The sequence below is a fragment of the Magallana gigas genome, chromosome 9, assembly GCF_963853765.1.
Source record: "Magallana gigas chromosome 9, xbMagGiga1.1, whole genome shotgun sequence".
In the NCBI taxonomy this organism is placed as follows: Eukaryota; Metazoa; Mollusca; class Bivalvia; order Ostreida; family Ostreidae; genus Magallana; species Magallana gigas.
Window position 1 is genome coordinate 48534710 of NC_088861.1, and position 72089 is coordinate 48606798.

General features: G+C 34.7%; 6 protein-coding genes and 1 long non-coding RNA gene across 9 annotated transcripts in view; 2 read left to right on the top strand and 5 right to left on the bottom strand.

The window, feature by feature from the left end:
- Positions 1–249: 249 nt before the first annotated feature.
- Positions 250–2220, bottom strand: LOC136271266 (uncharacterized). The gene is made up of 2 exons (XR_010709181.1): positions 1466–2220; positions 250–916 (listed from the first exon to the last, which is right to left on the bottom strand). It is a non-coding gene; the product is annotated as an uncharacterized lncRNA (long non-coding RNA).
- A 97-nt stretch (positions 2221–2317) lies between these two features.
- On the bottom strand, positions 2318–29162 carry LOC105335299 (baculoviral IAP repeat-containing protein 7-B). Its single transcript, XM_066070918.1, has 8 exons — positions 29035–29162; positions 12408–12564; positions 10620–10853; positions 9527–9610; positions 9231–9282; positions 6910–6969; positions 6189–6239; positions 2318–5608 (listed from the first exon to the last, which is right to left on the bottom strand). The coding sequence occupies exons 1-8, from the start codon at positions 29145–29147 to the stop codon at positions 5412–5414; spliced, it is 948 nt and encodes a 315-aa protein (XP_065926990.1). The 5' UTR covers positions 29148–29162; the 3' UTR covers positions 2318–5411.
- LOC136271402 (uncharacterized) lies at positions 12996–17936 on the bottom strand. The gene is made up of 4 exons (XM_066071376.1): positions 17376–17936; positions 17123–17252; positions 14820–17080; positions 12996–14438 (listed from the first exon to the last, which is right to left on the bottom strand). Exons 1-4 carry the CDS (start codon positions 17934–17936, stop codon positions 14388–14390), a joined length of 3003 nt encoding a protein of 1000 aa, XP_065927448.1. The 3' UTR covers positions 12996–14387.
- On the top strand, positions 22867–25175 carry LOC105320264 (putative nuclease HARBI1). The gene is made up of 6 exons (XM_066072142.1): positions 22867–23278; positions 23797–23909; positions 24094–24205; positions 24304–24486; positions 24608–24823; positions 25045–25175. Exons 1-5 carry the CDS (start codon positions 22867–22869, stop codon positions 24814–24816), a joined length of 1029 nt encoding a protein of 342 aa, XP_065928214.1. The 3' UTR covers positions 24817–24823; positions 25045–25175.
- On the bottom strand, positions 24860–27561 carry LOC117691580 (myb/SANT-like DNA-binding domain-containing protein 4). The gene is made up of 4 exons (XM_066072143.1): positions 27263–27561; positions 26634–26698; positions 26382–26528; positions 24860–25161 (listed from the first exon to the last, which is right to left on the bottom strand). Exons 1-4 carry the CDS (start codon positions 27523–27525, stop codon positions 24875–24877), a joined length of 762 nt encoding a protein of 253 aa, XP_065928215.1. The 5' UTR covers positions 27526–27561; the 3' UTR covers positions 24860–24874.
- A 7001-nt stretch (positions 29163–36163) lies between the features above and the next one.
- LOC136271936 (uncharacterized) lies at positions 36164–39730 on the bottom strand. The gene is made up of 5 exons (XM_066072531.1): positions 39726–39730; positions 39258–39328; positions 38480–38894; positions 37419–37497; positions 36164–36808 (listed from the first exon to the last, which is right to left on the bottom strand). Exons 1-5 carry the CDS (start codon positions 39728–39730, stop codon positions 36164–36166), a joined length of 1215 nt encoding a protein of 404 aa, XP_065928603.1.
- A 17152-nt stretch (positions 39731–56882) lies between these two features.
- Positions 56883–72089, top strand: part of LOC105335294 (uncharacterized) — a 17198-nt gene continuing 1991 nt past the window's right edge. The window contains exons 1-19 of one of the 3 annotated variants that reach the window (XM_066070858.1): positions 56883–56950; positions 61208–61311; positions 61908–61971; positions 62081–62285; positions 62415–62497; positions 62611–63253; positions 63440–63459; positions 63873–63931; positions 64072–64471; positions 64559–64625; positions 64881–66374; positions 66552–66651; positions 66930–67382; positions 67999–68094; positions 68412–68436; positions 68768–68896; positions 69707–69835; positions 70294–70347; positions 70708–72089. The exon at positions 70708–72089 is cut by the window's right edge and continues 1991 nt beyond it. In XM_066070858.1, coding sequence (XP_065926930.1) covers positions 61264–61311; positions 61908–61971; positions 62081–62285; positions 62415–62497; positions 62611–63253; positions 63440–63459; positions 63873–63931; positions 64072–64471; positions 64559–64625; positions 64881–66374; positions 66552–66651; positions 66930–67382; positions 67999–68094; positions 68412–68436; positions 68768–68896; positions 69707–69835; positions 70294–70347; positions 70708–70904 — 4266 coding nt within the window. In that variant the 5' untranslated portion in view covers positions 56883–56950; positions 61208–61263 and the 3' untranslated portion in view covers positions 70905–72089. Of the gene's footprint in view, positions 56951–61207; positions 61312–61907; positions 61972–62080; positions 62286–62414; positions 62498–62610; positions 63254–63439; positions 63460–63872; positions 63932–64071; positions 64472–64558; positions 64626–64880; positions 66375–66551; positions 66652–66929; positions 67383–67998; positions 68095–68411; positions 68437–68767; positions 68897–69706; positions 69836–70293; positions 70348–70707 lie in introns of those variants that run through there. The other 2 variants (XM_066070859.1, XM_066070860.1) reach the window with 2 other exon arrangements.

The window sequence follows — 72089 nt, forward strand, 5'->3', positions numbered from 1 at the left end:
AATAAGAAAGGAGACAGAGACTCACCCTGCATCAAACCCTCGAGACAATCAAAAAACTCGGATATATGATTTTGATATTTTACACATGACTTTATGTTACTATACATAGACTTTATAATGTTTAACATACGACAATCAACACCACTTCTTGCTAATTTAAAAAACATTAGATTTCTATCAATTTTGTCAAAAGCCTTTTGATAATCTACAAAACAGCAAAATAATTTTTTCCTCTTTGCAATACTTCGACTAATCAACCAATGTAAAATAAAAATTGCATCTGTTGTACTATGTCCAGCTCTAAAGCCAAATTGAGCATCAGTGATTACATTATATGCCTTGGACCAATTACATAATCTGTCGTTCAATAGAGATGTAAATATTTTAGATAAACAGCTTACAAGTGTGATACCTCTGTAGTTATTACAGTCCACAGAGTCTCCTTTTTTATAAATAGGAGTTATAATACCTTCCGACCATATTTGGGGAAAGATACCGGAAGAAAAAACAATATTAAATAAGTCAACTAAGTATGTAGTAAGATAGTCACCAAACGCAATAAAATATTCATTCAAAATATTGTCCATTCCTGGAGACTTGTCCTTTTTCAAACGTTTTATGACGCGAGTTACCTCCTCTGTTGTTATTGGACCGTTAAGTTCGGGGTACGAAGAAATGTCCGTTTCAGCGAATGTTTCCTGATCGGAGTAGGTGTTGTTATCCGAGGAGGACAGCTCTTTAAAATGATCATGAAAATTTATAATAGTTGGTCCTTGTATAGGATTCTTCTTATGTTGACGAAAGAAATGGTAAAATTGTTTGGGGTTCTTCTTTTTTAAATATGCCATATGATCTCCTTGGTATCGGAGGTAAACACGCTTAAGTTTTCCTTCGTATTTTTTATAAGTTCTTTTTGCTGAAACCAGAAGAGTTCTATTGTAATGAGTTTTTGCACTATTGAACAGTTTCAAATTCCGTAAATAGATTCTCCGAAGGTTTACACATTTTTCGTCAAACCAAGGTTTGTTGTCTAAGGTTTTATAACTTTTACAATGAGTATAATTGCTAGTTTTATTTACAACAAACTCTTTGCTACAATGCGGTAAAAATACATTATTAAGTACTTGCGTAAATGATTCTATACAATTATTCACACCGTTTTTTGTTAGTTCTACATTAAATAAAACTTCATCCAATTGCGGTAAATGATCATACAATTGAATTCTTATATCATCATACAACGATTCATCCCACCGTGTTCTAATAAAATGCGTATTCGCATTACTTATCTCAACATTAGGTATAACATGTCTATTAACACATATATGAAAATATAAAGGAGCATGGTCAGACCATTCATTAAAATCGTCGACCTGGAGATAATCAATAATATGAAAGTAATTCTCTGTAACTAACGCAAAATCATTTACGCTTGCGCCAATATGATTAAAAAATGTATATCTACCTTCTTTGTCGCCAACTGTACGACCATTACATACTCTTGTACAAGTTGAACGGCAAAGCTGTAAAAGCTTTCTTCCAAAACTATTTACAACTTTATCATGTGACTTTCTAACATACATGGGATCATCACATTTATAATCTTTAACGGGAGATAAAAAAGTACTCATCTCTGTGCCCATGACATCATGTTCTATATAATCTGGCAAAGTGCCTATTCGTGAGTTGAAGTCACCACTTACAATAGCACAACCTTTTTCTTTGTACATTGATATATCTTCGCTAAGTATACTAAATAGATCAATTTCATTTTTCTTGTAAAAAACATTGTTTTCATGTGGTATATACACAAATCCGATATACAGGTCAGTATTGTCATCATTAATACCGTTTTTTAGCTTGATCCACAAAATAGATTCATGTACAATATTTTCTACACACAAAAAGTCGTGCAGCTCTTTTCTGTATATAAGTATAAAACCTCCACCTTTACATGACGTTCTAGGAAAACACTTATATAAGTATTTGTCTTTAATAAGACTATCATCAATATCAATATGTACATCGAGCCAACACTCCGACAAAAAAATGATATCATACGAGTCAATAATTGATATAAATGCTGGGTCTTTAATTTTATGGTATATCTGACGGTTTATATTCCAGGAGCATACTTTAATAGTGTTTAACGAGACAGACCCGGGGTTTGATATTTTTTCACGAGCGGAAAATTCACTATCCTGACGAGATCCCTATGCAGAGGAGGTTGTAAAAGATGTGTTCGAACTGACTGCATTTATGCGAATCCCGCTTACCCCCCCCCCCCAATTATATGTAATATGCATCATTGATGAAATGTCTTATACGTTGCAAATTTTATTTGTAGTGTTATCAAAGAAAGACTCTTGAAAATAAAAAAAATAAAAAAAATGTTCATTGTTACTGTCATGCCAATAAAATTACATATCTATCATAAAAATTATTCCTCATGTCAGAAATAGGCAGGTAAAATCTTTTTTAAACAGTTTAAGTACTAGTCTATGCGATCGCATCTCATTTTTATTTAGACATAGCAATCTTTGCACAAAGATAACTATGTAAACAAAATTAACTATGGCACAAGCTTTCTTTTGACAACAAAGAATTTCGATTTCTTAAAGTTGCTTTTAATAGTTTGACAACTTATATTCAAAATTTGTTTGGTCATAGGAAATACCTTGATAGAGTACTGTAAAAATTATATATTAAAATATTTAAAATTATAAAACTACAAAATTTAAAAAAAACGCTCAAACCATAATTAAAGGATATTTCTGAAATATATAATATTCATAAAACTGTATATCTATTACAGAATGAAAAATCAACTCATGGTGTTTCCAACAATATAAAAATTTATAAAGTCAGGTAAAGGTATTGCAGTAAATAGGCAGATATCAGAAATAAATAACTATGCAAACTGACCAAACAAATTTGACAATTAACCATAGCTAAATATAACAACATCGACTAATATCAGAAATAAATAACAATACAAATTGACCAAACAGGTTTGACAATTTACCATAGCTAAATATAACAACACCAGCTGATATCAGAAATAAATAACAATACAAATTGGCTAAACAGGTTTGACAATTATCCATGGCTAAATATAACTACACCAGCTGATATCAGAAATAAATAACAATACAATTTGACGAAACAAGTTTGACAATTATCCACAGCTACAATATAACAACACACATAACAACATAGCAATGTTAATGTTCTCTCAATAATAACCACAGTTTGTAATGCGGTAGCTTTTCTACAAAACTCCAATTTTGTTAATGCATTGCTAGGACCATTTTGCATCAAAATGAATTGATTGCATAGTCAATCGCTGATACGTATAATAATTCTTACAAAAAACATTTTTCATTAATCTGATAAGAAATATAATACATTAATTGGATAATGGAATTATGATATAACAAACATAACAGTTTGATTGTGACACCAGGAATGCTAAATATACGAAAATGTCTGCTTTTTACAAAATTAACAGCATTTTTTATTTTTCATTTTATCTAGAAAGGCTCTAACAGGGTGTCTTTTCCAACTAGAACTTTCCTAATGGGACAAATACCCCAGCAAGGCTAACTTTAAATGGGACAAACATGAATTTAATTTCAGTTACTTAAATATATAATTGAATCAGAAGGGTTTGTGACTTATAAATAAAAAAAAATTCTAAAATTATAACAATTTTTTAAATTAAAAAAAAAGAAAATTCAAAAATGTATAAACTTCATTGTAAATACATATACAATTCATTTACAAATTTCTGCATGATACCAAGGTTGTCTCCGAGACCCGGGGGCCGGAAGTCCCCCGCCTTTAATGCCTTAACTACCCAGATATAACTACATTTTAAACACAGTGTAACTATAAGCAAGACCCCCAGACCCCCCTTCTACTTTTTTATTTCTTCCTTCTACTTCAATTTTTAGAGACAACCCAGGATACTGTATCTAATTTTGTTTTTTTCATCTGTTAAATTGAAAAAAAAACAGCGACAATAACCCCTCCCATTGCAATTAATGGAAATAGCCATACAAAATTCTATGGATAAATTCTTGAACATGTTTCTTATGCGAGTCTTGACAGATACACTTAGTTTTCCTCACTTTCTTTTTATGGTACTATGTTACTCCATATCTCAGAAAATTGATCCCACAGGACTATGATTTTCTTTAATAACTTGCATTTTGTATCATGGATAAACCTCGAAAAACATTCATCATAATTTGCAAACTTTCATTATATAAATATAAAAAGTAGAATTTAATATAACAATTTCAAAATTGCCAAAACACTATGTCTACAGTCATGACAATAAATGTGAATTTTATTTGTAATACTATAATGCCCTATAAGGTCACTTTATCAATTTATTTTACTACTTAATTTAAACAGCTTCTAAATATTATTAAGGAAAAAATTTCAGTTCTTTAAGAATAATGATATAATTTATTTCCTTATAATGATCATGATGATAGAAAATTTAGGTTTATAAATTACTGCCCAATTTACAGATTACCGGTATGAGTTTTCTTAAACACATGCTTCATCTAAACCATGGCTCATATAATGGCCCCTTGGGACAAATAAAATCACCCACACTTGTCTTTGATGTTCACATTAGCTCCAAAGAATTTATCTTGAAAACTGTAGGAGGAGTTATCCGTACAATGAGGGTATCCTATATGCAATATTTTGTCAAAAAATGACTAAGTTCAATAGATGGTATTTTTTCATAAATTATCGGAAATCAAAATCTTAGCAATATGCACACCTCTGATATATGTACAATTAATCTGTAAAAGAACAACTTCCTATCTCAAAGACTGTAGGAGGAGTTATCCGTACAAAGAGGGTACCGTTTTGGCAGCCGCCGCCCACCCACCCGCCCGCCATTTTCACCATTTTAATAACCAGAATTTTTCCATCGGAAAACCCGGTTAAAAACTGTCATAAAATCATTAAATCTTGTTTGATCTTAATAAAAATTGCCGGTGCACATCTTCAGATAGTTTAACAAGTGTGCAAATTTTCAGACTATTCTATGCAATAGTAAAATATTCTATAGGGGGACAAATTGCATGTACAGACAGACGAACAGACAGACAGACGGACAAATGGACAGACAGACAAAGTGATTCCAATATACCCCCCTAAACTTTGTTTGCAGAGGTATAATAACCTGACATTTTACTTGAGGAGGGTTTTGACAGTGCCCCTGACAAGCTTTCTACAGAATGATATGACATTTTCACACTGCTAAGTATGTTCAAATCTCCAAAATTATGATTTATAAATGTACTGCTTAACAATTTTTAATAAAAATAACGATATGTTATGATTCTCAATTTTTTTTAAAAATTGTTCCCAAAAAGGCTGCCATTTTAAACAAGGAAGGTTTTGACAGTGCCCCTGACAAACTCCCTACAGATCGGACATTTCCTCATGGCGGGGGCGCAGTCCTCACAGCAGGCGAGATGTCCACACGGTAGGAATGCGATGGACACGTTCTTCTCCATGCAGATCTTACACAGAATCTGATCCTTCAGACTCGTGTTCTCTTGTTTCAGTGAAGACAGTTCTGTCCAAAAATAAAGATGCATTTTGATAATGCATATTTATATGAACTTTATGTCACAATCAAGAACTCTTCCACTTTTTAAAAAATTCAGAAAAATACAGATAAAAGGAACAATAATACAGCCTGTTTTTCTTATATTTACCATCTCATAACTTCATCGATATATGAAAAACATTGTGAAATTTTCAAACATACTTCAAATATTTGTATAAATATAGAATTTATTTATTGCTTTTATTGCTGTCTTATTTGCTATGCCATGAGAAGATACATGTACAAGTGTGCATAAGTATTGAGGAGTTACCCCTCTTGATATTTCAAACCACATCAGAACATTACTGTGGAATCATTTAATTCGTTGGGGGCCAATTTTCATAGATAGTTGGTTTTTTACTTATTCATGGGAATTTAATTTCGTGGGTGCATCAGTTTTCACTTTTAGTAAAAAAGAATATTACTCGTTCTTAATGTTTTTTGTTGAGGATGTAAACTCGTGGGGAAGGGCTACCCACGAATACCACAAAATTTGAGCAACCATGAATTCTAATGATTCCACAGTATATGCCTCGTTTACACTTACCGTCGGAAATATGATTTGAGTTGTTTTCAAGCTCATCAAGTGATGTTTGATCTACAAAAAATAGCTTTATTTAATGCTACAGCTATAAGATTTTTGTAAATATCTTTTTACCCTTGTATCTGTTCATTTTCTCATACTACCAATCAGATGAAAACTAACACCAAAGCAGACCCCCAACTAAAAAATGTTGGGGTTTACTTTCGGGGTTTACTTGTGGCTTATTCTGGGTCTCATTTTTGAAAATTTGCGTCCATTCGGGGTTTTCTTTGGGTCCACTCGCTGTTTACTTTAGGTTTACTCAAGTTTCCTTTTGGGTCCAGTTAATGCACTGAAGCGTGAAAATGTCCCATCTTTTATTTTTATTACACTGTCAAGCATTCCAAAAACACAGGTGGCATCTTCTTTCAGGGGTATACTTCTAATCGGGGTTTACTATCTGTGTTTACTTTAGGTTTACTCTGGGCCTACTCTAATAAACCCAGAGTAAACTCTGAGAGTAAACCCATGCAGGATTTAGTTGGAAATTACTTTTTGTTAGGTTGGGTCTAATTGGTACATATTGAAAGGACTGAATTTGTAAAACATTCACTGTCTTGATAAATAAAAAGACTTTTCCACCTTTCATTGAGATTTTACCTTTCATACACATTTAATATATCAAAGGTATCTATGGTTTTGGTTTGTCTCATATTTTCCCTTTCATTTTTCCTTTCACACTTACCATCAACATTTGAATTTAGGTGAGAGTCTGTATTAGAGTGATTTTCAAGTGATGTTAAGTCTGCAAATATAGAAAAAAAATTCATTCAATATCATAGTCGGCAATACAGGAGTAGAAATCTCTAAATAATTATATAACAAGCAAAAAATTGAGAGCACAAAAAACTCGCAATTTTAATATGATTTTATTTTTTCTACTGTGTTTGTTGAGAGCACGTACATCATAATCATCAGCATCATCATCATTCATCACTACATATGTACTATAACTGTTGCCATTGGCAATGCCTTACAGTGACATAAGAGAGAAAGGCTAAAATGACTCACAGATTTTGCGAGTTACAAACATTTTAACTCGCAATTTGTATATTCTAACTCGCATTTTGCGAGTTGTGTATAGTGAATTTTGAATCCTAGTGCCATAAACATACATTTGTCATACAAAGGTCACTGCAATGACTACCAGGGAAAGATGTACATGCATTAGAATAGATAACTGAATAAACTGAAGCTTGTCTTGCATTGATAATTATGCTTTTTCATTTAAAGATACATACTTTCTAAGCAAACCTCCTTTTAATGCATTTAGTCACTATTTAATGGAGATGCACATTTACACTTAGAATTACAACTATATTCTATCCCAAAATATTTATGCAGCACATTTTCTTAAATTATTTGTTATTTATAAATATCTCAGGGTTTAAAAAATGCTCATTCAATATATTTAAAAAATCCATGGGTTTTTTCTTTTGGAATGCCTCCTCTAGCTTGTCAGTTTCAGTAAATGGCTAAAAATAAAAATTCTACAAGGATTTTGCTCTGCAACTAACATGAAAAGTACCAGGATGATAATGTTGAAAAATAGAGGTATTCCAAATGAATTCCAAATGAAGAATGATGTCACAATTTCCAATTATAAACCTCTGTAAGAAATGTTTTCTTCCTGAGAATTTTTCCGAAATGATGTGTCAATATTTCTTGGATATTTTTCATTTCATCAATTTCAGTTGGGACTTCTTTTACGGAAATGTGCATTTTTATTATCAAAGCACAGATATCCAGGCTCGTTTGATGTGTATTGAAAACATGTTCACGATAGGGCGTTATTACAGACTTAAAATAGACAGACTGAGTCATTATTAATTAATAATTGAGTTTTTAAGCATGTTTATACATATTTCTATTTATATTGTAAATGTAATAAATCGTGGGAGGATCAGATATAATACCCTAACTAAGATTAACTGCTCTTAAAACAACTCCCGCATCAATCTAAGTACTCACAGTTTGACAACAGGATGATCTACGCTACAAGTGCAAACAATGCATTCCGCTGCTCAACAACTTTACACTAAAAACTCGATACATTTAGAATATCAGGGAGAACAAGATATCTGTGAGCCAATGCTCACTAGTGATACCCCCACTCTGATGTGAATATGCAAAATAAACAAAGTCATCATTTAACAGGAATTTGACGTCTGATTGGTACAAAAATATATCCCACAATATGGCATGCCTCAACAAATAGTGTGTTAAAATTTCAAGCATCTGGAATAAATAGTTGCTGAGAAATCTTTAATGAAAGTGTTTTAGAAAATTTCGGCTAAAAATAAACAGAGTTATAATTTAACAAGTTGATGTCCGCTTATTACAAAAATATATTACATGATACGGCATGCAGAAACAAATAGTGTGTTTAAATTTCAAGCATCTGCAATGAATAGTTGCTGAGAAAAATGCAACAGAAATTTTTGTTACGGACAGACAGAAGGACAGACAGACTGTGAGACACACAAGAGTAAAACAGTATACCCCCTTCTTCTTCAGAGCAGGGGTATAAAAAGAGTACTAGGTACAACATATATCAGATGTAAACTTAAAATGGCATACTCTACATTCTACATTCTCTTTTAAGTTGGAACTACAGTTTTGTGCGTAGAACGGTTGTTCAGCCAACATCCGGTACCGTGCTCAAAAACTATAGGCTGCCCGTTGCTTTCTCAATTTGCCTGGTTAAAAAATCGTCCAAATGTGCTGCATACATATCTTGGGACAGACTATTAATGGATTGTTTAACTAAAACAATTAATGTATGTGCATTTTTTGTTCGATTACATATGTACACTGTCACATATTATTCATTCACTACTAAATATTACAACATTGCAATTTTGTAAAAACATTTAAAAACTCTTACTATAGAAACTGTAACTCTTTCTCTCTCTCTCTCTCTCTCTCTCTGTTTCTTTTCTTTCTTAATTTATTTCTCCCTGGCTTTCTCTCTTTTGCTGTCTGTCTGTTTCTCTCACAAAATACCTGTATCATAAGGTGAGCTGGCCTGTAGGCTTTCCACTTCTTCCTGATTTTCCTATTTGATATCAATGAAGGAACACTTTAGGGAATAATGATCATTTGCTTCATTTTCTTCTCATTTATATAGAAAAATTATTATATAATAGAAGAAATATGAAAAAAGACCAGCTGCACTCTAAATACCAATAGGTAAAATACAAGTATCTGATTAACACTGGTGAAAGATTCCTTTTAGGATTTACAAATTGATATCAGTTTTTTTTTTTTATTTATGCAAACTCCATTACCAATTCTGTTACCCGTTTTTGAACTAGGTCTATGAACTCCTGTCCTTTAATCTGACGAATAAAAGCACAACTTGGAAACCACCTGGCATGTTCAAACTAAAGATAAAAAGTCATGTGTCATCAAATTTATCGTTGTAGTTCTTGGCTCTTTTTTTTTTTAAAGGTGTCAGGCTTTCCTTTTTCTTAATTGTGCAATACTTTCATCGTTAACATCAATTAATCACCTTAATTTCATGTAAATATTACTATTTCACAGCATTTTTCCACTTGTCTCTTTCAATTCCTAACTTGAGTATTGCCATGTTTTTATTTTTCAACATCCATCCTCTGTCCCTCTCACTTACCCAGGGGTCCCCTACCACACAAACCGTTCCCTTACCCAGCCCCTCCCCCCCCCCCCCCACACACAAACCAGTCACTTACCTAGGGGTCCCCTCCAACAACAACTGGGCACTTACCCAGGGGACCCCTCCCCCCCACACATACACACAAACTGATCACTTACCCAGTCCCCCCAACACACATACACACAAACCAGTCACTTATCCAGGAGTTCTCCCCCCCCCCCATACACATAACGGTCACTTACGCAGGGCACCCCCCTACACAAAAACACACACACACAAACCAGTCCTTTACCCAGAGTGCCCCCCTCCCCCACACACACAAACAGGCCACTTACCCAGGGGTCCCCTACCACACAAATCGGTCACTTACCCAGAGGCCAACTTCCATACAAGCCGGTCATTATCAAGGGACCTCATTCCACAAAAACTGGTCAATTGCTAAGGGGCCTCCTCCCCCAAATCAGTCAGTCAGCCAGGGCCCTCCTACCACACACAAACCTGTCACTTACCCAGAGTCCCCTCCCCCCCCCACCACACACAAACAGTCACTTACCCAGAGTCCCCTCCCCCCCCCCCCCCACACACACATACAAATCGGTCACTTACCCAGGGGCCCCTCCCCCTCCCCCCCCACACACAAATCGGTCACTTACCAAGAGGTCTCCTCCCACACAAACCAGTCCCATACCCAGGGGTTCCCTATCACACAAACCAGTCACATACCCAGGGGTTCCCTATCACACAAACCAGTCACTTACCCAGGGGTTGTCCCCAGCCTCCCAGTTCCTCAGTCCTCCTCCACAGAAGAAACACCTTGTACAATCTCCATACCTTGAGTAAAAGAATCCTGCTTGGGCCATGTCAGACGGTGACGGTATCATTCCTGTAGGCCAGCCTTTGAAGGTACTTATTCTCTCTGCTGGAGTGGCATACAAAGGGTACCTTGGGCTACCAAATTTTAACCTTACTGGGGGCCCATTGAGGAGCTCTTGCTGTGTAAAAAACATTGTACTTCAATATTCATTTACATTTTTTTTAAAATATGAATTAAAAAAAGAAAAAGATTACTGGTGTGTAAGCACTTAGTTTTTGACTGTATAGATTGTACATTAATTAAATCTTGAAAACTAAAGAGACTTCTTGCGTATATACAGTTCAAAATAATATCATTTAATACTGGTTGGGTTGTTTTGTGTATACATCATTTTATTGATAATAATCCTATTTTAATTTAGTGCTTAATACAGAATTACAGTAACTATCAATTGAAAATGAATTATTTTCCCAGAGAAAAGAAATTCTTTCATATGAGAGAAAATTTTAAGCACCCTTTGACCAAGCTAGCATTATGAAGAAAAGGTTTCATACCCTGCAGCTTTCATAAGTGCATGAATAGAAGAAAAGAACGAGTAAATACAGTAAAGCACGTTTATAGCGAACACGCTGATAATGAATTGATGCTTTTAATGAAATGACTTTCTTTCCCTGTGAATTTATTTAGTGTTGTAAACTTGCCTGTCCCTGGCACTTCGTTAAAAGCGTGTTTTACTGTAGATTTTATAGTTTTACAATTTTTTTTACCAGTCATATCAGTGTCTTATGGAGGTAGTACGTCAACAATTAAACATCAGATCTTCGTTGAATTTTTAAAAAATGGCTTGTTTAGCTTTAAACTATAATTTAGGAAAAATTCATTTGATATCTAATCTTTATCAAGAGCTCTTCTCAAGGAGAGTTTTATTCTGCAACTACCACTGCATTTGCCAAATTAAGGTTACCCAATAAACCAAAGCTCTATTCAGTCAATGCCCCAATATAGCCTACGTTCAAATGCATTATGACATCATCTTTTTTGCTTCGTTTACGCCATGGCGTCATGGTTAAAACTGCAGACATGCAGCAAAATTTCTTGTAAAAAGATCGCATGAGGTGCAAAAATGTGATATGTTGCAGGATTAACAAAATACATGATAACTGTCTTGTAAAATAATTAGCTATATTTGGGCTTGGGTCGAAAACATAAAAAGGGCGAGGCTTCTACCCTCACCCAAATAAAGCTTATATTTCAAGACAGTAACCATGTATTTTATATACATGTATATATAGTCTAGAAATGGCTATGACCATCCAGCTCTGTTAAGGTTCTCAGATCCTCAGCCTCAAAGTATTTATTTTATGATAAAAATGTTATTTATCCTTTAAACTTTATAAAATTTAATGAAATAAAATAATAGGAATTTTTTTATGGTATCCATGCATTTTACGAAGGTATTGCAAATTTTGGCCATGATGAATATAATAGAAAAAATAATGTATACAAGTTGAGATCAAACCCCTTTACCTCTAGGAAGTAGGTCTCCATGGAGCCACTAAGCCAAACAGTTTTTTGAATGGCTTTGAGCAATATTAAAACTTGAAGACTAATTAAATTTGTCTATATAATAGGCATATTTATGGTACTAATAAAAATTTTGAATTATCAAACATTGCTGAGGATCAGAGATCATTAAGTGGTTTTAAAGAGTTTAATTTTGTCTTTAGCACACCTGTTGGTTGGGTATCAGATTTTGGTTGCCATTGGTGACTGCTGTTTCTTCTGTCTCCTGAGGTATAGAGGTCGCTTTGGGAAGGGAATCCTGCTGAGACACGTTCAAACCTGGCTGTAATTCTCCCCGTACACGGTCAGGGTTATTTTCAGAGGATCCATCTGTCATGAATCATATATCCTGAACTGATATAATGATCAGACGAGTTCTTTGGAATTGCCAGATGTCTGTATCAGAAACAACCAAAACACCAAAATAAACAAACAAATATTTAATAAGAAAAAAATACTTATAAGAAAAAAAAATAAATGAAAGAAATATTAAACCAGATTCTAACACACAGAGTCGACTCTAATTTCAACAACAAATCTTTAAATTGACTTCAAAACAAAATATTCTTTCCAAAATTTTAACACTTAAATTGATTCACATATATTTAGATTTTCAAATAATTTCCTTAAACTATTTTATCAACTTTCAAATCAATTTCACAAAAATATCACTACAATTATACGAGAACCAAATATTCAAAACAATGAAAGTGAAATTTCAATAAGTTTCGTCACATTTCCTTTTCCTGGTTCCTCGGTATATTTCCGGTGACTTTTCACCCAAACCCCGGACATCACATAGACAGACACACGGACACACAGACACACGGACAGATGACACAACCGTTGTTCCGGTACGTAGACAGTTAGGACACCACAACACAACACACATATACAAACGTCTCCAGCGTAGACCGCTCCCGGTCACCATACATCGACGCCACGTGTCCCCGATATGGATGAAAAGTGGCGGGTCTGGCGCTCCGTACTCGTCTCAGAAGTTGTTGTCATAATTTAGCTGGTATAAACCGTCATCCCCTTGAAATTGGTGACAAACATATGGAAATGAACAAAGTAGGGAGAAGTTTCTCAATCTTGGTGACTACCACGTGCCTCTAAATAGACACACGTCCACTCTGCTGGACTGCACGGACTGGAGTGCGGTATCTTTAATTAGCCGTGTACACGTCACTCCAGTGACAGGTTTAGAGAGTAAAAAGAAAAGCGGGAAATTCAAACATATATATATTTACAATCATATCAAGTACGTTACAAACGTCCCCATTTAGAAGACTAATGCCATTAGTCCGACCAAAACTCTAACGAACTTGATAACACTAAATGTCAAACATACAACACAAAATAACAAACCATCTCTAAATATTTACACAATTTCAAGAGGATGAATCTATTCTCGACAAATAATCTGCAACAACATTATCTTTCCCCTTTACATGAACAACCTCAAAATTGAACTCTTGAAGTGTCAAACTCCAACGAAGTAACCTCTGATTTGTCATCTTTATTCTATCTAGCCACTGCAGTGGAGCATGATCAGACTCAACCACAAATGATCGACCTTCAAGAAAAACTCTGAGCGACTTAATACTCCAGATAATTGCAAAACATTCTTTCTCAATCACTGCGTATCTCTTTTCAGTATCTGACAATTTCTTACTGAGATAAAGAATTGGATGTCTACCATCTTCAAAATTCTGTTCTAATACCGCCCCAACTCCACAATCTGATGCATCAGTGCGCAGATAGAACAACTTACTAAAATCTGGACTACGCAACACTGGGTTACTAGCTATAGCATTCTTCAATGAATCAAAAGCCTTCTGATGCACTGGAAGCCAAACTATCTTAGGACAACCTTTCTTTCTAGTAAGATCAAACAAAGGTGAAGCTAGTTCTGAAAAATGTGGAATGAATTTCCGGTAAAAGCCTATGGTCCCTAAAAATGATCAAACATGCTTTTTTGTAGTAGGAACAGGGAATTTCTGAATTGCCTGAACTTTACTTTGCTTAGGAGAGACAATACCTTTTCCGATCACATGTCCCAGAAATTCTAGTTGATCAAACCCAAAACAACACTTAGATGGCTTTGCAGACAACTTTGCATCCCTCAATCGCTGGAAAACTACTCTCAAATGCTGGAGATGATCGTCCCAAGTCTCACTGTAGATTCCAATATCATCTATAAAACATTGAACAAATGACTGCAAACCATCGAGAACTTTGTGCATTAATCTGACAAAAGTTGCAGGCGCATTTACCATACCGAACGGAATTACCGTGAATTGATAGTGGCCCATGGGGGTCACAAATGCGCTCTTCTGCTTTGCGTCCTCATCTAGCAGGATCTGCCACTAACCTTTGGTAAGATCAATTTTGCTGATAAATTTTGCTCTACTCACCTCGTTCAATAGGTCATCCATGCGCGGCATAGGTCTTGGATCAAATACAGTGATACTGTTTAACGCTCTATAATCACAACAGAATCTGATAGAAGAGTCATCTTTCTTACCAAAACCACTGGTGACGCATACGGGCTAGTTGAGGGTTCAATAATACCCACCTCGGTCATATTATCTATCTCTTTCTGCATGCGTTCCCTCAGTGCGTAGGGCACAGGATACGGCTTCTTATGGACGGGATCGTCTGACTTAAGTTTTACTGAATGCTGAACTACATCTGTTCTGTTGGGTATATCGCTAAAAACATCAGAAAACTCATTCAACAAACCTCTTAACTGACAAACCTGAGTATTTGACAGTGTATCGGAAAATATTACATCTTCAGCCCCTTTTTGAAGTTCTAACGAAGGTGATGCTCTGTCGTTAAATTCAGAATCGTAGTCCATACTCTCATACACACCTCCCAGTATGTCAATAGCTGATAAATGTTCTTTCGACAAGTCTTGTTCACATTTGTCCTCACGATCATACGATTTTTTCAGCATGTTGACATGAAATACTGTCTCTTTGTTCTTTTTCACCTTAACTCTGTAGTCAACATTACCGACTTTCTCTATTATCTCGAATGGACCTTTCCACTGTGCAAGTAATTTTGATGTATTAGATGGTAGCAATACTAAAACTTTGTCACCTACCTCGTATTGTCTTGTTCTAGCTTTCCTGTCGTAATACACTTTCTGCTTGTGCTTTTCGACTTTTTCCTTCTTCTTTGCGAGCTCTGTGCACTCCTTCAATCGCTCCCTTGTTTCAAGTAGGTAACTCAGAACAGATGACTGACAATTCTCTGGTTCTTCCCAGTGATCTTTCAGGACTGCTAAAGGACCTCGTACCTGCCTTGCAAAAAGCATTTCAAAAGGAGAAAATCCAGTGGTTTCGTTTGGAACCTCCCTATAAGCAAATAGAACATAAGGAAGATGTTTGTCCCACTTTGAGGGTTCTTTGACCGCATATGCCTTCAACATTTTCTTTAAAGTGCCATTAAACTTTTCCACCAGGCCATTTGTTTGAGGGTGATACGGAGAACTTACCAATTTACTCACCTTCAGTAATCTACACAATTCTTGTATCAACTCGGACATAAAGTTACTGCCTTGATCTGTGAGGATTTCATTTGGAAAACCTACGTCAGCAAATATCCCCATCAAGGCCTCTGCTACTGTCTCCGCCTCTTGGTTTTTTAGAGCTACTGCAATTGGATACTTTGTAGCATAGTCTACACATACCAAAACAAATCTGTTCTTGGATTCTGTCAATGGCAAAGGACCTACAAAATCTAGTGCAATTCGCTGAAATGGTTCATCGATAGTAGGTATACTTACAAGTGGTACCTTCTTCACTCTTCCTTTTGCTGTACCTTTTTGACACTCTGAACAGGATCTGCAGTATTTTGATGTGTCTGAAAAAATTCCAGGCCAAAAGAAATGCTGTAAAATCCTGTTTCTGGTCTTCTTTACTCCCATATGACCCGACATAGGAATGTCATGTGCCATTTCAAGTGCCAACGACCTGTATTTATGGGGAAGGACAATCTGAAATATGTCATTTCCTACCTCACGAGGAAATACCCTGTAGAGAATCTTGTCCTTAAGAGTGTAGTATGACTGACCTTCGTCTGGCTTTTCAAATGCCATTTCCCACAAACGTGTTAGGCTAGGATCAGTTTCCTGCAATTTGATCAATGTCTCTGTATCACAAATGTTAAATTTTAGCTCACCATCATCTGTCTTCTTTGGTCTAGGCTTTGTTTCCTCTGCTTCCAATCGAGTCTGTGCTCTTGTCTGAACTGCCAAACAGTCAGCTGGTTTCTCAACTTCCATTTTCTCGATCTTGTCTATTACGTTTCCAAGTATGACGTCAGCAAATGGAGAATCTAAGATAAGAGCAAACAATTTACCTTTTATAAATGGCGTATCTATCTCTACACACGCTTCTTGGCATTGTTTCTCGGACCCATCAGCAAGAATTATCTTCCTTCCTCTCCCGGTCATTTGCTCCTTCTCGACTAGACGACTGTGGACGAATACAGTTGAACAACCAGTATCTCTCAAAACTGTTGCCTCTTTACCTCCCACACTTCCCCTAGAAATATCCAAACCTGGTACTGAATTATTATCTACATCTTTTGTATCCCCTGTACTTACACTAGGGAGTTTGACCAACGCTGCACTTGTATACAAGTCAGGTTTTCCCCCCTCTGTATGTTGCTTATTTTCGTGTTCTGACAAACACAACCCAAGCTTACCAAACTTCTTGTCCTCGGGTTTTCTATACTGCCTTCGGTTGTAAAGAGAACAGTCTCTCTGGATATGCCCAGGCCTCTTACAATAGTAACAGGCTCTGTCTTTGACCTGCGGGCCTTTTCCTTGTTAAGCTTTAACTGGCCCCTGATTTATATTGAAATTACCTTGAGAATTTCGATCTGTTCCATTTTTGCGGTTCCCTCCGAACGTCAACCTTTTGTGAGCTGTTTGATAGGCCTCAACCAAATCTATCACTTCCTTAACATTCTTTGGTCGATGTTCATGAACCCATACCTGCAAATCTTTATCACAAAACTTAAGCAATTGCTCTCTCAACACCAAATCGTACAGACTGTTATATTGCCCATGAATATCTTCTCTTTCACACCAGTGCGATAAATACTTTTCTGTACGTACCTGATAATCCTTGAACGATTCATCAGATTGTTGCCTTGCCTGTCGAAACTTTTCTCTATAAGCTTCTGAAGTTAACTCATATCGTTTGAGTATTGCCTCCTTAATCTTATCATACTTACCACTTTCACCATCGCTTAGACGAGAGTAAGCTTCCAATGCCTTACCTGTCAACAGTGGTACCAAATGAATAGCCCATTCAGACTTATCCCATTTATGCAACGCTGCAAGTTTCTCAAATGATCTCAAAAACACATCAATATCTTGACCTTCTTCCAGCTTAGGAAGCTTAAAATGAGAATTCTGGACAGATGAACTACCATTTGATTTCCCTCCATTAGCTCTAGCTACCTTTAACTCTTCCTCTTTCAATGCTAACTCCTTAACCTTAAACTCATGATCCAACGCAGCTTTCTTCATCTCACGCTCAGCCTGCCTCTCTTCCCGTTCAATCTTTCTCTCTTCCCTGTCCTTCTCACTCAACAACTTCAACATTTCTAAACAATCAGACAATGATGACCCCTTCTTAATCTGATCATTAACCCACGACGGTAACTCCGACATGATTCAACACCTAACTGAAACAGAGATAGTAAGGCTGAAATTAGAGCAGGACTAGAGAAATGAAGAGAAAATACTCACAAGGGATGGGTGAATTCTGCCCACTTGGTAAAGGTTGTAACTAACACAGCAATCAAAGCAATCCCACCGTTGCCACCAAAATGTCATGAATCATATATCCTGAACTGATACAATGATCAGACGAGTTCTTTGGAATTGACAGATGTCTGTATCAGAAACAACCAAAACACCAAAATAAACAAACAAATATTTAATAAGAAAAAAATACATATAAGAAAAAAAAATAAATGAAAGAAATATTAAACCAGATTCTAACACACAGAGTCGACTCTAATTTCAACAACAAATCTTTAAATTGACTTCAAAACAAAATATTCTTTCCAAAATTTTAACACTTAAATTGATTCACATATATTTAGATTTTCAAATAATTTCCTTAAACTAGTTTATCAACTTTCAAATCAATTTCACAAAAATATCACTACAATTATACGAGAACCAAATATTCAAAACAATGAAAGTGAAATTTCAATAAAGAGCTAGAGCCATGAAGCATCAAAAATTGCCCTATCATTAAAAATTACCATATTTTAGTATAATATAGGGTAGAATCTTAGCTTTTCATAACTGTTTTTCTTTTTTTGATATCTATCATACTTTTTTATAAACGGAGTTTACAATATGGCATTGTTTTGATGAAAATTGTAGAACAGACGTCATTTTTGTTAAGTAACGTCACGAAATGATAAAACTACGTATGACTTGAATCTAATGAAATAAACAAAAAAACAAATAAAATTATCATGTAGACATTATAATTAATTTATGAAAATCAATTTATTGATGAAAATACCATGAAAAGCTTTTTTACAATAAAGTTTCAAAAATATTACAGGGACCAGTGCTGAAGGTCAATATAACAGCGGTACATTTAAATATGTCGGTGCGTTAAAAGTTCTTTTTTCTGCAATTTGAAACTGCCTGAAGTAATGCTGATGATGTGTATAACTGAGGATTAATCATTGAATTCTACCAATGTAATAACAAATTATTAAAATTAAATACATAAATATGACAGAGATACGGTAATTGAATTTAATAGAGATATATGTAATCTCGAATTTTGATGCATTACTGTAAAAGTCTGTGTACATTATTTTCATGATTATTTTACTTGTTTCAAGGCTTCAATATTTTCACCCAATCCTAGTGCTTTACAGCAGTTAGATGCCAGGGTTCAATCCTTTGAAATGTTTTATTTTCCCATTTTCCCGTGGGATCACCGTGCGTTCATGTGCGCTCACCTTGCGTTCACTTGCGCTCTCCGCTCCGTTCCCGCTCATCGTTCACAAAACGCCCACCGTGCGTTCACAAAGATTTCGCCTCGCGCTCACTGCGTTCGTTTTGTGTTCACTTATTGTTTAGTCAGATAATATTATATTTAGGCTTATAACAATACAAACATGTAGTTTATTGTTATTATTTCCTGATTACCAACGAAAATTACCTGCCAGGGCACTCCGAATAAATCGTTTATCTTGCGTTCACATAGAGTACATATATCGTTCAACGTTCACTTTGCGCTTGCGTTTGCGCTCTGCGTTCGCTCACAGTTCACCGTTCATAAGCGCTATCCAAATTCGGCTCAGTGTGCACTCACCGCGTTCGTTTAGAGTGCACTCACTGTGCGCTCACCGTTCACGAACTGTTCAAGTGAAAAATAAAACCTTTTAGCGACTGTGTATATGTAATGGATATACTAGTATGCCGAAAGCAGTTCTGTATGAAATATTATAAAACAGTTTCGAGGCCCGTTATAGGGCCGAGAACTGTGATATTTTTGATACATAAGTGTTTGAGGCATATATCGTACTTATATCACTCCATTGAATATCATTGTTGATTCCTGAGACAGTCCGATTTTAAAGAATAACAGTATTATTAAGAAGCTCTTGAATAATCGGACTGTCACAAGTAAAAATTTTGACTGCTGGAACAAGGGAATGACATTACAGCAGTGTTTTAATGTTCATTAATTAACTGAAAAAAGAATATCGATTTCTTTAAAAATATTCTCATGAGTTAATTATTCCTTATAAATGCCATAACCTCTATTCATTCACATTTCATTTTTTCTAGTGATATTCATGTCTTTTGAGAATTGTTCCAAGTGATAAGCTATCCGTAAGAGAGAGAGAGAGAGAGAGAATGTGGGTTTACTATTTTGAAGCAAAGATAGGTTAAAATGAACATTTTTATTTAAAACATCAAGCAGTAGCACATAAATAATGTCGTAAAATTGTCTTGAAAAGTCGAATTCATAGCAAGCATGTAGAATTTGTGTTATCATTTATATAGATTTGTAATGAACCCGGCCGTAAATCCATTTTTTTCAGAGGGTAGGGAAGGGGGGGGGGGTGGTTGAATGGAAACAAATACCGTTTTAAATCTCTCTGTACTCATCGCTTTTTTTTTTAAAAATAGGGCCCGGCAATCTGAATTTATTTTTATATGCAATACAAGAAAAACTTTAATTAGATTTAATACGCATAAATTGATCAAAGATAATTTCAATCAAGAATTTTATAGGCAAAAGTAAATCACCGATGTATACACGTTTAGGGTGAGTGTATTTTTTATTTTATTGGACAAATGATCAACAAAGACATCGCAATTAGGATTAGACTTCTATATAGTGCACATGCTAATAAAGTATTCTAAGCTGTGTATACCATAAGCCGTCTTCATCGAAACGGACACAATCAATCTTTTAAGAAAGGAGTGTAACTGCATGTAACGGTTCACCGGAAATACATTGACCACGTGACGAATCAACACTGATCAACAGTGGCTGATAAAGAAAAGACGTATGCATTGGCAAAATGTTTTTATACAAGGGGCGATGGCTTAATATTCAATTACAGCTGTACTTAGGAATTAAACAAGATATCTGTGAGCCAATGCTCACTAGTGATACCCCCGCTCTGATGTGAATATCCAAAATAAGCAAAGTCGACATTTAACAGAAAGCTGGCATTCGATTGATACAAAAATATATCCCACAATATGGCATGCCAAAACAAATTGTGTGTTAAAATTTCAATCATCTGCGATTAATAGCTGCTGAGAAATCTTTGACGAAAATTTGTTTGAAAATTTTGGCTAAAAATAAACAAAGTCGTCATTTAACAGGAAGTTGACACCCGATTGGTACAGAAATAAATCCCAGGATATGGCATGCCTATACAAATATTGTGTAAGAATTTCAAGCATCTGCGATAAATAGTTGCTGAGAAATCTTTGAGGGAAATTTGTTTGAAAATTTAGGTTAAAAAAAAAGCAAAGTCGTCATTTAACAGGAAGTTGACGTCTGATTGATACAAAAATATATCCCACAATATGGCATGCCTAAACAAATAGTGTGTTAAAATTTCAAGCATCTGCGATAAATAGTTGCTGAGAATTCTTTGACGGAAATTTGTTTGAAAATTTTGGCAAAAAATAAACAAAGTCGTCATTTAACAGGAAGTTGACGTCTGATTATTACAAAAATACATCCCACCATATGGCATGCCTAAACAAATAGTGTGTTAAAATTTCAAGCATTTACGATAAATAGCTGCTGAGAAATCTTTGACGAAAATTTGTTTGAAAATTTTGGCAAAAAATAAACAAAGTCGTCATTTAACAGGAAGTTGATGTCTGATTGGTACAAAAATATATCCCACGATATGGCATGCATATACAAATAGTGTGTAAAAATTTCAAGCATCTGCGATAAACAGTTGCTGAGAAATCTTTGACGAAAATTTGTTTGAAAATTTTGGTTAATAAAAAAGCAAAGTCGTCGTTTAACAGGAAGTTGACGTCCGATTGGTACAAAAATATATCCCACGATATGGCATGCCTTAACAAACACTGTGTTAAAATCTCAAGCATCTGCGATAAATAGTTGCTGAGATAAATGCGACAGAAATTTTTGTTACGGACGGACAGACAGACAGACAGACAGACAGAAGGACAGACGGACGGACGGACAGACGGACAGACAGACACACAAGGGTAAAACAGTATACCCCCTCTCCTTCGGAGCGGGGGTATAATAATCAAGTTTTTTGACGGAATAAGTTAAGTTTATCATATATGTAGGCCTACATGTGTACACGTGATGTCGACTGTCTTTCTCCCGCGGTATTCAGGAACACGTACTTGTGTAAAAAAAAATCGCTTGCATCTTTCCTTTCGTTTAATGCATTTCACCGTTTGACAAAAAACCCACAACTAGCTACTTATACATGCTATCGCTTATTCTAAAATTATAAAGGTATAGGAATATATATTTACTTACGTACGTACAATGTTAACTTTGCCAATTTAATTTTTTCTGTTTGTTAGCATTGTTCATGTATCTCATACTCTACTGAAATTAAATATTACCGTGGTACATAGAAATAATGCTTTTTAAAAATGCAGACTTTACTGGAAAATTCTATTGGCAAAATACTGAAAGAACTCAAGATTCCATGTACAGGCCCCGGGGCCACGAACGTCTTGAGTCGAACTCAACGGTCTTTTTCTACTCAAATCTGAGAATTTTCTCAAATCTCTTGAGTTTCACTCAAGAAAGTGTGCCACGAAAATAGAGTCTCACTCAAGCTGAGAAAAGTCTTGAGTTTTTCTCAAAATATCTGAGATTGCTTAGCACCTGGCCCCGGGGCCACGAACGTCTTGAGTCGAACTCAACGGTCTTTTTCTACTCAAATCTGAGAATTTTCTCAAATCTCTTGAGTTTCACTCAAGAAAGTGTGCCACGAAAATAGAGTCTCACTCAAGCTGAGAAAAGTCTTGAGTTTTTCTCAAAATATCTGAGATTGCTTAGCACCTGTCTCAAGCGTTTCACTCAGCATTCAAAATGGCTGCCAGACGTATCCTTCTGTGGAATATGATGCGAGTTCCGAGGCGAACAGTGCGAGACCGTAGCAATCCCTTAGAGCTTTTGTCCGAGGATGAAATTTTCATGAGATATCGCTTTAGATCCGCCACGATCCTCTTCATTTGTAGCTTGATTTCGGACACCATCAGCCACCAGACGCAACGAAGCTGTCCCTTACCACCCCTTCTACAAGTCTTGGCAGCTCTGCGGTTTTATGCCACTGGGTCTTTCTACCAGTTGATCGGAGATTCCCTCTGTGTATCCAAATCAGCTGTTGGACGTGCAGTTCGAGCAGTTACCTCCCTTTTATCTGCTTTATCTGCAAGATTTATAAAGTTCCCTTCACAAAACGACATTTCATCTATAAGAACCAAATTCTATCAATTGGCTGGTAAGATTAATTACATTAATTGAATTAAACTCATTCCATCAATACAGAAAATCATATCTTACCATCGTTTAGGGCCGTTCCTAGAGCGAGCGTCTCGTTTTGTTTTTTTTCCAAGGGAGGTCACTCTAAATAAATACGTAAAGTATGGAAAGGCCATAGGACAATTATTAAATTTTTTAAGGCTATGAATTTGATAAATATTATACAACACTATATTTTAAACGACCTTATATATGCAGAGAGGGCTGCAGGAAAACATCTACCCATTGATATTATATTATAGTCTCTCACCTTTAGCCTTATTAGCATATTTTGTCAAAATAAATATAAGATAATTCATAAGAGAAAATAATGAATAAAGTGTGGTTTTATCGAATATAAACGTTTTAGAAAACTTGAGCACAGAAGAAACCAAGCTGCGTATTTTTAATTTTACTGGGAATGTTTTTCATATTTGTAAAAAAGAAAATCGGAATGTGTGAATGTAAATTTAAAGTTATAAATTCATATTATTAAAGGGTTTCCAAATGTGGTATGCTGTGTCGATGGGACTTTAATTCGTATTCGATGTCCTGTGCAAAACGAGGCAGAGTTTGTTTGCAGGAAAGGATATTATGCTCTAAATGTCCAGGTCATACATGCAATAATTTCCAACACATATCTGAATCTCTCTCTCTCTCTCTCTCTCTCTCTCTCTCTCTCTTACAGATTTGACATATCGTTATGAAAATGAATTTATAATTATTCTAATATCCAATCCTGAAGCCATCTTAACTATTTTATAACTATCCTCATTAAATGAGTATAAATTGTAGATGGCTTGCGATGCTACATATCGTTTTGTAAATTGCGTTGCAAAATGGCCCGGAAGTGTACACGATTCCCGTGTATTTAAGGAATCCTCACTAGCCAGGATATTTGAGACTAGTAAGTATATAAATTCAAAAATCAATTTCTTTCATAAAAACAAGAATTTAAAAGGATGACAAATAAAATATACATGCATATATATTTTTCATACTTAGATGCACGTACAGGTTTGATCTTAGGTGATTCTGGTTATGCCTTGAAAAGATATTTGATGGTACCCTACCTGACTCCATCAAACAGAGCCGAAGAAAACTTCAATAATGCATTGTGTCGTACAAGGGTAACGATTGAGCAAGCGTTCGGTATCCTCAAGAGGCGATTTCCTTGCCTTCAAATAGGTAATATGCTCAAATGCTTAGAATATTAAAATGTAATTTACATGAACATGTATATGTACTCATAATACTTTTTCAAGTACAAGTCTCTTACTTTTTGACTTTGTTTTATTTGTATGTAAAGGATTACGAGTTCAGCCAGAACAAGCTTGTTCTATTGTGGTGGCCTGTGTTGTGCTGCACAATCTGGGCATTGAGCGACAGGACATCGTTGACATCCCACCGGTCAACAGACAGATAGTGGACGAGGTCGCATTGCCAGCTGTGAACGGAGTTCGGAATGAAGGAAAGGCAGTGCGGGACCATATTGCACAGACCTTTTTTGCAAATTGATAAACTGGTAATTATCTTAATAGAAAACACACACCTATAAATTCAGAAATTAGATAATTTATTGTTCACTGATTAATTTCTCCGTCTTTAACTTCAAAAGATGAATTTCCTCTTTCAGTTTCTCCTTCTTTAATTCCATGACTTCCATTTCCATCTCCATCTTTTCCATTTCCTTCATCAGTAGCTGTTTTTGTAGACCCATCAAACTTTGCTTTTTGTTGGATGTAGATTGACCACAATGACTCACAGTCGGGGTTTTGGGAGCCGGAACGGTTGAACTGGTGGTGCTCAGAGATGATGACGTTGACTGGTGGCACTCCACGCTCGACTCGAAGTCCATTACATCTGAATAAAAAGCAATCTTATGCAATAGAACACTAGCGTTTAATGTCACTTTTTGTGTTGTTGGTTTTTTTTTTTTTTTACAGTTGACATGAATTCTTGAAGCACTTGGTAAATCGCCATATTAGTTCCTATCGCTCCTCAGCTGCCACGTACTAGAGAACTGTAGCAATATTAACGTTTATTTAGAAATAACTCACAATACAGAAGGGGTTTGTGCTGAACATTCACGTACAAGTATTTATCGCTCAAATATATTCGTTATTCGTATCTTTGTCGTAGGCAAATTGAAATTGTCACGCAAAATTAATACATGTAAAGGTTGAAATATGTAATGGCGTAAATTATTAATCAGCATTAAAATTTAATTTCCGTATCATTACAACAGTAGATAGATGTTACGTTATTCATCGCTAAAATGATCTTAAAGATTATCAACAACTTAAAGTGAATTATTCACAGAATTTAAAACATGCAATGCAATTAAACAAATATTTCTATCGTATCAACCGCATAAAAAATATGTTAAGTACATTAAACCAGTATTGTATAACGTTTTCTTTTTGTTTCTAAATATAATTAAAAAGATTGTACGCGTGAAAAGAACAAAATAAATCAATATACGCAGCTTATTTACTACAGGGCGTATTTACCACAAACTGTTTAAAATTATAGTATCATACATAATTGAAGTAGACATATATATCGTGAACAGTAAATTTTGCGCTTTATTCTTCTTTAATTTTGTTAAGCTGGGTCGTGTCCTTATCAAACAATGATTCTGACTGCTTTAAAATCATTAAATTTTTATTGGCTGTTGACCAAAAAAGATTTGTGACCATCCAATGAAAAAAATACACAGAGTTTGATTGACAGGTTAGCCAGCTGCAGGTGTTACCTGATGTCCGAGTTTATGTGTAAATTCGTCGTCGGAACCAACGGGTTTTCTATCCGTTACACTGCTTTCAAAGCAGTGTAACGGATAGAAAACCCGTGGGTTCCGACGATGGTGTAAATTAAAAAAGAAACTACATGTACTTGCTTAGTACGACATGACAGTATCACTTAGAGTTGGTTTTTTGTGGAAAAATAAAAGTAAACATACATACGCGTAACTATAGAAATACATGTAGAAAACTAATATTATGGCGGTAGTGGAAATAAAACGGATATAATGAGTATTTATACATTTATTTCAGCTTTAATATTGCGCCTATGTATACCTCCAGTATCAATGCCGGAGTCGAGACCCTGAAGTGAGGGCCGACCGTCCATTGAGTCGATGACGGCTCGTTCTATGGGGGTGGGGGACTGGGGTTTCGGTCCTCCACCGGTTTTAGGCCTCTTCATCTGTGAAATTTTATCCTTAGCTGTACATTAAAAAAGTATCAATTAGGTTATCGCTCCAAACTTTCTTTCATTTTTTATGACATAAATCAAACTTAACACGTAATAAAATGATTCTATATAATTACCTCTGCATTTCAAGTTTGCATACTGTTTTCCAGCTTCTTTTCCTGTTCGGACATAAACACCAACTCTGAAATTATAGTTTTTATATTTATTTAAAACTTAAGATTGACCATTGGCTTTTTTTTTACTGTAATAAAAATCACGCATAACGAAAAAAAAAGATATGATAGACTTCAGAAAACGTTTAACGTTAGGCATACTTTGAGATCTACAGAAACATACGTGTAGCATATTATTCTACGACAGTATATACAATGGTATAATATTCACTAGTTATTTATTCCTTAATTGCTTATAAAAGCAAATTGTTTTTTAATGCATTTGAAAATGACGAACCGAAATCTACGCATTTCAAACAAGTTAACGTTAGCGGGCCATGTACATGTTATCTCCATGTACCTTTACACCCGCATTAAACACCAAAAAGAACATTTTATTGTTCTGATATTAGGGTTTTTTTTAACCATCATTAAAGTTTTGAATTAATTGTTAACGTGTTAACACGTTTTATGTTTAAAAATTCCATGTCATTTTATTTTGCTTGTAAAACAGGGTTACCCCTTTTCAAAATAGAAAGTTATTCAATGTATTGATTCTTATAATTAAATGCTGAAAAAATTATTATACGTACTGGGAAACCGCTTTTGCCACATCTTCCCATGCTGTCTCCCGTTCTTTTTTCCCTCTACCACACCCCTTAAACTTTCCAAATAGAGACTTCTCCTTTTTGGTTACTTCTTCCAAGAGAACACTCTGTTCGAGATCTGTCCATGTTGGTTTCCTTTTCGGGGTACTAGAGACGAGCGGCGGCGATATCGTACAAACAGTTTCTTCTGTATCTGCGGTGCTAACATTCGGCATAAGCATATCGTACAGTATGTCGCCTTCGTCCATTTTGACAATACGGGCGTCCCATACAGACGATTTTTAAACGTCATCAAAACATAAAATGACGTCACAATCGATATATGTCATACAGTGAAACAAAAAATGAAAGCAAATAAGATATAGAATGATTTTATTATTCAGTTACATATTTTTTTTCATGCATGACCGCTTATGTCATTAATAATTATCTGAGTTCTATACAGAGTTTTGTCACTCAGTTGAGTTGAGTTACTTTCGTGTTCGTGGCACACTTTTTTGAGTCGAAACTCAGTAGAGTAAAATACATTTTACTCTACTCAGATTTGAGTAGAGTAAAATACAACGTTCGTGGCCCCGGGGCCAGATTCAACTGACGTCGCAAACGTCAAACTATGACGTCATTGATGATGCACGTTGTAAGCATGAATCCACAGTATAAAATTACTAGATAAAACATGGTAAAGTTCAGTTTATATGCAATTCTTCCTCAAATATTTAATAAAATAAGGATTTTGTAAATAATCACAAATAATTCTTTATCATTATGAATTAAATTCTGCTATTTCAATAAAAAGGAAGCAAATAATTACCATAAAATAGAGTGGTCTGTTTTATTTTCTGTTACTAAAATTTTCAAAATTTGTAAAATACACATTGGCCACACTTGAGTACCTCTACGAAATTTTGCAGGCAGAAGCATTTATGCAATATCTCTCAGTTTTAAAAGTTTCAAAGAGGTACTCAAGTGTGGCCACATTCAAAATTGGGAAATACTGCAGTAAAATCTACAATTTTCAGCTATTTTTAACGATCATAGTATGTTTGATGATGCGCATGTGCTAAACGGTGGGGCCGAAGTGAAAAAAATTCATATGCATAGATGCAGAATATTGTGCCCTACATTATAAGTAATTACAATTTGTAATGTTTCAAACTTGAGTTTTGTGAAAATTTTAAGGCACATTTTGATGCTTCGTGGCTCTAGCTCTTTCGTCACATTTCCTTTTCCTGGTTCCTCGGTATATTTCCGGTGACTTTTCACCCAAACCCCGGACATCACATAGACAAACACACGGACACACAGACACACGGACAGATGACACAACCGTTGTTCCGGTACGTAGACAGTTAGGACACCACAACACAACACACATATTCAAACGTCTCCAGCGTAGACCGCTCCCGGTCACCATACATCGACGCCACGTGTCCCCGATATGGATGAAAAATGGCGGGTCTGGCGCTCCGTACTCGTCTCAGAAGTTGTTGTCATAATTTAGCTGGTATAAACCGTCATCCCCTTGAAATTGGTGACAAACATACGGAAATGAACAAAGTAGGGAGAAGTTTCTCAATCTTGGTGACTACCACGTGCCTCTAAATAGACACACGTCCACTCTGCTGGACTGCACGGACTGGAGTGCGGTATCTTTAATTAGCCGTGTACACGTCACTCCAGTGACAGGTTTAGAGAGTAAAAAGAAAAGCGGGAAATTCAAACATATATATATTTACAATCATATCCAGTACGTTACACCATCTCTTTGTGTGGAAAGCAGGGACATCAGGGTGGGAGTCTGATAAGAGGTCCCGCGGGAAATGGGTACATTGTTTGGCAGACCACTTTTAAATCTGAGATGTAGAAACATAGCAGTGGCATAGTAGTATTACAACAGTGGCAGAGCATGCAGACCTACTTGTCACAATAATTACTGGTGAAACAAATGTTTCTCAAAGTTAACGTTAGATATGGGGTCTAGCCTCCCACAATACAGTTTGTGGACTGACATGAAATGACACACTCACTGACAGTTAAGGTAGTCCATCCATAACTATCATATTTCAAATAGATTGGAAGTTTGATTTCTAAAATCTTAGTGTGGTTTTAAGGGATTGATGTAATAATAAAGATTCATCTTTAAATTTTTAAAAATTTTAAATTCTAAATTTTAACAAAGGACTATACATGTATATATGGTTTGAGCCTAAAATGTCCCCCTCATCCAAGCATTCCCCCGGATGTGATGGATGAGGGGCATTCTTGGAAGACAGCCTGAGGCTGAGGAGTATCAAGTAGCATTATTTCCTGGCTATTATGCTCGGGATCGCCCTTCAAAAAAAGCTAAAAACCTACCTGGAAGTGACGTCACATACCGTATAAATAGTGCGTCCATTGTGATAAACACTCATAATTTTAAAGCAGATTTATTGTCAAATATGTATTTTTATCTGAGGTGGGATAAACAATTCTCAAAACCCATACAGGGAGGGAACCTTGATACTCCTCAGCCTCAGGCTGTCTTCCAAGAATGCCCCTCATCCATCACATCCGGGGGAATGCTTGGATGAGGGGGACATTCTTTTCATCCAGCCTTCGGCATATCGGAGTATCAAGTAGCATCTTCAAAGTATTTGACAATAAATAAAAAACCTTCCAAATAGAGAAGATTCTCAATCAATGATTTAAATAAACATAGACCATTTTAATAAATCAACTTTAGTTTCATCATGTGGAAACACAAAATTGCTTTATCATCTTAGCCACAAAACACATCAAATGTACCCATTATTTTCCCCACCAATTTCTAAAATAATTGTCCATATTGTGGCTGCATGATTAATGTTTTCTCAGAAAATAATGTTTTAAAACCATTCTGCCTCATTTCTCTGTGATATAAATAAAATACATTGTTTGTAAAATCCAAAACTATATCTAATTTTCTGTCTGTAAGATGTTAATAGAAAGAAGAATGAATTGCATTCATTGAAATGTCAGATTTTACTGTCTGATATATTATAAGGGTATATATACACATATAATACAGCTATAATGTAATTAAATGTATGATCTTCTAGCTTCCAATGTAATGTAGAAAACAAATGTTTTCTTCCTTGAATATAAAGTATCATCTTCTGATGTATGATTAAGTTTTGCAACATTACTAAGGTACAATGACCCTCTGATCAGAAAAATATTTACTCTTCATGAATTACCTATATGTCAATCATTCTTTTATAAACTAAAATCATATTTATATATACATGTATGTCCTATTTTGTCCAGCTCATATAGCTATATATTAGGATAAGTTAAGTTTTCTTTGAAACTTAGATATTATCAGTAAAAGCAATAGTATTCACTTGTGTACAGAAGGATGTCAGGTATAATCTTGTCTGATGTCTTTGAACATCAACATTCCTTCCTTTGAAAATTCTTTAATCAATATCTATGACTTTCCTGGTATGTGGTATTTATACAAAAATTAAAATGTTAATCCTTCATAACACATCCATTTTGATATATTAATAAACTGTACAACCAAACTCTGCATGAATTAATTAGTTTTAAGAAAACTAATTTCAAAACTTGCAATCTTTTCTAAATTTGATAATTACATCTTCAATACATGAAATAAGTTAATATAAATGACCTGGCTATGTAAAGATTTTAACCTCTAGCTAGGTACTGTTTTCTCTTAAAAAATATGGAATTCATATTTCATTTTCCATAAATCTAATATATGTATCATAATAAACAATCTATTACATGTATTTACATATACATGTATATTCATGGAGTATATATAACTTTTCCCTATAAAGTGGGAACATTGTATGATGTTAATTTTTTGTGTATTAACAATTTATGACAAGATATGAAATCTAATTTTAAGTTCTTTGTAATGTCATTTTTTGGTCGTCAATATATCTATATTCATGTAATCACAATAAGACCAACAATTGGGAACTGTAAACAGGACTATTTTTGCCCCATGTTATTTTCTTAGATTGTGAACAGTTTTGTCCCAATTAAAACTTGCCCAGACAAAGCTGTTGATAGAGAGACAATGTAGGGCATTGTAATTCGCCTAGTCTTCATTAATTCACCCACTGGCAAAGAGACAAAAAATAAAACAGGAACAAATGTGTTCCCTGTAATCTTTCTTGGAATTTATGAATCAGATATGTTATATCCAGGGTAACATTATTTACATATATGCCAGCAGCTAAATATGAGTAAACATTTCTTCAATAGTAAATATTGTACTATAATATCTTTGCTTCTTTGATCGAGTGATATGATTAAACACAATCACTATCTTGAAATAACTTATTATAATCAAATTTCATAATATGAAGTAAGCAAAAATATAAATCCTGTTAATTCATATATTCAATCAATATGACACAATTAGAAAATACAGAAAGATAATTTTCTCAATCTTTTGCAAAAGAAATTCAATCATCTTTAATATTTAAAAGTTTTTCCCATCACTTTAATTTTTTGTTGCAGCTACTACATAGCCTTAATGTTCACACAATGTCTTAACACATATATCTGTAAAGTTAATATTTTCTATTCTGATTCAAATTCTGAATATTATGTACCAGAAACGTGCTAAAATCTGTTTTAAATGTGTAGTATCATATATACTAAATACCATTAGCGAGTAAATACATGCAACATTTGTCTTTTCATGAAGACTTCAGTTCTGATGATAAGTTCTGAAGAGATAATCAATAATTATTCACTTATACTGGAAGCCATATATTCCAATGCATCAACTAATACATATATGGTAAGTATATAATAAATGTATGAAAATCAGTTTGTTCTTTGCTTTTTCTCAATATGAACATTGTAAACATGTTGCTAGCTAGTGTATCGTAATTCCAAATTAAAGTTACTCATGTAACCCAACTTGTATTAAGAGAATCTCAAAAAATCAAATTTCAGTGTCTCTAAATATATAATCAAACATAATCTCATGTTTCATATCGTATATTCAATACTCTATTCAATAACTTGTATATTGCCAATTTACCATTCAATTATATCTCTTCCATTGCAATATTCTAATACAAATGTATTTTTACATTTATAATCCTTTTCACTGGACTTTTCCCTAAAGAGGAAGGTTGTAAAACAACTGATCTCCATTCATTTGACAATTTGTCTTGGTAGAAAATTGCTTGTATTGCATGATCTAGACAGGCTACGTAGTATATATAGCTTTTATATTTGATCTAATTGTAAAAGTTTAATTCACCAAATTCTTAGGATAGAAATAAAAGATGGTCACCTATAGTCTCTTTCTTTAATATATACCATACTCTTTCATTTCAATCTAATTGAACATGTACCATACTTTAGTAATAAGTTTTAATGTTATAACAAATAGGGTTATAGTGAACATTGTATCATTTCTGGATTTTCATTCCGATCACACTGATCCTCTTTCACTCTGAACCTTTTCTTTTGGTATTATATCTCAGGATTTCAGCAATGTATCAAACAACTTCATTTCTTTATATCATACAGTATCATAACAATACTTATCAAGCCTTAGTTTCCAGGAAGTCTTCATTTAAATTAGCTTAAAATAAATTCATGTATGGTGTCTGAAATCAAATCATCTAAGTCAATAAATGTTTGGTTCTTTGTTCCTCAAATCATTCCCATGAATCATATAATGATGTGAAGGTTTATGACTTTTGTAATAATTATGGATGCAAAAAACAATTAAATAGTAACACCATATTAATTATTTGACTGAATACATGTATATTACCGGTACATGTACTTATTTTAAAAGTACTTTTCAAGTCAAGTATCCTAATGTTTGTTTGATTTCTCTCTATTACTAACTTAGACATATATATGTCTTTCATTCAAATTTTTTCATCAATACCGGTACTCCTGTTTTCAACGTTCACTGTCACTTAACTCTTAACTCAAACTTTATATCTGAATAAAACTGCACAAACAATTGATACGATTCAAAACACTGCATAAATTGTCTTTTGCACCCATTCCAAACAGTGATCAATTTAATTCTCTAATATTTTATGAATCAGTTCGTCTTTCTAAAAATTTATGATTCTCCAAGATTTTAAGCTTCTTTCTTCCAAACTTCACAACATGCACAACTTCGACTGTACAATGTAATATAAATAAATGTAATGTAGACAATCATCTTTTCTGTGACAATAACTTGAAAATACCATATATTATGTGGTATAGAAAACATATGTATACATAAGCTTCTCATCCCAGAATTAAAACATTTCACAGCCAATGTATTGCTCTGAGAAGCAAAATAAATTCCTGTTCATTCGTGCAATTTCTTGTTTGGTCTTAAATGACACCAAATAATTTTACTGATATCATCAGCTGTACTTATTTCCAGCCATGTGCAAAGTGATGCCTTGAATACTTCTTTTTTATCATGATCAATAAACCAACATTAATTTCATGTAAAATATTGCATCAGCCTGTTCAGATGTTCTAAATTGACATCTTCTTTCACCTACATGATTTAGTACAGTTGTATTATTAACCTGACTGTTATTTTGTTCAAACTTCAGACCTTTGGTCATTTTACTATGAGCACTACATCTTGTAAATTGTAGGTCGTAAACCAATTATCTCTAGTATCAGTCAGCAGTTAAGAGAAATTCCATCTCTTGTCTCATTTATATCCCTGATATTGAGATCAATAAACCCATTAGAAAAACCTGAACACAGCGTGTTCTAATTGTACTGTACTATTTAATATATACACAGCGTGTATATTATTCAACTTGCGGTGTAAAACTTTTATATAGTCCAAGTTCTGAACACAACGTGTTTTATAAACGTACTATCAACCAATACACAACGTGTATTGTAAAACTTGCGGTATAAAATAAATTCACGACAAAATTCTGAACACAGCGTGTTCTAATCGTGCATTCAACAAATACACAACGTGTATTGTACAACTTGAGTTGTAAAACCACATGAACCATGTGTAAAACGAAATGCACGGATTATCAATCCTTTCAAACCAAGACTTCGTCATTGGTAGATTTAATTCGTTTTCAAAGGCTTTACAAACCTTACAACTAAGACCACGTCTTAGAAAATTTATTAACACCGCAATAACCATATAACCGACAAGGGCTCATGTCCCGATGTCGCCAGAAAAAATATGAGTGTTTATCACAATGGACGCACTATTTATACGGTATGTGACGTCACTTCCAGGTAGGTTTTTAGCTTTTTTTGAAGGGCGATCCCGAGCATAATAGCCAGGAAATAATGCTACTTGATACTCCGATATGCCGAAGGCTGGATGAAAAGAATGGCCCCCTTAAATGAACGTTGTCATTTTACTGTAATTCTTTGTTTTATGTGAACAAATATACATTTGAAGTTTTTTCATAATTTTCATTTTGATTTCAATGCCCACAATTTAAAAATATGACATCATAAAGTTTACCTTTTCCCGCCATTTTCTCATTTTTAGCATAAAACGGCTCGTTTTGAAGCAGTTTTTCTTTAAGGAAAAATTGGGCAACTGCTTGAACAAACAAAATATATTCACCAAAGGTGCATCTCTCCAATTCTTATAAGTGACAAAAAGTTTGTTCTTGTTCAAAGAGTCGCTCTATTTTTCCCGTTTGAAAAAAGATAAGAAAAAACGTCAATTTTTGACTGATTTTGATTGAATTATAAAAATAGCGTCACTTCTGATGTCATATACTGCCAGTGAGTGCATATAAATCAAATAAATAGGTGAAAAACATATTTTATGTCAGCTCTTTTATAAAATAACACAACAAATTAATGTACCTGAATCATTTTAAAAATAGCGAATTATGGGGGCCAAATTTGACTAATATCATATATAGTTCTTTATCCCATCTTGAAGTTAACAATGAAGTCTATGGAAAAAATGCATTTTTAAATATATCTTGACTTTATAGTACAAATAATTTCCTCACAAATTTCTTTGTTGCAAAAAAAAAGTTGCAAAAGCTTTTCTTTTCTTTGACAGTGCTGAAAAAATGAATTATTTACCAAAATTCTTTTTGATAACTGAATTTTTTTAATTTTTGCAAGAGGCAGACAAATCTTTGAAAAAGTTCCAAGTGCAAAAAGTTTATTTTTTTCTATGCATACATATTCCTGAGTTTGGTATATGTCGTCCTCAAAATACTTTTAAAATAGATATTCAAAATAGTTAAATCTATTAAAGCTGCTTGGTCCGATTTTATATCAAATTTAATGCACGCTTTTAAACGATGGCTATGCTTAGTATATGTATAATGTATAATAATAGACATTGCAGTAGTTTTACCCGTCAATTATGCCAAATTTCAATGAAGAAAAATACGTACAAAATTTGTTAACAAAACAAACGACATTAAAAGGTACTGCGTTATTTCGCCTCATGTTAAATTTCACCCCTGACGACGAGATGGTTATGGTTGTATCACGAATTTGACATCGCTTTAAATAAAGGTCGAAATGATCAGGCAAATTACAAATAAACATGTGTACGTTTTGTTAGCCAATATTTCTAAAGTCTGCTTTCTTTACAATCAATGCATAGCATGCGGGTTGAATAACCCCAATCATTTGGGGGACGAAACTATGCGGTTTCCTTTTCTAAACATTCCCGTGATGCATTTTGGTTTGTTTTTTCGTTTGCCCAAAGAGAAATTATTTTTATTTACTTTGAATATTTCTAACTTTGAAAGGAGACTGATTCTGCTAGTGTAAATAGGAGAAAGTCCATAACTTTCTAAGATACATGATTTGTATGAAAAAAATGTTGATACTGTAATTACAAAAAAATCGGACCAAGCAGCTTTAAAATTGATAAATTCACCTTAGTTATGGATAGACTATCTTAACGCTGTGGTATTGGTCTGGGTCGTCACCAATCCTCCATCCTTCATGGACAACATGGCAGATGTAACAGCGAGCTCTATCCCCCTCTCTCAACGAAACCCAACCGTTCCGGGCAAGCCTAATAGAGAAGATGGAGTTCAGGGGCCATTCAGAGAACGTCCTTAGGCGGATCCATTCGTTGGCAAAAGCATCGCTGTCTTCTGATGATATGCTGCTGAAGTTACTGCTGAGAGTACTAGTTGACATTGACATCAAAGCTACATTATAGGGTGTGAAGTTTGACACTGTACTTTCTGTATCCCCTGCATCTGTTGGTTGGAATGGATTGTCATCTACGGTAGTATTCTGATGTACCTGAGGTTCATGTTGCATCCTAAGGGCACCATTATTGTCATCTACGGTAGTATTCTGATGTACCTGAGGTTCATGTTGCATCCTAAGGGCACCATTATTGTCATCTACCGTAGTATTCTGATGTACATGAGGTTCATATTCCATCCTAAGGGCACCATTATTATTGAGACAACCATTCTGAGCAGTCGGTCTAACTGGTCCGACATTTTGTAGCTCGGTTTCAGCTACCTGATCATCTAATACTCCTCTGCTGTCCTCGTAATTACTGGCACTCTAGACAAAATTCATGTCATGTCAAATATTGGCACAAAAATATATATTCTTATATTCTTTTAAAAACTATTACCTAATCAAGATGGTTTATCTCATGCAATTTTATAAATGAACCACGAACATTTCTGATTTCCTTTTTTCAGTTTGTATTTACCAGAAAATATTTTATCTTTTTATTTTAAAATTAAATTGCTATTCTTATTTCATTCTATCAACCTTATTTAATTTTTTAACATGAAATTCAACCTCAAGGTGAAGAAAAGGAAGACAATTGAGTCTGAACTTATATACAAAAAAGTTATTCAATTTTTATCAGTTTTTTTGCCCAAAGAAAACTCATAATCTTTTCAAAAATAATGCTTGTGATTTTTTTTTATTGTATGATCATGTCAATATTAATGTCAATGTCAATATTAATATTAATGCTTGCCGACTATGAGGTACTGGTTATGGATTCCTCATTGTTCGTGGGATACCAATGTTTGTGGCTTTTGTGATTTGCCCCCAAATCTACATCCCCACGAACATAAATTATTTGACTGAATCTATCATGATACATGTACATGATATTTCAGAAATACTGTAAGATACACAACATAGGAGGACTTACCACATTTTCTTCTGCTACTGAGCTATTTCTATACTCCGACTGACTAGTGTGTTCCATTTGAATGGAGGGGAGTTCATGTCTGAAACAGAAACTGTAGCCTGAAACATCCACTCATATTTCAAAAATTACCAAAATCATCTGTTTGATATTGTCACAAAGGTCACGGAGAAAATGTCAGAATTGTGAAAATTAAGTTTATTGACAGACAGACAGACAAACAGATGGACAATGAACACACAAATTCATATATACATTAACAAAGGTGATTGTTAAAATAAGTATATTGACCATGCATGTCTGCCAGATAAAAAAAGCATAATATTATATAACATGTAAAATACATTATAAAGTCTACTGCAAATCAATCAGCAGAACAAAACACTTCAGCCATTAAGGTGGTATAACACATCATCACAAATGGCTGACCGCTGATCCAAACAGCATTTTGTTTTATCAAAAGGATTTTATGGACTGAAACATATAACTTACTCCATAGCCAAGTGGATAAAGTGTCAGACTTGTGATCCGTACATCCCGAGTTCGAATCCCGCAGGGGCTTTTGTTGTTACTAACTGGGATAATTATTTTAGATATTCATTTTTTATCCCCAAACTGCAAATTTTTTGCTTATTTTACATTTGTACAGTTTATTTATCATTATATCTTTAATTACCCGGTATCCAAAAAATTCCTGTTAATTTGAGTGACTTTTCCCAGGTGTGTTATTCCACCTTAAGGTCAGACGCAACCTATCTCCCATTTTTTCTACTTTTTCCTATTTCCACAATGTGAAGATTTCAACTTAGAAATTTCATAATTATATATGTATTCCAATGCATTTTGCATGCTGTTTTAAGGGAAATTCAAAATATTCTAGCTCCGAAAAGAGCCTGGTAATGAACCCTGAATTTTTGGGAATTAACAGATTTAAATGTTAATATATAAGGAATAAAATATCAAGGAAAATTATATAAAAATGAGGAACGTCTCGTGTATCCTTAAGTACTATTTGGATGGTAGCTATTTTTCTGAGTCAGTTGAATTCAGTTACATGTACTTACATTCTTGTTGTTCCGATACGTAACTGTCCTGATAGGGTTTGTGCTCTGTCATCTTCTATGTCAGACTCAGTCAATGAGTTCAACTGAACATTCTCAAGTCTGTCTCCCTCTACACTCTCCTCGTGTGTCCCATCAATTTCAATATTAAGATCTCGTAGAGAATCTAATTGTAAAGGGTCCACCTGTAGTGCCTCCTGAATGAATTCTTCTGTTGTGAATTGAACAGCAAAACATTGCAAAGTTTCATTGCGAATTCTGTTCCTTGACGGGAATTGTAGAAGGTAAGGCGTTTCCTTTTTTTGCTCAACAGGTTCATATGGCTCCCTTTTGTTTTCAATAGGTGGTTTAAAAACCAAAACCTCGTTGTCATTAAATAGAGTCTGCTTTCTTAATCTGTCCTGTTTTGCAATGTCCACTAAAAATACAATGAATGTTTTCATTGCTACTGTACATATTAATATTTTTATGGAATGTTTTCCACTAAAAACAGGAATGGGTTTTCAACTTAAATTTAACACTGTACATGAGTAGTACACAGTTTAAAGAATGTATTACAGTGAAATGTTTTTAAGTTATCATGATTATGGTAACTTGACAAGTTCACTTAAATCTTTGATAATTGTTCAGATATGCTGTGAAGGAAGCATGGTTAAATGTTTATTCATTAACTGTTAAATTTTATGATGTATAACTCTACAATATTAAAAAAAAAACCTGATTTCACTAGCAAAACCAACCCTCTAATGATACATGTACAATATATATTAATAAATTATACCTTGCTCCTGAGCAAATGTCCTTATGAGCAATGACAGAAGAAATCTCAGGAACCATAAACCAACCAGAAATCTAGAATAAAGTAAAGTAGTTAATAGACAAAGTTTTCAAACATAATCATAATAACCCATTAAAAAAAATTCATATAGTCAAAAAATGAAAACAAAAAGTTAATAAATACTGTGTATGTGCATGTTTGTGTGTTTCAACTTTAAATTATATAATTGTATGCATGGTATATATATAATGAATTCAATTTCTATCAACATTTATTTATAAAATAATACATAACCTAGGGTAGCTTCCAAGTTTTATAAATAACTACTAAACTGTTCCAATTAAATCATGTTATTAACACTAAGTACAATATAAACCAAGTAGTTAAGAAATTACCGGTATATATATTCCTAATACATAAAAACACTTTAAAAAGGGTCTTAAATTTTTGCCCAATTTTAATGAAACGTACGTCATTATGTTTTGCAAGTGAGTCACATTACAAAGATGAATTTGTCAAGATAGTAGCCAATCATACATAAGGCATTACTCTATCATTCTTTCTTTGCAGGTTTGTAAGCAAGTACATAGGTTGATGTTCATTAAACAAGAAAGCATATCACTCACATGTACACAATGTACAGAATAAAGTTGAAACAGTCCATCATCTTTTGTTACTGCATCTTCTAATGAATCAGTACCTGCTGAAAACAATAAAAAAAAATTAATAAGTTTTAAGAACAGTCATTCTAAATTCTAATCAAAAAGTTTATTTTCTGATCTAGCATTTAATGTATGTATGATGAAACTAATGTTCCAGTCTGTATGTTATAGAGATAATAAATCTGCATGATCATGATGATTTATAATTAATTTTGCAATCTAGATCAGATAATTAACTTAACTCATGTCAGTTGACCCACAAAAGCATGTAAGTTCAGCCATGCAAAGCAAGCTCTATGGAAATGGCAAATGATATATACAATTCTAACATGATTTTGATGTGAATTGTTATATCTGATGTATACAGTAGATTGCAAATATTTAGTCATCATGATCATGCATATTGGATATTCAACAACAAGGGACAGAAATGGGTAATTTAGGTGTGTATATCGATCATCGGGATTGTATTAAGCTGATGCCCTGGAGTTTAGATAACTAATGTAATGGGAATGTTGCTCAGCTTGGATCTCCAAACTTTACCTCCAAAAGGGTAGGGGGTTCTAATGGATAATTCGGATGTGTTGGGGAGGGATATGGGAGTGGGAGGTCCATGGCTGAGGAAATATTTTATGGTAAAATTTGCAACAATCTTTGTAAATTTTTTAAATGTTTGAATTTTTCTCTGGACACTTCTCTAGATCTGTACACGATCAGGGTAAGTCATCACAGTAGAGATAATACATGGACACATGTAACGGTCAGACCGGTTCAAATACCGGCGCTCATTTGGTAGAGCACCTGACTATAGGGATTCAGGGAGCCCGGGTTCGAAACTCGATCTGGTCGTCATTATTTCTCCCATCCCGTTACACACATTTGACATGGCATACATGTACATGTATAATTAGTTCTGATAATCATGTCAACTTGTTATATTTTCTTGTCAACTTGTCAGATATTTATGATAACTGTCAGACCTTCATGAAAAATTGTCAGGTGTTTATGAGAACTTGGGGAGGGAGATAACCAAAAATAACTTAATTGTATTTCACTTTTTAATTCAATTCACTTCTTAATTTACATGTTCCTAAAAAGCTGGATGTGGGGAAATCCATTCAAAATCAAAATTTTAAGATGCATGTAAATATTTTCAAAAAATTGTTTCCTGCGAGAAAAAAGGAGACAGTTTAGGAGTAGATTAGGCCACATAAAATTTATATTTAGATTCTCATCCTGATTTGCCAAAAATATGGGGTGGGTGAGTGGATTTTTAAAATATTTATTATTTTTTTAAACCACCCTTTTTACCATTCATGTACTAGAAATGACATAACAGCTGTATTCTTTTAAATTGTTAATGATAATATGAGTACACAAACCAACTTGAAGATCCTAAACAATTGTTTATATATGGGATATAAACCTACATCAAACTCTGAACCAATTGCGAGACCCAAAAATAGTCCAGGTGCGAGAGTCTAAACAATTTTCTAGAATCAGCAATGTGTCAAAATGCTAGCATATAAGTAAAACCATATGTGGTAACATTTCACTTTTTGTGAATAATTAAAAATGTTTTCCTTTGTACAATTAAATCGGATCCCCAATATGGCCCCACCCAACTCCTCAAGATTTTGATTTTAACAAATTTGAATCTACACTATCTAAAGTTGCTTTCACTAAAGTTACAGCTTTACTAAGCAAATGGTTTTTTAGAAGATTTTTAAAGATTTTTCTCTATATAACCTATTGGAAAATTTGTCCCCCCCCCCCCCCCCCCCCCCGTTGCGACCCCATCCTATCCCCAGGGGTCATGATTTGAACACATTTGAATTTACCCTACTAAGCTTCCACACAGGTCTCAGCTTTTTTGTCCAACTGGTTTTTGAGAAGATTTTTGAAGACTTTAATCTATATATTCCTATGTACAAATTCGACCCCCCCATTGTGGCCCAACCCTCTCCCTCGGGGTCATGATTTTCACAACTTTGAATCTACACTACCTGAGCTGAGGATGCTTCTACATAAGTTTCAGCTGTCCTGGCTGATTAGTTTCGGAGATAAAGATTTACTCCATATATTCCTATGTAAAAATTTGACTTCCAATTGTGGCCCCACCCTACCCCCAGGGGTCATGATTTTCACAACTCTAAATCTATACTACCTGAAAATGCTTACACATAAGTTTCAGTTGCCCTGGCTGATTAGTTTCTGAGAAGAAGATTTTTAAAGAATTAATCTATATATTCCTATGTAAAAATCCATCTCCCCATTGTGGCCCCACCCTAAACCCCAGGGTCGTGATTTTCACAACTTTAAATCTACACATCCTGAGAATGCTTCTACATAAGTTTCAGATTTTCAAGCCAAATGGTTCTCGAGAAGAAGATTTTTGAAAATTTCACAAAAAATTTCAATTATTTCTAATTATCTCCCCTCGTAAAAGGGTGTGGTCCTTAATTTTCACAACTTTGAATCCTCTATGATTAAAGTTGCCAAATTTGGTTGAAATTGACCAAGTGGTTCTAGAGAAGATGTTGAAAATGTGAAAAAGTTTACAGACAGATGGACAGACGGACGGACGGATGGATAGACAGACCACAGACAAAATGTGATCAGAAAAGCCCACTTGAGCTTTAAGCTCAGGTGAGCTAAAAAAGCATGTGAATTTTAATACATGAATACAAATATTAATAAATAAACTATTTAAAAAACATGTTACATGTACCAGTATACATATATTATAGTACATGTATATATATGACTATCTAATAAATTACATGGGAATGAGTGATTTAACTAAGGGGCATGGAGTAAAATGCGCGCAATACATGCATTTTATAGAATATGTTTTACTCTGTAAAACTTTTAAGGTGGTAAGGGACACTTCCATGTTGTGACTTACATTGTTTATCGAAATAAAATGAATAGAATGAAGTGTAATTTTGTAAGTTAAGTTTTTTTCCTAGTATTGTCACCTAACAGCATAGCACAGTGGGTTAGAGGGTTTACTAAAAATCAGTAGGTCAGGAGTTCGAATCCTGAAAATTCTAAACCAGTGAAAGTATTTCAATCATAATGTTGTTTTAATTCACATTAATATCAAAAGATGTCCCATACCACCTTAAACATGCATATTTAAAAATATAAATAAATGTATTCTTATAACCCAAAAGAAACCAAGCCATATTTTCTTCTAAATTGTAACACCCCCACCCCCTGAAAAATCTCTTCTCCCTTGAAAAGAGCGGTATCGTGTTTCCCACCGCTTTGATGACGAGATAATCGGGGAAACTGATAAGAATCACCAATAACTTATCATTAGGTTTGAAATATTTTTATCAAGTGAATATAACTTTTAACAATTTTACTACGTTTGTCTTGCAATCCGCAGAAGATCTCGCTATGCGCATGGGCGAATTCACCCAGTGCCCGTTGAATTCGCCCCCACACAGATAATAGTGGGTAAAATTACCACATTCCCCCAATTTTACAAAGCAGACCCTCAATATTACAAAACTAGAGACATATTCATTAACACATTTTTTAGCCCCTGCAACTGACCATACTGGTGTTATTAACTAAAACTTGTGATTTACCATTACTTAAAAAAAACAGATATTAACAGTTCATAAATCACGACCAATTAAAAAGTTCGAAGAGTCACTGTCAATCAATCACAGGCAACACCTGTCCGGAATGGGAGCACGATGATTCAAGGCCCTCACGCGCCCCGACTCTCCAGGTGGTCCATCGCCATCTAATGCTGTTGAAAACGTTCGTACATATAATTTACTGCTGTCCATCTATCAGAGAACACTCTGGGCAAGTATACTGAGGTATCCTTTTTGCAATTTCAGCAGTAATACCTACACATGCCGGACAAAACCAGTCTCTGCAGGAATCACATTGCACCATTAACCCTTTCGGATTCTGTTTTTTACCCACACTATATGACTTCTGTACCTTTACCTGTCCCCTCGCTTTTTGGTCCCCCTGCGGTTTTGCGACAATAGTTTCATCATGCTTAATAATACCTTTAGATTGAGACCTTATAACCCTTTATTATCCATCAGGCTGTTTCCCAAGTCTCTCTTCAGTTGCAATATTGGCAGGGTCTTTGGCGGAAGTACATGTATATGCTTGATATGATATGTATTGCTTGATCCACCATCACTTACCGGTACCTCATCATCTGGATGATCATCCAGGTTACTTGGCGACTTACTTTGCCTTGATCTCATGTAATCTACCAACCACTTTGGCAGTTTCCGTGCATCACATTTCTTAAGTTTGTCATGATGCATGACCTTGACCTCCCGAAGTTGGCAGTTTCCGTGCATCACAATTCTTAAGTTTGTCATGATGCATGACCTTGACCTCCCGAGGTTGGCAGTTTCCGTGCATCACATTTCTTAAGTTTGTCATGATGCATGACCTTGACCTCCCGAAGTGATTTGGAATTTGCTTCAACTATGACACCTGGGCCTATCCACATTGACTCTACTTTCTTCCCTGCGTTCCAGCACCAGTACACAGCTTCACCTACTTTAAATTGATGTTCTCTGGCTCTGATATCATAATCCCGCTTCATTGTTTGGTGTGGCTTTTAACTTTTCCCTAGCAATCTGATGTGACTTTTGCAACTTTTCCTGCAAATCACACACATATTTATCGATTTCTCCTTCCTCCCCATTTTGAAAATCATTGGAATCTGAGGGTCAATACAGGATAGTTGCGGGCACTTTGACTTCTCTCCCTAACATCAATTTGTTTGCTGTGTACTCAGTGTGCCTATTGATAGCAGACCTCAATGCACCTGCTTATGGACCCAAGTAATGATCTCAGCTCTTAGCAATGTAACAGTGTACCACGTTTAAAAGCTTGCATTGTAACACTCAACTTGACCATTCCCTAATGGTCTGTACGATGTTGTCCATGTTTTATGAATCCACAGAATCTCGCACACTTTGTGCAATAGCTCCCTTTCAATGTTTCTACCCTGATATGTAAACACTTCATATAGCCCGATACGGGTACCGGAACCTTGAGAAAATTCATTGATGGCAGCTCTTGCAGTCACTTCTGCTGTCTGTGATGGTAGCGGGATAAACTCCACCCACTTTGTAAAGCTACCCACCATCATGAATAATTAAGCATGTATTTGTTTCCATTCTCTGTGCATTAGGTAATGGTCCAAGGAAATCAAGATGAACTTTTTCCATTGGACTACCTGCTTGATAACTCTTCTAAGCAGAACCACAGGGCGAAAAACCATCTTTAAGCAAGTCCTTAAAGGTGGCTTAAAGGTGAATTAAAGGAGCTTAAAGGCTATACAACCTTTAAGCCGCCTTTAAGTCACCTTTAAGCAAGTGCTTATAGGTCCTTAATGTCCAAACTTCTTTAAGCTACCTTTAAGTCACCTTTAAGCCACCTTTAAGCATCTTTAAGTGGCATTTACGCTCTCTTTACACTGCTTTACACTGTCTTTAAGTGGCCTTTAAGTCACTATTGATCAAGCTGAACAATAAAAACATATATTAAATGCAAAAGCTCTTTTATAGGGATGGGAGGGGGTCATCCGAGTGATAATATAATTTCCAAGGAAGGGGGGGGGGGGGGGGGTGTTCCAGGCTGTTTTAATTGTCGCTCCATTAAACACAGATCGCTATCATCAGCACCGCTCCGATGGACACAGATTGCCTTTATAATCTTTATAATTTTTGGGGGGTTTCAAAATTATTGTAGGGATGAGCGCAGTCTCTGTATCTTAAGATGTGCATAAAACTAATTAAAGTATGTTTGTTTCCTATTATAAATTCTCTCTCTCTCTCTCTCTCTCTCTCTCTCTCTCAGTTCATCCGGTTATTAAACAAAATAAAGATAACGAACCAAAAATGCATGATTTAATTTGATAATCGGTTTAAGGTTTGTATTTTTTTTCCCAATTTTCATTATTTCTAAAGACTCTCAACTGCCTTTGTTATATCGGGCAGGATATTACTGCTTTGTTTGTCTAGACATAGTTTTGTTCGTTTGTGTATATCTAATTAGAGTCTATTGTTTGTCCAACTTAAGAAAACCCCTGGAACTAACACAGAATATACAAGATATACACAACAGTTGTGTCGTGTGCCCAGGTGCATGTTTGTGTATATCTATAATTAAAGTCTATTGTTTGTCCAACTTAAGAAAACCCCTGGAACTAACACAGAATATACAAGATATACACAACAGGTGTGTCGTGTGCCCAGGTGCACGTCAGGGTTTCTAAAGGCGTTGAATCTTAGTATGTACGAGTATACGATAAGTCTAGTGAATAAAAGTTAATTTACATTTGTAATTCATTTTCAAAGTATTATTTCCTAGCTCTGGGTTTCAAAAATGTTACGTCTACAAATTAACGATACATGTATGTAAGAGTAAAATCTTGAAGCTAATTAATTAATGTACCGGTGATCATAAATAGGGGTTGATTATTTAAATATATGTATAAGGGTAGATATGTCAAATATTCCCGGCCTGGCACATCATACAATTGTATGTACAAGTCATTTGCAATTGCCACATGCAGTAAATACGTCACCGGTAATTGGTAATATTGTTTGTTATAGAATTGATAGTTTAAAAATCATGTACATACAATTACATGTAAATATTTAAACATATTGGAACCTTGCGCGATCATGAAAACCGGGAAATTGCGGGAAATTGAACAAATACCCTAATAGTATCAATGCATTTAATAAAAGAAATGATTTCATTTTCTTTCTTACATTTTTATAGCTATAAATTAGATGAACGTATATCTATTCGGTTTAAATTTAATAACTAAGAAAGCCTACTATAGTGAACCTAACGGTTTCCATTTATGTATAATATATTTTTGTTCACTGAAGACCAAGTTCCGTATTTCATTCTAAATACATGCATGCATGTAATTTATAAATTAGATATAATTGATTGTTACAAACTGAATGGTTTGTCAAAATCTTTTCAAGTAAACACATTCAATACAGTGATATAATATCCACTGATATATAGGATATAAACACCCTCTCATATAAGTAAGTTGCCGTGGCGCAGAGGAAGTGTGGTGATGCTAGAAAACTAAGGGTCCCAGGTTCAATTCTCGCCATAGCCGGTTTTTTTTGTGTTATTTTTTTCATTTTTCTTTCTAGAACAAAAACCGTTTTAATACCTTTTCTTTCATAAGGTTAATACATTTTGTTGGAAATTAAGCACAATATTGAATTAAATTTTTTTTAAATGGCTTAAAGGTGGCTTAAAGGTAGCTTAAAGGTGGCTTAAAGAAGTTTGGACATTAAGGACCTATAAGTTGTCCTTAAAGGTGGCTTAAAGGTGGCTTAAAGATAGTCTTTAAGCTGCCTTTAAGCCATCTTTACGCTTTTTTTAAGCCACCTTTAAGCAACACATATAGCTTAAAGGTGGCTTAAAGATCGTCTTTAAGCTACCTTTAAACACCTTTAAGCTATCTTTAAGGAGGACTTAAAGATGGTCATTCATCCTGTGAACGATTTGGCAATGGACCTCTTTTATTTTTACAACAGACATTACATGTGAGAACATATTTCTTCATGTCGGCAACCATCTGCCACCAATAAATATTTGGCTTTAGCCTCTCTTTAGAGCGTTGAATACCTTGGTGTCCTGAGGAAGGAATGTCATGGCACAAGTACACAACTTCTTCACGCAAAACTTTAGGCACAAGAACTAGCGCTAGCAGGGCACCTTTCTCCTCAGTGGGTTACCGCAAAATTAAGCCCTTATCATATCTAACATGAAACAATCCCTCTCAAGAACATAACAATTCTCTTCAGGGCTAGAAGTCATCAAGTTACTCTCAATTGGCAAAACCCCACCCAGACTCTAAGTATGCCTGAAGGAAAGTCAATACCTAATCTGCACCTTGAAGCTTAACCATGTCTTCTGCAGAATATGAAGACAGACATATCCCTTCCCCAGCTGCTTGATCAGAACCCTCCTCCGGACTTGTGCTGCGCTTTCCTTAGCAAGCTGACACACCGACCTGTCCTCTCCAGATGTATTAATCTCTATCAGACTGAGCAGACTCCAAAAATGGAGTAAACTCCGAAAACAAAGTATTTGGCACCGTCATGCATTGCGATTTTCTCAACTTCCGTTTTGTAGCTAGTGTAAATAATGGAGAGTTGCCTCCCTTCCCAGTAAAAACGTGATTGAAAAATAGATTAAAATCCTTCAGAAGCGTGAAAAAATGGAAACGACTCAGAAATGGTTCATTTTCAAATAATATCTCAAAAGAAATGTGAAAATATTTCAGTAAACAACAGGAAAATACAAAAATTTAAACTGACACGCGGTCGACCAGGACTTATAAGATAAGAAAATCAGACTTCAAATTAAAACTTGGAAAATCTTTTTATAATCGGATCAAACAAAATACTCAGAGTATCTTAAGAAAATTATATATCCCTTAAAAAGAACCCTAATATTTATTGTTGTTAGATAAACACGTTACATAAGTATTCAAGCCTTTAATATAGGTGATGTTTTAAAACGAGAGGCCAATTGGCCTTAACGGTCACCTGAGTAGCATATAACCCATGTACACAAACTTGTATAGGAGTCTCATATATGCATTTAATTAATTAGGTTTCATTCTGCAGTAGAAAAATTATAAATTCGCGGGAGTGTTAAAATAAAAAATGTCGCATTTTTCCCAATCCATTGGCCCCGGCCCCAGTACCAGAAATGGGTATGGGAGGCCTGAATCTGTGTCCCTAAAGGTTTCATACCATTAGCGTTACCCTCATCTGTGGTGGAACCCTCTGCAAACATCTGAGCTAACAGTATCACATCATCAATATCTGTACTGATATCATGCCAGCGCTCATGAGCTCTTCGACAATATTTTCATCTTCACAAGGCAAGTCTCTCAACTGAATTTGTGAAGAATAGCTCTGACAACTATCCGCAATGTCTTGTCACAGTGACAAAGCGTCAGCATATACATGCTTCTTACCAGACCGATGGACTATCCACATATTGTATTGACTCAGTTCTTTGAGCCAGCGTGCGATCTGATTCATTAACCATACCAGACTAACAGGTTACTAACAGGTGGTCTGTTCTGATTGTAAACTCAAGACCAAAAAGGTCTGGAAAATGAAAATTTATTAAATTTACATAGTAAAATTATCGCGAAAATATGCCTCGGACCCCCCCCTGGCAAACACAATTATCCTTCGGACCCCCCCTGAAAATATTTTCTGGATCCACGCATGCATGTTGTGCAAAATCGACATTGCTCTGTGTACATTACTGCGCTTCCATAGCCTATTGTTTTCTACTGTCCATCCTGAATCTGACTGATCTCTCCACCAACAGCAAAATGTGAGGCATCCGTGTCAAGAATAAAATGCCCTGTACTGGTTGGTATTGCTAACACTGGTGGCTTGAACAGTAAACTAATCAGCTTATCAAATGCTTCTTGTTGTTCCCCTTCCCACTGGAACACCTTTCCAGTGAAATCATACAAAGGTGCTGCAATTATTGAGAAATGCGGAATGTAGCTCCAGTGATAGTTTGCAAAACCGAGAAACCTCTCAACTGCTTTGACATCCTTTGGTATGGGTCATTCCCTAGTGCCTCTAAATACTGATCTCCCATCTCGACACCATCTTTGCTTACTGTGTGCGCCCCAAAAATTCTACTTTAGGGCAAAAACGCTCACATTTGCAAGGTTTGAACTTTAACCCCAAAACTGTGGAAACCCTCAAAAACTTGGTGCAAATTGTCTAAATGCTCTTGTTCAGTTTTGCCCAACACAAGCACATCATCTAAGAATGCAAGAGCAATTTTCCAGTTAAGGCGGTACAACACTACCGGTATATTGATTGCTCATGCAAATGTTACAGGGGCGTAACATAAACCAAACCCCATCCGCGTAAATTCAAAAAATCCGTACTTTGTAATGAAGGCAGTTTTCTTCATATCATCTGGGTGTATTTTAATTTGCCAGTTAGCTGCATTCGCGTCAAGCTCTGAAAACCATTTGTTTCCTGATAGGGTTTCCATACATTCCTCTATGAGTGGCAAAGGAAAACTGTCTTTGATTGTGACCTTGTTCAGTTCACAACAGTCAACACACCATCTCACGCTTCAGTCCTTTTTACGAACAAGCACTGGAGCAGCAGCCCAGTCTGAAGTAGAGGGTTAGATTACTTCAGCTTCTAACATTTTATCCAAATGGCCTTCCTCCTCTCCCTGAAAAACTGCAGGAGTGTGGCAGATCCGCTTCTCAATGGGGCGCGCATCGCCAGTGTCAATAGTCACTCAATACGATGCTCAGTCTCGACCAAATTGCCCAAATCTAAATCACTGAGTGCTAAAATATCTGCAAACTCAGTTACAAAGCTGACTGCTTCAAGGCGGACTTCCTAGAGCATTTTCCTTCAGATCTCTGATAAGCAAGCTGACATGCTCACAATTATTTTGCCCTTCAATCGACACCCGACCCACTGTTAAGCCTCACTGTTTTTGACTGCAAAAGCTACTGTCACTTTTCCAACAACACTTCCTGTTTTAACTATATGACTGCGGTCAGTCATATTCATGACACATCTTGCCCCTAACCCCAGAAGCGATGCAAGTCCTGGAAGCAACAACACCATCAGGGAAGACATTGACTGGTTCAATGATAAAATCTGACATCTCATTAGTCAAATCACATTCTATCACTTGAGCAATATGCGGTGGAATCCGCACCCGCCGAGATGATACAGCATTTAGCACCAACCAATCAACATCACTTGACATTTCAATCATGCCTGGTACCCCTTTGACTCTCAGAGCTCCTGTCTCACAGGAAATTTGTACACCATGTGACCTAAGGAAATCAATTCCCAACATTTCATCCTGCAAGGGACCAACATAAATCGGATGAACAAACCTACATGTATATCCACCAACTGTAATCTCAACCTTACCAAAAATTAAGAATGCATACCAGTTCCCTCACCCGCAAGTCTAATATATGACTCCTAAACAATGTGCGGCTTTGGTTGCACGAGTTGTAAACCTTTTGTGATACTATTGTAATATCTGCGGCTGTGTCAACTGTAGCATTCACCTCCATACCTGCATTTCCAACCACCATATGCCATGCCCCTGAACCTTCACCTTGATTACCTGACTGAACAGAAGGTATAACATGTGCAGCACTAACAGACTGATTTCCTGCAAATGTAACCCGATACCTCGTGGTCGGTGGTGAAACAGAAACATTTGGCTCTATGTGCTCTGTATTTTTATGCCTCCTTCAAAGAAGGGAAGGCATATTGCTTTGCTGCTGTCTGTCAGTCTGTTGGTCGGTCCACCTACAGTTTCCGTTCATTTTCTTCGCAGAGGATAAACATATTGAAATGATATTTGGTATACAGGTTTATCATGATAATATCTAGGTCAAGTTCGATATTAGGTAGGATTGAGCCATTTTCGACAGAGTTATGGCCCTTGGACATAGAAAAATTCCAGTTATTTGCAGTTTCCGCTCATTTTCTTCGCAGAGGATAAACATATTAAAATGAAATTTGGTATACAGGTTTATCATGATAATATCTAGGTCAAGTCCGATATTGGGTAGAATTGAGCCATTTTCAACAAGAGTTATGGCCCTTGGACCTAGAAAAATCCAGTTATTTGCAGTTTCCGTTCATTTTCTTCCCAGAGGATAAACATATTGAAATGAAATTTGGTATATAGGTTTATCATGATAATATCTAGGTCAAGTTTGATATTGGGTACGATCGAGCCATTTTCAACAGAGTTATGGCTCTTGGACGTAGAAAAATTCCAGTTATTTGCAGTTTCCACTCATTTTCTTCGCAGAGGGTGCATATATTGATATGAAATTTAGTATACAGGTTTATCTAAATAATATCAAGGTCAATTTGATTGTTGGTATGTTAGAGCAGTTTTTGACAGAGTTATGCCCCTTGGACTTAGAAAAATTCCAAATATTTGCTGTTTACGTTCATTTTCTTTGTGAATGTTTCCAACGGAGGGGGGCATGAGTGATTCACAAACATCTCTTGTTAATATTAAGGTTTGGGAGGACTGCATGATTGTTACGTGATTGTTGCGGACAGTTTCGCCTCATGTGACCTGGCTGCTTACAACCATAACAAATTTTGGGCCTTCTATCCCCCTGACGACCCAGACTAGTAACACCACGAGATGGCACTGGGATGCAGAGTTGGCCCTGTTTTGTCTATTTGCAGCATTACTAGATCTATCTACTGGACGCACCCTTGACACATACTCAGGTAAACAATTTTCTACAGGTGATACTGACCTTGGGTACCTAACTTCATTTGGGACTGACTTAAGGTCAAGATCTAGTAAATGAAAGGTGCCTACAGGTTCATAGAATTTAAGATATAAATTCTTTTAATGATGCTTCATAACAATAGCTTTGTTTGATAGGGTGTACCGGGGCTAAATTTTTTGGTAAACAAAATGAAAAATCATGTTTTAAACTGTCATTTTCAATGAAATATGAAGGAATTGATTAACAAATTTCGGAGTTTTATCCATTTTTGACGAATACAATATATCTAGAATTCCTACACTCTCCCCCAAAACGGAATTAAACAAGCTTTTGACCTCCTCTTTAAAATGATGTCAAATTGAATATAGGTATCGGGATTAATTTTCCCATGATTTAACATAGAATGTCAAGAAATTGATTAATTTTCAACATAATTCCTTTCAAGCCGTAAAGTACGGGAAAAGATTCTTCAAATCAATTATGACGTCATAATGGTTCTATCACCAAAAAGACACTCTGGAATCATTTACTAGATCTTGACCTTAACCGCCCTTTGGCAACGAGCAATTGCACAACGACTCAACTGGAATGTTTTAATTCTCTTAATAGCCTCCTCTAGGGTATCTGGCGGTCGGTCAATTAATTGCTGATCCACCTCACAGTCTAGGCATCCTAAATCAAATCTCATTATCAACTGTTCCTGAAAAATCTCAAACAAGGTCCCACCCCCAAAAGCTTTCTGGGCTAAGTCCATTACTCTATCACTCCATTGTTCTATTGGCTCTTCAGGTTTCCGAGTAACCAAATTAAACTCCGACTGGGAAGCTTTACCAAACCTTTCCTCCATGCGGAGTATAACCTCCTGAAATGAAAGTGTAGTACCCCTGTGGCACAAAATGTCAAAATACTTCAGAGCTACCCCCTCTAGTGTCAAACTAGGCGCAAACAAACAATCTGCATCACACCAACCATGATATTCTGCAATGGTTGAAAACTTTGAGTAGAACGGACCCCAATCTACATCCCCGTTATACTTGACACCCTTTACCTCAGTGCAAATACTCCAACTTATTCCACTTCTACAACCTGGAGGTATAAGACTGGATAACTGATACCTGTGCATGCTAGACAATATAGGACATGGGGCACTCCCTGACTGCCATACATATGACATACATGACTTGCTGCTTACTCTCATGCATACCAGCAACTAGTTGTCTAGACGGAGTTTCTTGATAATTTGACATAAATGTATTCTGCCAAGTCTGTGTTGGACAGGCCTGGGTTTTTGGCATTTGCATAGGGCCCCCCCCCCCCATGCAACTAGAAACTTGACCCCCAACCCCAGGGCTTTGCCTGCTACTGACATTAGCTACGCTAACTTGGGTTACGACTCCTGATGACATCATTCCCCTAGACTGATTGGGTACTGTACCTGTGAGTCTTGAGTTAGTGCTACTCTTACCAGACACTGGCCAGGGTATGAAACTAACATCTGTCTTATGGACTTCCGCAATGACGCGGGGAAAGCTAGTACTAACCTGCCCCCCTGCGGAGACAGAACATAACGAGCTCAACAGACCCCCTGGACCCCCAGAGAATTTAAAATTTCCCACGTCTACTGATTTTGTTTGTGCAGCCTTTCCAGGAACCCAAGGACCCCCCTGGCTACTGAAAATTTGTGACTGGCTTGTCCCGAAACTTGCAGCATTACCCTGAATTTCAGGAGATCTACTTAGTACACTTACCAAACCTGAAATTTGAAACATTTCCCTAAACCCTGAACTTGCACCCCTTACTTGTTCAGTCATACTCGTCTCAAGTGACCCTATACCTGTCCTGATGGAATTGACTTCACTCTTCAGACATCCGAAGTCTACACCCAAACCATCTACCATACCTTGTAAACTACCGAATGCCTCCGTGAGCACTTGCTGCCTCTTATAGAGATCATTCTATGTGTACTACTCCCCATGACTTTTGGATCCATCCCCCAGTTTAAGTGAGCGACATATCAACCTGCTCATACCAGGTCACATTATTATCAGTGGCACCCTCCCCTCGAGGTGTGCTAAACAGCCTCGGGTCAAAATAAAACCCTCCCTGCCTCTATTCCCCTAAGTACCTACCATGCCATCATGGCCTCGGACTGAATGTACCGGGCATTCGGAATTTTCCGGGCCCCCCTACCCGTTAGCGCTACCAACACCTGTTGTTTGCATCATCTGAGCCATAATTCATTCAAAGTACACTAAATCAATCAATGAATCATAAATAAAACAAACCAATATTTCAACAAATAAGCACTCTGCGGCTCACCGCAACTACAAAAGTATGACATACAAAATTTATTTTTCAAAATGGCGCCTATAACGTTTTTTTCCGCGTTGCGTTTAACTTTCAATTTCCCCCACTAACATTAAAATTTACCATGCTCGCAGCCCCATTTATCGCGTTTTCCACCGCTATGACGGCGCGATAATCGGAGAAACCGATAAGAATCGCCAACAACTTACCAGTAGGCTTGAAATATCTTTATCAATATAACTTCAGACAATTTTTACAACAACGTGTGTCTTGCAATCCGCGGACGATCTCTCTATGCGCATGGGCGAATTCACCCATAGGTGCGTTCAGAGTTCACCAGATTGTTGCCAACGGCAAGTTCGGTAACCAATGTCTACAAAATGGTACCCATTTGTAGCAATTGGTTACCAATGTTGACCATCGGTGTACTTTTAGTGTCAAATGAGGTCATCAAATCTACCAGCAGCATAGAGTTTAGGCAAGTTTGGTAGGTGACGTCATTATATGCTAATTCAATATGGCGGGCTATAAGAAACCTGTAGAAACGCATATAAATAATCATAAATGATTCGTTGTATAATTAAAATATGTAAATATCTCGTTGCATGAATATCTTGAATACGAGGTCTTCTAGAGTCGGTCTATGTACCCAGGCCCCGCCGTCACCAATATATGTGATATACTTTTAATTTTGCTCGTGTTAAATATGATTGTTAAGAAAAAGGTACAGCTCCTTTCATTTTATGCCCTAAATTCAAAAGTTGTTCAAGATAAATCTTATCAAATTACAAATATACAATCTTTAAAACGTGTTTGTATAAAGTATCAAGTTACTACACATGTGTTCTGTTTACAAGTTAGAGGGAATAATGCATTAAAAATTTGTTATTGGTTAGATGTAGTAAAAAAAATACGACATGGAATATTTTCACATAGTTTTTTATGGCGTCGTCGCCCATAACGAAACTTTTTTATGCTTTATATACAACAAAGTTAAAATGTAAATTGCATAGTGGCAACTGCTTTCTATTCAATAAACCATTGTAAAATTGAGTCTGATGCTAATTAAGTTATTAGAAAAATACGGTACATGTATAATGCAATTTTAATGATAACACAATTACCATTTTAAAAGTCTAATCTGTAACTATTTATAACCCGGGATTTTTTTGGTATCATTGTGCGAGTATATGCTAATTTTCTACCATTTGTGATATTTTTAAAAAATCCCTTAAAATAGGTCAAAATTTGACTGAAAATGTACTTGAACGTAGTTCTTTTACAATTGCACAATGACGTCTTTTGTAATATAATTAGTAATAAAACTGCAGTAAATTTACTAAATGATAATTTTTCCACCGTTTTATAGGTTCAGGTGGTTACAGTTGGTAACCAAAGGTAACCAAAGACAGTCTGACTACCATTTGTTTGAATTTGACCAAAAATCGTTCATGGTTCTACCTATGAAATTTGCTACAAATGGCAGCACTTGGTGACCAGTGACTAGAAAAAATAATCTTACCGTGACCAGGCTACGCTCAGGTGACAGTAAGAATTCGTCCCATATGTAGTTGCAATGTAGCAGCCGCGATTTTAAGTCTGTTAAAAATAATCTGCAGGGGGAAAACTTATTTTTATACATTACAAATCTTTTTGAACATGCATATGTAGTTTAGTCCACAAAATTTCCATTTAATGAGTCGTACCAATGCATTTTTTAATATACACGTTTGAATTTGCCTGCCATTTTGTCGGAAATCGCACCCGGAAAGTCTCGGATTTCATTATTAACATGGCGACCATAAACAGCAAAATTTCAAACGTGATGTTAAAAGTGGCAGTGATTTCGTTGCAAAAACAGTTAATGTGGGATTATCAAAGTGCAACATTGTTGGTTTTGAGACTAATCATATGAAATTTAGGCGAGATACAGCGCGATATAATTTTTTTTATTTGCTAAAAAGCGAGAATATGGGACGAATTCTATCTGTCATTTTAACGACAGAACATTCTATCTAACCAATGAACACCATAGTTCATCGATGGCAACCCTATGCTGCCAGCGGTACATCTCAATCTCACCAACGGTACAACTCTGAACGCACCTAACTATATAGTGGGTAAAACATTATCCGGCCCGAGAGGTTGCGACTGGGGTGTGATACAATGGTAACTACTCGGCCATTTCTGCTGGCGAAATTCATTTATAATCTTTTTAAAAATATTGTTCGCCATCAGAAATGGTCGAGTAGTTATTACGATTGGGGTATGATAAAACATGCGCATTGATTTGTACACTTTCAGTTTCGTATCTAAAAATAAAAACACGTCAGAAAAATACCAGATCTATATTAAGCACTAAAACTGGGTGTATAAAAGCCAACAGCAGGGTAAGATATTTCATTTATTTAATGTTTTTTAAGCTGATTGTGTTGATTTTTTTTATATATTAATTATGGTTGATGAAATTTGGACTTTTTAAAACCATATTTCTGTAAAGTATTACTCTTTATTTCAATATTACTTTTAAATGAGACATATTGTAGGAAGTTTTTTACTCCCATGCAGCTTCAAATTTTCATGCAGCATTATCTCAGGCACGTAGCATCAGGGGGGATCTACCCCTCTCCCCCCATTTTTTCTCGCAGCAACAAATTTTATAAAATTAACAAGAAATAAAAAATTGAATTATCAAAGAGTTGCCCCCCCCCCCCTCCACTTTTTTGGGAGTATGTAAACAATGATATGAAAATAAGGAAATGAGGAGTGAAATTGAAGTTATATACTGGCAACGAGTTTTCTAGATTTTTTTTATTTCGCTATCCAACCGACATTAAACACAAGCCATCAACTCCTTGGTGTTATTTTTTCAATTCCTTGCATTTATATGCCTAAAATTATCCTTAAGAATCATTTTAAATAAAGTAGTGCAAGGCGCAATGCGTGCGCAAATTATAACATTTGCCGGATGCCTCATATGGACAAAACTGTGATCGACCGCAGAATCAAAATATGATTTCTTCATTTAATTTAAATAAAAAATGCAAATCTTGAACTTTTTGGTATGAATACTATTATGATTGTGCAATTAAGAATTTATAAATAACAATTGAGAACCGTTGCTATGGTAACAGCTAAAAAATAGGGTATATTCTAATATTTTAGGGCATATTTGAAAGGGTATTACTCGTATAAAAAAGTATAGATAACTTATATTAATGGGTGAGAAAATATCAAGTATTTCATGAATTTAAAATCATTTAATATTTATTCGTTTGATGAGATATCGGCGCTTCTGATTGGTTGAAAAATTTCTTTGATACCTGCATCAATAAAATTTTCGCCGGATCTACTTTTCTCAACTGCTCTGATCTAACACTATTTATAGAACGGGAATTTCCAAGATAAACACTGTCAACAAAATGTAAAGTTGTGTCTGTTTTATTGTCAGCAAACAAAATGCAAACTTGTGAATATAAAAACTTGAAAGTTTAACCTTCAAAAATAAACAAAACACTTCGTTTTTCATCAATGCGCTACGCAGTTTTCCGGTCAATTTTTTCTTTGATACGTCGATCAATAGAAAAATTATTATCTTCATTTCTTAAAACAACTTGAAAAAAAATCTGGCATTTGTTAAAAAATATTGCCGTTGCTATGGACTTTTCAAAAATTAAGATTTTCCGTGTGATTTTTTACGCAACTTTAATTTCCTTAGCAACAACACTTCTTTGTTGATTTTTTTTAAAGTTTTTTTTTGTGGTATAAAATAAAAACGTAGGCAAAACTTTACAAGTTCCAACAAACACTTGCTAAACATTTCTAAAATGAGGAATTACAGCATATCAATAGCATCTTCAATTTTTCAGTTTTTTCTGTTTTCTTGCCTTGTCGCCATAGCAACGGGTGTCAATTTTCATAACTGAAATGTATATTGCATGGACATTGATAAGGATATAAACAATAAATAATTTACCATTTCAGCTTATAAAAAAATACAAAATACTAATTTCAAAAAATTCTAACGGCTTCCATGGTAACATTTCAAAAATATCAGTTTCTTAATCAGTTTTCTTCCATGAAATAAGAATTGACAATAGAACAAAGATTTGTTTACATTAGTGGGCAAAACCTACTAATATAATGCCTCTAAAATAGGTACGTTTGCTATTTTCCATCTTTAGCCTCGGTTACCATAGCAACCATCACATCACCCAACTATAAGTGTCTTTTTGAGTTTTAGACCTAGACGTGTTTATGTATGAAATATAAAGAAAATCGGTCCCTATGCGTGGCCAGACCCTTTTATAAATCATTGATACTTACATAGAATATATTGATCTTAAAAAGTTACCAAATGGACCAATTTTCAAAAGACTTGGATTGATAATTTCAGAATTTCTCTCCCCCACCCCCTTTTTTGGCATCATTTTTAAATATTTTTCCAACCTCCAGTTCCTTAGATTTTGTATTCACAATCCAAAGAAAGATTTTTCTGCTCACATATTGCAATAGATATATATAGTAGAGATCTTAAAAATATCTTTTTTGTTGTGTTTGAAACATCAACTTTTACAAATGAGTTGTTCAAAATCTATTTCAATGTATGTCAAAAAGTGCAAATTGGATCTCCTTTAATAATCAATATAAATTTCTTCAAAATCCAACAAAAAATAAGAGCAGAAAAACTTTTCTTTTTTTTAAAATAAGTCTTTTATTTAAGAAATTTTATTTAAGATATTAAGAATTATATAGGGAAAAAGAAAAAAATACATACTTTTGGCACCTGAGTGTATTCAAACACAACTGATATAATCGTTTTTAAAAGTCTCTCTTTTTGGTGAAGAAATATTATAAGACTTCTTGACAAAAATTGTTGTCACATCATTCACCCATACTTCCAAACACTGTCAATGTCATCATAGTACTACATATATAACACCAGTATGCCTCATATAAACTAATGTATGAGATTAATGGGACTTGGAGGATCCCGTGTCGTATTCATTCAATCACTAAGAGTGCTCATTAAATATAGAGATGTGCTTGATAAGCAGAAAAAAATTATTTTCACGAAAAAAAACAAACCACCACGAAATTCAAACACTTTCTTGTGTTATGAAGTGCGAAAGTGGATATGAAATTTGCCGCATGCGCAATAAAAAGTTCTTGTTTGTGCTCGTAAAGGAATGTGCTGCATCGTTATGTGATTTTCTGTGACATTTTTTTTTTATTTAGCAAATTTCCCGTGAAATGAATTGAACATGTATGTGCAAAAATAACACAAACCTGTTTTTGTCAAACACTTTGATTCATAATCGCCATATACCATCGCTGTAGTCATGCCTTGTTCCTAACAGTGTAGACAATGCGCTGCATTAACTTGTGGTTACGGTTGCATTTAAGAGTCAACCGAGCATTTCGACCATGCATGAATCTCCGTTATCGAACAGTGATTTCCTGGTATTGTTATCGCATTAAAACTGATATTGTTTAATATTCCCTTTTAAGGTATGGCCCGATATACATTTACTACGTTATCAAAAGATTCTCCTTATAAGGGCTATTGAGGTAAACAAAAATTGAAAAGTAAAAATGAAAATACATGTAGGTAAGATCACGCTTTAGTATTTGCACCTGTCGAAAAGTACACTGTGATCAAATTACATTCACAGGTGCAGCATTTTCCAATATTTGACAAACAAATATGTTTTAAAACTTTAGAGTAGCTAAGATTTTAAAAGCCCAAGAGAGATTCGAACTCTCGATTTACAAATTCGAAGTCAGCGTTCCAACCCGTTGCTCAACACTGTTAGGTAGCAGCAATGTACAATACTGAGGTGTCCCATCTTAAGCAAATGAGTAATAAATTAGCTTCTATAAATAAGAAAAATCATTTCTTTGTGAGTCGTGTTGATTAAGGTGCTAAATTTAGGACAATGCATTTTTGGGAGTTGATTTTATCAACTCTCCTATGCAGTTACTCTGGCAAACCGAAAATGAAACAGTGTTTGGACCTAAGCACAATTCATCACCGCTGACAAGACTTAGATCTTGAAAATAATAGATAAATTCGGTGTACTGTATGCTGTACCATTGTTTTTCAAGGAAACGTATTTGTAGATTGTAGATTTGTAGATTATTTGAAAATTTATATAGTGCGAACAATTCATTTATTTTTTTGTTGTCGTATGTATTCCTAAGCCAGAGTTCAATATAGTCTCGTTCAACCAGACGCTCGGCTGTCTCCGTAAATCTCCGACAAGCAGAGAGTCTCTCTTGGTAGTCGGAGATTAACGGAGACAGCCGAGCGTCCTGGTTGAACGAGATTAGAGTTTAATCTTTTTCGGATCCAGACGTGTACAATTTTTAGTTCTAAAAAATTCGATTACTAATACACAGTTTGATGGAATTAATTCTACCTTTAAATATTACACATCATGATTCATATGGGGTTTTCTCGAAATTCTTGTCGGAAAAGTTCGAGAATTCATAGTATAAAAATGTGCGTAATTCAAATACAGATTAAAAACTACTTGCCATGCAAAATAACATATCTTTGATTCTAAAATTGATAATAATCAATAAAATCAACTCCCAACAGTACTTCAGTACTTTGATTTGATAACGTAAGATTCTATTTATAGATCCACTGCAAAACTACACCAAAATCACTACGGCAGATGACTGAATGTGATGTAAAATGATTTGGGTCATGATTATTATGATTAATAGCATTATCCTAGCAGGGGTAAGTAAAGTTGTTACGTTAAACTTGATTGACCAAATCTCGTTAAGCCCGAATGGCTAAATAATTCCAAGTCATTGTTTGCCTTTCAAAATTAAATTCAAACAAAGATAAGAAAGTTCATTGGGATATATATGTATATGGCCTTGATTGAAATGTGATCAAATCTTCTCAGAAGATGAAGGACTTTAAGGAATTTAATCACATGACCAACTATGATATGATCTTGGTGAACATTTTAACACTGCTGTTTAACATTTATGTTTTATTCATTTATTCATTAGATAAAGTCAATTTGCTCAGAGTATTAACTATACCCATTTATCTGTGTTTATAATATTTTAAAGTTCAGCTGTAACACCATAAGCCCGTGTGATGATCACTGTGATTTGTTAAAGGAATGAATTCAATATTTATTAGTTTTATACGACATAAAATGGTTTGGGGCAGTTTACGCTTTGGTCTTATTATTACGTAGGCAATTTTCTTTCGACAATATAGTAAACTTTTTAGCCAATCAGAAAGTGCGTTACAAAAAGAATTAAGTTATATATACCAATATTAGATCATTGGTTTGATTTCTGATTTCATCTCCACAGCCTCCTGACATGCCAAACAATGGTTATGGTAAAGCTGAACATTTGTATAGAGTCCCAAATTCCGGTAAAATGATAATTTATATAAAGCTTTTTTAAATTATTTATCTATCAATTCAATTTTATAAGAAACCTTCTCAAAGTATAAGCAACACAGTGTATTTAAACTTCTTTAGTTCTATATGGAATGGAATGGACATTTCCAACATTTCCAAACCCATTGCGTTGGATGCCTCATTGGAGTCTGGAAACGGTTTTCACTCGAATTTTAGTGAACGAATATCACGCTCACAGAGTTATGTATCATATTCTGAATGATTTCCTTGACGAATTCTTTATTCACGATTCCAGTCCTGAAAAAAATATAATTGGAGATTTCAGGTTAGTTTTATTATGAAACATAATCTCGTATAATGATCATATTTCATTATTAAAGCATAAGTACATGTAAAAATAAATTTGCACTGATATGAATTCATTTTCTATTATGATAACCATTGATTTTTAAAGATCTAGAGTATTATTTAAAAGGAGAAGACAACCAACATCAATATCTACGTTTAAAACATTGGTTCATCTTTCTCAAGAATTGGGTGCGTACATCTTTGTAAATTTTTATAACTACCATTGATCAATATATGATTTAATTTTACATTTTTAGGAAATGTAAACTGACTACTAAGCGTATTATGTGGCTATTTTCCAGAGAATGAAATAGAAACACATGGCAGCATCGCTTTTAAGGAGGGCGGTGGCGTTTTTTCCTTTCATTCTAGTTTTGAATACTACAATGAACATTATAATTATACAAGTTTTCAAAAAAACAAAGAACATTCATACATAGCGATTGACGATATGACATCGCTAAACGTTATGAACAGGAAAAGAGCCACTATCGATACGTTTAAACAAAGTGAATATCTTATTGACCTGTTGACAAGTTGGAGAACGATCAGATGTATGCGATATTACTGGGATTTTGAAGACATATTTTGGAATCATATCTGTATTAACAAAACAAAAGCCCCTAAATCAGCTGTTTTAAATAAATACGTGTGCTATGTAGGACGTTTATGTGCCGACGATTGGGAAAGTTATAATTGTGTAAGAGAATTATACATAAACAGTGAAAAATGTCAGAGTTGTTCAATTGATCCAAGTGTGAACATTGATTTTTACAATGTGTTTAAGAAGGAATACAGTGATAATTTTCATTCTGGGATTTATACTCACGCAAACTTTCATATAAAATCACACTTCCTATATTTTGACACAATTAGACAAGAACAAAGACGTTTTTGGAGTACAGAAGATAAGTTAAAGAAGGGTATGGTTAGCAAATGGAACATGTAAGTGTCTTATGTGACAGTATCAAAGAATCTTAACAGTTCAACATCATTATCACAATTTAGAAAAGACCTCATATTAAAAATAATATTGCATCATTTATTATTACCAGACTAGTTAATTTTTTTAAGATATGTGTATAATTAAGGAATACAAATAATAATTTTCTGTACAAATGATCTTTTCAGAACCATCATTTTAACAGTTGGTAAGTGTGGAACCTTTTTTATTTTTGATAAGGAATTAAGAAGTTAATATGATTAAGTGAATATTATTATTGCAATATATTATAATAAGCATAACATTTACTGTTTTGTCGATATCATAATGTGCAGTTGTATGATGATATTACCATGCTTAAATTGGTTTCCATATTTTCGTCGCTGAATGTTTTCTTTAGCAAAAACCAATAGTGAACATTTAATTTAATATTCTATTTCAATTCTGAACAATAAAAATTGAAAAATACCCCAAAAAGAACACTTAATGTTTTTAATCCTAAATAAGTGATAAACTTTAAACAAACGGAATTAAATGCGCATGCATTCTATAAACATTAACCATTTCTAAAAAAAAAAAAATCCATTATATTAAGTAAAAATGATTAGAAAATCGTTTTAGGTATATCAACAGAGTGTTGCAAAAGGTTCGCAGAATTCAGCGTTGGAGGGAAATCACATGTGTGTATAATAGTTTGACATCATTCTAAAAAATAAACTTATCTTTAAGGAGACGATAAGGCGGTTTCGTATTTCATGATAAAATGTAAAGACAACAGATTTCAAAAGACTGATTAATCTTTATCTTTTTTGATATTAAGGTACTGAAGAAAAGGCGGACTGGAAAGAAAAATATAAACAATCTTAGCATTAGTCCCGAAGTTTTATCTAACTGTCAACACCTAGTCGATTCAACCAACAAAAATGCCGAATTGATTAAAACCCATTGTAGTGTTGGAAGAATAATCAGGAGTAACGAGGAGCACAATGTGAGGGAAAACGCAGCATTATCTTTTAACAGCTCGACGTCCATTCTATCATCTGTCAATGAGATGTTTAGTTCAATATTACTTTATTTTGAAACATGCCAATATTTCATTGGTGACTTTATTCACGAGTCCTTTTATAATCGATCAACGTCTACAATTTATAACACAAGAAATTACAAATATGCTCAAACTTTTGAATTATTTTACGGAGAAAACCACGAACACACGTCGAGTAAGTACTTTTTCAGCCATATTTTATCCTAGGAATATACGATTATTGCCAGTTATAATATTCACATAATTTTTTCTTTATTTTCAGGATATATTGATATATGGAACGTATTCAGTATAATTATATACCTTGAATTTGCATTGATCCACATTTTGTAAGTAAAACAGTTCGGTTTATCGCATCAATTTGACTTAAAAATGTTTTTCTTATACTATAACTATATATAAGAACTGCTTGATCTTTTTTTTTTTAATTTGGTTTCTTCTAAATGAAAAAGAACCCTTAATTAAACACTTAATAATCAATTGGCATTGGCTAAAATAATAAGATAACCTGATCTTGATTTTTTGTTTACATCTTTTGATCTATTTTCTCATTGCTTAACGAATTTCTATATCGTTTTTGCCAGCCTTCTTGGGTATAAATTGAAAGTAAAACCGATATTCACATTTGTTACCAATCAAATAATGAATCTGAGCGGGGATTCTAGTCATTGTCAAAGAGGGTGTGTAAATATGAAGACGCAATCGAAACACGAGGCTAAAGCAACTGAAATGGCCGGTAGTAAAAGTGTGGTGAAGGAATTAGATTGTGACCTGACTAAATCTTCACAATTAGCTGTTAATAGCGATACCTATGGAAACCATCATATTACTTGTCAAAGATTACAGGCTAAATATGCTGAAGAAGAAAAAGAGACACATTGTCCTTTGATACATCAAGCTAGAATAAAAACAGATACGACATCCGTAAAACGTGTATTTGGTCAAAATAAGGAACATGTTTTATTATCCTCATCTGTATTGCCTTCAGATGATGATGAAAGTGAAGAAACAAGTGTCAAGTCATTCCATGAACAAGAGGAAAACAACGCGTTTATGGTTGAAAACAACGACGATGAAACAAATTCCAATACAAAAACCAGATTTTCAATGCAAGAAACAATAAATGATAAATTAATTGTAAATGATAGCAAGAAGCATTGGGAAATAATGAATCAAAATGTTTCTGTGTTTCCTGACGACAGTTTTGCTGAAACACAATCGAACTCGTTTGGAATGATTACACATGATGAAACATTTAAGTCATCGATGAGTTTCCAAAGTTCTACAAAAAATGGAGAATATTGGTCTTCACTGTTACCTGTATCCTATACAACTATTAACGAAGTTTATTCTTCAAAACTGCGTAAATCACTGACTCCTGTAGAAAACGATGAATCCCATTTCGTAAAAGATGTTTTGGGAAATTGCGATAGTGAAGTGTCAAGAAGAATTCTGGAAAAAGAACGACATCTAACATCAGGCTCAATGAAAACAACAACACGTTATCTGGCTGAAAAGGAATGCTCATTAAAGATAAAGAAATTAAGACGACGACATGCATTGTTTGCTAAGCACGTCAGAAGATTCTTTAAAAAACAAGAGAGGAAAAGTTTAAAACATAACAAAAGAAGAATTTTAAGAAGAATATGCCCACGCTACCCTAACATACATCACAATACAGAAAGCCTTTCTGTTTGTTGTCCCGCAATCTCCAGACAATCATCCCAAAATTTACCACAGCAGGAAAGTGTAACTCCAACCAGTCACGTTTTGCAAGAAAACCACTCACCTTATTCACACACATCCGATCAATTGAACAGCACAGGTACATTGTCATCTATTTTTAATCATATTTCTATTGAATCGTCACGTGATGATCGTAGTTACCATTCGGAATGGATGAGACTGGCTTCTTTTGGACGCTTTGAATCGGATGATGTACATGCAGTGAGACTTGCTAGAAGTGGTTGGTATAGCACTGGGCTGGGGGACCAGACTGTTTGTTTCAGTTGTCAAAGACTGCATCAAAACTGGAGGAGAAATGATGACCCAGATAACTTTCATGATGCGAACTGCAGGTATAACGTTCGGATTAAAAAAAAAATACACATGTAATTAGATATCTGCATTGTTTTGAAACTGAACTCCTCATTTAACAAAATAGAATGTTTCGATGAACGAAATATATTTCTTAACTATTCTTTTGCTAAAGCATAATCTTCCTATATACGTTTATTTTTTGTTGATCATAACAGTTATGTCAACCTACGGTCAAATAACATACCGATACCACGTGAGACCTCCATTGCTACTGATGGCGTTAGATTCGAAGAAAGTCAAAATACTGGTCACACGGTAATCATTCTTTTGAAAATGTGTTTTGGTTGAGTGATATGTAATTTCAGAAATCTTACAAATTTTTATATAAATGAATGTTCGTGTTCACGAAATAACTTCAAAGTGTGTGTTTTTATGTACAAAACGAATAAAACAGTATTAAAATGGTTTGCCTCTGCATTGGAATAGGAGTAATTTATCATTTTAGAATACGTTCTTTTAATGCAAATACATATTTGAATCGAAACTTTAACCAGTCACATTATTTTGATATCCATACTATTACCCATTTACAGTTTTATCGTGATCATGCTACGAACAACACTCGGTTTCCACGCAGTCAGGGTGAAAATCTAACAACAGAAAGACTTTCCGCACAAAATGTTGCATCGTCGTCTGACTCAAATTCGTCGGCTATTCCATCAACGTCAGACCTGCGTTCTTCAAGCAATACGAGTGTTCCTGAAAGCACAGACCAAGCGGCGGCTTCATTGGAGGACACAAAGCGAGCTCAGTTAGAAGCCCTGAAAAGAGACCCTATGGGGATAAACTTCGATCGCCCGAAATACCCGTCGTATGCTATTCTATCTGAAAGAGTTAAGTCGTTTTCTGATTGGCCAGCCAGTATGACCCAAAAACCACGTGACATGGCGTTGGCTGGTTTCTTCTATGCGGGATATGGAGACTATGCACGTTGCTTTTTCTGTGGCGGAGGACTCAGAAATTGGGAGGCCGGTGATGATCCATGCGTGAGTCAATCTACAAATTAATATAAGTATTTTTTTCTCTATGAAATCAATATTTTGAATCCCCTGATTCGAATATAAGTACGAGCATTTTTAATTTAAACGCGTTCATCTGTTAAACGTCTTATCGTCGGTAGGTTTGTGTTACTGTAATATATTTTTATATATCTCAATATATTTTTCTGAATTAGGCCAATATTAAAGCAACATTGGCACTTATTGTTTTATAAATAAATATAGTAAGAATGATAGTTTACAAAATAATAAAAAAAATAATGTTTTATATTAGAGATAATTCAGAAAAGATGAGTTGTGTTTAAAAAAATCTCATTGTCTAGATTATCTAATAATGAAGAAATAAAAAAAAACTGAGTAGAATTTATTGTAAGAATGAGAGTCAAGGGGTCATATTTCGAAGAAGGTATTAATACAATTTTTGTACGATATTGAGTTAATTCTTTTAAGCTTGTGAATGGTCATTTAAATCCAAAGAAGTATATATCCCTTTCACAAACAAGTCGTGGCTTATGTTCTTCACCAAGGAACCCAATTGTCAGAAAACTATAAACTTAAAAAGGTATTTTAAAAAAAAGGCCTTAAATGAGTTGATTATTTTCAGGTTGAACATGCGCGTTGGTTCAGTAAATGTGCTTTTGTTAGACAGAACAAAGGTCAAGGATTTATTGATCAAGTTTTACAGAGAGCTGCAGAATTGGTGAGTTAGTCAATATTTATTAAAATTTTATTTATGTAAATGCCTTAGTTAACACGATGAATAATGATCCACGTTAAATTGCGAGAATCACCCCAGCTGATTTTAAAACCTCACAATAATTTTGGGAGAGATGAGAACTACAAGAAATTAGGATGAATCACTAGCTTGCGCGAATTTATGTTCTAAGGTTTTGGAACAGAAAGCGGAAACGCGAAGTTAAACGTCAGTAAAAATAAGAAATCTAAAGTACTTGTTTTAATATGAAATGTTATCATCCTTTTGAAATATAATCATAGCTTTGCCTCTTTTGTCTTTAGGAAAGACAGGAAAATCCCACAAAAGGTATTTTTTCGATGAAACGTGAGGGTTTTTTTCAAAGAAGATAAATTGAGTTAGAATGAAAAATAATGAAATGATTATTAACAGAATACTTTAACAAATAGCACACTCCTTTTGTTTCGCATAATTATATACATACAACCAATTGTTTTTTTAATATGATTCATCTTCTAATTACACATGATTTTTTAATCAAGAAGTCAGAATATAAGCACCATCAGAATATTTCATACCGTTCATGACGTTTATTTTTATTAATTCGAAGCTGATATATGATAATTTCCAATACTGTAGAATTACAATGAAATTGAATATGAATGTTGCAATCTAATAGAAGATGATAAAAAAGCCAAAGAAGAAAAAGTGATGCAGTCTGAAGCTGTACTCTGTATCAAACGTATGGGCTACACTGACGAAATCATCAGATCTGCCATTGATACCATGAAGACCCGCCTACCCAGAGGTATGTAATATACCCCAACTTCAAATGAGTGATATAACAATTTTGGTATAAAAATATTTTCCGTTTTTAATATGAACAGTGCTTTAGTAAAGCATTTCGAATAGTCAAGTAAAATGAGTGCCAATCTTCTAAACTTTGAGTTATAAGGCAGAAAAAAGACTCGCAGTTCTTTGTTATTTAAACACAACTCAGGGCCATGTTCTTGTAAACATTTTGAATGTCTAAAACATGAAAAAGATTGACTGATGTTTGTACTGTGTTTTCCTCACGAACCACACAAGACACACTGAGTTCCACAAGTCACAACATACGGATATAAACGGAACATACACAAATTTCACAACACTGACAAAAACGGATAAACACACAAAATAAGCCGTGTAACGTCACAAGCCTTGTTTACATTAAAAAGAGTTGTGAACTCTCTATATTGCTTTTGACTCTACGACTGACACTAAAATTTTGGTTATTCATTACTTATGCATTTCTAAAGCATTGTAAATGATAACTTTAGAAAAATAAAAAAATCATTGAAATTGTGACCATCATTCTTTAACATAATCAACAGGTTTCATCGTATATCCATCAATTTTAAATTCTTATTATTTATTTTTTTTTTTTTTTTGCAAAAGCGATGTATATATTTAAAATGTAAACGATCGTTTTACTCTATTTAGAGAAATTCTCATTATGTATTTTATTTGAAGGCATTATATTGGTGTAATAGATGCATTGATGATGGTATTGTTCTTATCTAATTGTGCTTATAAATGTTTTCCATATCATCTTATCTGATTATGCAATTGGCAGGAAAACATAAGGTATCGGCACAGGAAATATTAGAAGTTGTTTTTGAGCTATCTTCATCACAACAAACTGTTAAGGAAGAGCGAGATCTTAACACTGATGTAGGATCAACGGAAGTCCCGCAAACAACAGGTACATATTCCGGTAAAATGTCTTGATAGAGAGAAATATAATATCACAATTGATTTAATTAGTAAAAATGTGCTGAATATTGTGCATTGTTTTCAAGAGTAAAGACAAAAAAAGGAAACTCAACTTTCGATGTAAACCTTATTTATTTTATAGGATTATTATTATATCACTTTTGAATATTTTCTTTTTTGTACAGTTGATATGAAAAATAAAATAATGCAATGCTCTGGAGCACTTTTTTGGCTGTATCTGAATCTGTAATTTTTTGTTTTGCAAAGTATCATCTTTGTCATGATATTGTTACTAATGTTCTACAGCATTTTATACAAGTTACAGGGTTATGTAACGAACATAGACAAAGGATGTGAAATAAAATTTAACCCTATACATGTATAAGTAAGAAAACAAACTTTGCATTTAAAGAGGTCGGGATAATTCAAACTTCAAACTTTTTGTAGGTGATGATAATTCTGAGATGGGAGCATCTTGTTTAGACACCATACAGGATGATGGTAAATTATTTGACAAGAAAATTGTATTATTGATAACAAAAAATTATGTGTATAATGTATTTTAAAACAAATTGCAATGTATGAAAGGACAGCTGTCTCGTGATTTTTTATTATTTAACATTTTATTTGTTCTTCTTTAGTTTTATTAGATTTATTCTACTTTGGAAATTATTTCAGATCTTATTTAGAGTTTTGTGTTCTGTCAAAGATAAAGGAAATCATATTTTCTTTTTTCATTTCACTTAGTTTTAGGCAATTTTAATTTTAATTTTCTTTAAAATGACCAAAAATATGAAAAAAAGTGAATAGATATATTTTAAAAAGAGTGTTTTCTTAATAGCTAAGAGTTTGTGTTTGTAGAATTAACTTCACTTGAGCTTGAAAACCGGAATCTAAAGGGACAGCTGATGTGTATGATATGTACAGAGAAGAATGTGTCGATTGCCTTCCTTCCGTGTGGTCACTTGACCTGCTGTGAGGACTGTGCCCCCGCCATGAGGAAATGTCCGATTTGTAGAGATTTTGTCAGAGGCACTGTCAAAACCTTCCTTGTTTAAAAATATCTTTTGTGGCCCGAATCTAAACAACATGTGAATTTAGTTATTTTGTTTTAATACTTTGTATGTACGTGGTTTGGTTTTTCTTTTTAAATTTGTTTTTGTTTGTTTGAATGATTGTTTTTGCACAGTTATGATAAGGCGATTCTCAGTGATAAATTGAGTAGAAATTCCTCTGATCAATATGATGATCAATAAGCAGTATGATGTCATATTTTATAAAAAAAAAAAAACCTGTCAATTTTAACTTATCTCCAGTCTAAATTATATCAACTACAGGCGTAAAACATCAATAGAAACTCTTCTAACTGAATATATCTTCGATTATTTTGCATATCATTATCATTGATAACGTCACAAACATTTTAATAGAGAAGATCAATGTAGGGAATGCAGTGTAACCAATGATGGAATAAGACTTATTCAAAAGATACCCAAAATTAAGATGAGTGTCAGTTAGGATATAATCAGAACAATACAGGCAAGAATAATTTGTTTTATCAGAGAGTAATATGAGGTAAAAAGATAGATATTTATATGGCTTGACAGGTCTTTCCTCTGTCATTGTGTACAAAAAAGGCAAAAGTGTAACACTACCCCGAATATTTTGTAAGATGAATTAGGCAAGTATCAAAAGTATTTGACCTAGAATACCTGAAAAATGTTGCTAGAATCCTTGGCTACGTCAATAGAAATGAAAAATACACAGTATTTTCAATGCAATTGAGGAAGTTCAGAGGGTTTCTTCTTCCTATCCTGTGCTGACCGCGATATCGAGTGTAAGTAGCACGTCAAAAACAGCTAAAAGCTTCTTATTTACAAGATAAAAGCTGAATAAAAAAGTGAAGTTTTGTACAGTTTCTAAGGATGGCAGGAGGCAGCCATGGTGTTAATTAGCTGCTTCTTAAAGCTCTCGATGGTACTGGCTTCTTTGACTTGGTCTGGCAGGCTGTTCCAGTTCCTGATGGTTCTGGAAAAAGGAAAATTTATACACGTCACGATAAGTTGATGGCTAAGTATTAACTGCCTCTTGTCCAATTATCCATTGGTGTTAAGTACGATGTTCCTGGGATATTGATTAGTTCGTTGTTGATCTTGTACATCATGATAAGCCGTGATCTCAGCCGGCGTATTTCAAGGGCCTCCTAATGTACTTCTTCTTTCATCGATGTTACACAGCCTGGT

What these genes read in the sequence shown, in the direction of transcription:
- LOC136271402 (XM_066071376.1), bottom strand. Translation starts at nt 17,936, where the DNA reads ATGTCGGAGTTACCGTCGTGGGTTAATGATCAGATTAAGAAGGGGTCA. An exon ending in AATCGTTCAAGGATTATCAG is followed by an intron (nt 17,253 to 17,375) that starts GTACGTACAGAA and finishes AAAGATTTGCAG; the next exon opens with GTATGGGTTCATGAACATCG. An exon ending in AACAGATCGAAATTCTCAAG is followed by an intron (nt 17,081 to 17,122) that starts GTAATTTCAATA and finishes AAGCTTAACAAG; the next exon opens with GAAAAGGCCCGCAGGTCAAA.
- LOC105320264 (XM_066072142.1), top strand. Translation starts at nt 22,867, where the DNA reads ATGGCTGCCAGACGTATCCTTCTGTGGAATATGATGCGAGTTCCGAGG. An exon ending in ATTATGCTCTAAATGTCCAG is followed by an intron (nt 23,910 to 24,093) that starts GTCATACATGCA and finishes TATAAATTGTAG; the next exon opens with ATGGCTTGCGATGCTACATA. An exon ending in ATTTCCTTGCCTTCAAATAG is followed by an intron (nt 24,487 to 24,607) that starts GTAATATGCTCA and finishes TTGTATGTAAAG; the next exon opens with GATTACGAGTTCAGCCAGAA.
- LOC117691580 (XM_066072143.1), bottom strand. Translation starts at nt 27,525, where the DNA reads ATGGACGAAGGCGACATACTGTACGATATGCTTATGCCGAATGTTAGC. An exon ending in TGCAAACTTGAAATGCAGAG is followed by an intron (nt 26,529 to 26,633) that starts GTAATTATATAG and finishes TTTAATGTACAG; the next exon opens with CTAAGGATAAAATTTCACAG. An exon ending in CTCCGGCATTGATACTGGAG is followed by an intron (nt 25,162 to 26,381) that starts GTATACATAGGC and finishes CTTTTTATTCAG; the next exon opens with ATGTAATGGACTTCGAGTCG.
- LOC105335299 (XM_066070918.1), bottom strand. Translation starts at nt 29,147, where the DNA reads ATGTTTCTACATCTCAGATTTAAAAGTGGTCTGCCAAACAATGTACCC. An exon ending in ATCTGATACCCAACCAACAG is followed by an intron (nt 10,854 to 12,407) that starts GTGTGCTAAAGA and finishes TTTTTTACACAG; the next exon opens with CAAGAGCTCCTCAATGGGCC. An exon ending in CCTAAATTCAAATGTTGATG is followed by an intron (nt 6,240 to 6,909) that starts GTAAGTGTGAAA and finishes TATTTTTTGTAG; the next exon opens with ATCAAACATCACTTGATGAG.
- LOC136271936 (XM_066072531.1), bottom strand. An exon ending in GACATTTGCTCAGGAGCAAG is followed by an intron (nt 38,895 to 39,257) that starts GTATAATTTATT and finishes TTGTATTTTTAG; the next exon opens with TGGACATTGCAAAACAGGAC. An exon ending in CAGTAGCAGAAGAAAATGTG is followed by an intron (nt 36,809 to 37,418) that starts GTAAGTCCTCCT and finishes AATTTTGTCTAG; the next exon opens with AGTGCCAGTAATTACGAGGA.